General features: G+C 50.3%; 1 protein-coding gene and 4 long non-coding RNA genes across 6 annotated transcripts; 4 read left to right on the forward strand and 1 right to left on the reverse strand.

Annotated features, from left to right (window-relative positions):
• Positions 1 to 24,653: 24,653 nt before the first annotated feature.
• On the forward strand, positions 24,654 to 31,698 carry LOC311627341. Of its 2 annotated transcripts, XR_014795888.1 has the most exons (4): positions 24,654 to 24,718; positions 25,175 to 25,314; positions 28,915 to 29,973; positions 30,884 to 31,698. It is a non-coding gene; the product is annotated as an uncharacterized lncRNA (long non-coding RNA). The 2 variants fall into 2 exon arrangements; XR_014795889.1 differs by lacking the exon at positions 24,654 to 24,718 and having other exon boundaries at positions 24,727 to 25,314.
• On the forward strand, positions 26,565 to 27,249 carry LOC311627338 (large ribosomal subunit protein eL29-like). Its single transcript, XM_084893753.1, has one exon. It carries the CDS (start codon positions 26,637 to 26,639, stop codon positions 27,126 to 27,128), a length of 492 nt encoding a protein of 163 aa, XP_084749879.1. The 5' UTR covers positions 26,565 to 26,636; the 3' UTR covers positions 27,129 to 27,249.
• Positions 31,699 to 37,760: 6,062 nt separating the features above from the next.
• LOC311627342 lies at positions 37,761 to 42,129 on the forward strand. The gene is made up of 3 exons (XR_014795890.1): positions 37,761 to 38,056; positions 39,151 to 39,283; positions 41,886 to 42,129. It is a non-coding gene; the product is annotated as an uncharacterized lncRNA (long non-coding RNA).
• Positions 42,130 to 42,223: 94 nt separating this feature from the next.
• On the forward strand, positions 42,224 to 47,182 carry LOC311627340. Its single transcript, XR_014795887.1, has 2 exons — positions 42,224 to 42,491; positions 45,927 to 47,182. It is a non-coding gene; the product is annotated as an uncharacterized lncRNA (long non-coding RNA).
• A 1,402-nt stretch (positions 47,183 to 48,584) lies between these two features.
• Positions 48,585 to 56,036, reverse strand: LOC311627343. Its single transcript, XR_014795891.1, has 2 exons — positions 54,900 to 56,036; positions 48,585 to 54,661 (listed from the first exon to the last, which is right to left on the reverse strand). It is a non-coding gene; the product is annotated as an uncharacterized lncRNA (long non-coding RNA).
• Positions 56,037 to 60,228: the final 4,192 nt, after the last annotated feature.

A 60,228-nucleotide genomic window follows, 5' to 3' on the forward strand; every position in this document is an offset into this window, starting at 1 on the left:
CTGAGGGGCCTTATTTGCGGAGAAAGGGGCAGAGGTTTGAAGCGGGTCCTGCACACAGGGAGCTGCTGCCCGCCGTTCCCCCCCCGGGCAGGACAGAGCGTCCCTGTGGGCTCTCTGTCCTCGCTTCCTCTCAGACACATTCCTTTCCCAAAAGAAGGCGGCCTTGCGCAACTGGGAGGCCGGAGAGCTCTCCACAGGGTCCTCTGAAGCTGCTGCTTCGTCCTTGACAATGGGCGGCTGGGCGGCTCCAGCACGGCACAAAGGAGGGGCCTGGCCCCTTCATGAGGGCGTTCTGAGCCTTGGAGAATGCTAATGCTTAGTGTGAGGCCAATCCCACCTCCTCCTGCTCTTTGGGAGAATAAAATCTAAGACGGTTCGGGGCTTGGGGATGATTGGGGGTTTTAGAGCTGAGGTGGAGAACACAGGCATCCAGGGCAGGGGTGGGGGTGGGGCTGGCGGGCGGCAGCTGCCACGGCTGTGACCGCCTCTCTGGCGCCTGGGGGTAAATAAAGGGCTGACTCGCAGGCTGGGCTGACACGGAAGGGAAGGCAGGGCAGGCACTTGCTTGGCGTTACACATACCTCCTAGCTTTCCAGAACATTCTGACAGGCAATTCTCTCCTTCCACACTGTTCTTTCAAGCCACGGCTCCCCAGCCCACCCGGGAACATGCTGCCAGGACAAGACCTTGGCAGAGGGTGAGCTGCCGGGATCTCCCTGGCAGGGAGCCTGGCGGAGGAGCAGGGAGAGCAGGCCGGGGCCTGCCGCACTCAACCTCGTGGGCCGAGGTCCCAGGAGTCATCAGTTTTCCGAGAACCACTGGGCGGGCCCAGCCCGCCCGCAGATGCCATCTTGCAGAGACAGGGGTGGGGGTGGGGAATCTGCCCCAGTTTCCTCCTGGTTGCCGAGGGGCTTGTTGTCAGAGGCGGTTTTGTTTGGGGTGTGGGCGGTTCCTCTGGAGGAGACTCTGGCAGTGGCCCAGAGAACATTCTCAGTTCTGCCTATGCTGATGGCTGTCCTCTTTCCACCCTGTACTTCAGGGGGCCAGACCTGGGCCACACAGGGGTCCCAGGCTGTGGCTCCTCCTCCTCACTCTGGCCCCACAGGGGTAGTTGGTGCCCAGGAGGTGCCAACTACCCTTCCCAAAATCCTCACCGAGCCCTCAGGACCTGCCCAGCCTCCGGGAGGGGACAGCTCACCCCTTTGTGCCTCTGCGTTAGGAGACCCAGGCTGGGGGCTTGCTCCATGCGGGCGGCCAGCAGGCAATGCCCCAGGTGGGCACCAAACCGGCGCCCTGAGGTCCCCCACAGGCTGTAAACAGCCCTGGACACCTTAGGGTTTTTTGTTGTTTTTTTTTTTTTTTTAATGTTCCTTTTCTCCCACCTCCCAATCCAGAAATAAAATGGGTTGAATTACCCTTTTGGTCTTGTTGCCACGCTATTACAGATACTGTTTTATGCCCCAATGAGATCTTAATTTATTCCTCTGCATCTGGCATTTTCCACTTAGAACATAACAAGTACGTATTCTACCCAGGCAGGAAGAGCTTTTCTTATGAAACACTCCGAACTCCCAGCCCCTGGCAACAGCACAGCACTGCCGTGACGCACGCCTCTGAGCTACTGTGGCAACTCGGGGCTGAACTTTCAGACCCACCTGCTCCCATTATTTTTTCCCTCTTCTTTTTTAGTTAAATGTAGCCTAACCATTTATTTTTGTTTTTTTGTAGCCTAACCATTTAAAAAATAAAATCACAGCTGGGCTTCTTATCCGGGGACACCGGTCAGCACGGCCTGGGTGCGGCTCTCCGCGGGCGGCCGGCAGCCAGCACCCGCTCCCCGGAGGCCCGCCCCGCCCCCGCCCGCGGCGCTGACGTCAGCGCGCTCACGAGGCCCGGCCGCCGCCCGCCGAGTCACAGTCACGCGCTGCCGCCCCGGGTGACGCGGCTCCGCAGAGATCCCTCCGCCGCCTGGAATTTTCCAGACGCCTGGCCGGCCCTTCTTTCGGCTTCTTCGGGGCGGGGTGACCTGAGGCGACCCCGGGGGCCCGGACACCCCGCGCCTCTCACCCCCTCCTCTCTCGGGGGACGGTGGCTGGGACCCCCACCACCTCTGGGGGGGAAGGGGACTCACCCCAGGGAACCCGCCCCCGGTGTGACCTTGAGGCCTGCGGTCTCGGCCGAGGGCGGAGGCCCCGGAGGCCAGCACGCGGGCGGGGCGGGCGGGGGGGGGGGCGGACTATTTCCGGGGGCGGCGGAGGAATCGTCCCGCTGAGCGGGGCTCGGTGACGCGGCCCGGCTATAAAAGCACCAAAGTTGCCGCCTGTCCGGCAGGAGGTAGCCAGGGAGGGCCGCGCGGGCCAGTGGCGTGGGCGGAGTGGTCAGCTTAGGGCCTCAGGGGGCCTTAGGGGAGCTTTAGGGGAGCCTTAGGGTTAGGGCAGCTTTAGGGGGAGCTTTAGGGTTAGGAGATCCTTAGGGCGAAGCTCTAGGGGAGCCTTAGGGGGCAGAGGAGGGCGATGGCAGAGTTAGACGAGGCTGGGGCCCTCGGGGTCCCAGGAGCAGGAAGGCTAAGGGGGAGGGTAGATCTGGGGAAAGCTTCGTTGACAGGAGCCGCAGCCACGGGGGAGGCCAGGCCCCGCCGCTGCCTGCAGGGAGGGGCCCGGCCTCCAGGAGAGAGGCCCCGTGGGCTGAGCCGCAGCGCCCGGCCGGAGGGAAACAGACGATGAGCTGGAGGAGACGGTCTCGCCACCCCGCGGGAGGCCCGGGTGCCTTGAGTGCTGAGGAAGGGAGGAAGGCAGGGGGCTGGGAGGGCTGACCTTGACCTTGTCACCAGCAGCCCTTTTCTTCCAGACCAGGGTGTGAGCTCGCCCGGGCGGAGAGGAGGCCTGGTCTTGTGAAATTGAACTTGGCCTCGCGGGGCCGACGGCTCGGGCCCAGGGTGGTATGTAACGGGCCCGGCCGGCGGAGCCCGGTCTGGGTGAGGCAGGCCCCGGTCGCAGTGAGGGTGGTGCAGGAGTGAGATGGAGGAGTAGGTGCGGCGGCTGGTAAGGTGCCTCACGGCTGCTGAGCAGAGGCCGCGTGTGTGGACAGCGCTGACCCCGCTTTGTTTTCCAGGTGGCAGAGCTCCCCTCTGGACTCCCTAGGTTCTCCTGTGACTCCTCTGCCCCTCCTCCTCCCTTTAACTCTCAAGGTTATCCCTTCACTTAGGCCTTGCTTCTGGTAACCTGGTAAGCCCGGGACGTCGTCACGTCCCTGTTGGAGTCGGTATTGCTGGTAACCTTGACCGAGAGGTTGGGGTGGGGCGAGTGGGTTGCTTGCCGGTGGAGAGGGTGGGGTTGAACGTGCACCCTTGGCTGGGCCCGCAGCGCTGGTACCGGCTGAGAGGCACACAGGGGCCTCATGGACCGCGGTTTGTTACCAGTGTTCGTCTCGGCGACCAGATGGCACCAGGAGACATGGAGGCCCTGGCCAGTGTGAGGCGAGGCAGAGCCGCAGGGGAGGCCCTGGAGGAGAGAGCGCGCCTAAGTTGATGGCTGCAGATTGCATTTCCAGTCTTAGGAGGAGGAAGTTCTCCGCTGGCATGTCTCCAGGCCTTGCTCGGGAAGCCCCGTGTGCAGGAAGGCCATCCTTTAAGGGTTTCAGATGAGCTGCTGAGGGGGGCGATCTTAAAGTCCGAGCCAGATGCATCCGGGCCACCAGCAGATGCGTTCATTTGCTTTTTGATCTTGGAGCACCAACCCCTGGGCACGTGCATGCCACCAGGCACCCCTCCTTTTTTGGGGTGGTTTTCAGATGCTGCATCTTCTGTATTGAGTCTCCTTGTCATGCTAGTTCTCTGCTACGAACCTTGCTTCCAGAAGATTCTTAAGCTGTAGAACATGTTAACGTTGATGTCACAACGCAGAGTGATGCCTTGTAGATGGAACTTGCAGATGGAGCCCAGTGATCCTCTCGCCCACCCGCCCACCCACCTGTGCTTTGGTCGGAGGAATTAGTGTGATGATGGAACTGTGGGGAATGTTCAAGTTTGAAGTGCCTTAGAAAGGCCTGGAAGAAGCAAGTTGGGTGGGGTGATTGGGTTGTGCTGCAGTCTGGTGGGGTACAAGTCGGTCATGCCCAAATTCTGTCAGAAATGGCAGGTGTAGTTTGGGCATTTCCATTGCCTCACAGGGTACCAAGGGGAATGGGCGGGTACTGGAGGTGGTATTTGGTTCATCTTGCTGTTTTTTAACTTGAAATCTACCTGATTGGATTTCACAATAATCTTGGTATTCAAATGGGAGGAGCCTGAGGGGGAGAGGGTTGTAAGGGAAGGGGCACTGGTATTGGGGGAGAGGGGTTATTAGGCTCTATGGCGGGGGGGGGGGGGTCCTCTGGGGGAAAGGGGATTCTCTGGGGGAAAGGGAGGGCAGCTTGGTACTGGGAGGGGTGGATGGGGAAACAGAGGGGAGTGGCTATATTGCAGAGGGTGAGGGTGGTGGGGAACATGGGTTGAGGGGGGTTTTCTGAAGAAAACATCAGAGGGGAGGGCTCTGGAGAACTTACGTAATAGCCCCGGGGTAAAGAAAATACTAAATATGGTAAATTGTTCATGCTGGTGGAACTGTTGCTTGGAAAGCACAAAAGTTCATTGGGAACTTTCTAAAGCACTTTGAGCTCTGTGCAGAGGAAAAAGCAAAATTGTTTTGCATTGCTGCGAGGTGGGCAAGGCCCAGGGTGTCAGAACCGTGCAGCAGGTTTCTCTGAAACTGGGGGCGAGTCTGAGAAAAGACTTTCCATGCCCAAATTGTGGGCTTTTAAATTGTTTAAATTTGAAAAAAATTATTGAGATTTTGTTGTACACTTGAGATTAGATATACGCTTTTGGGGTTACTCTTCTGGGCTTTTCTGATAGGAAATCCTGAGCAAAGTGAAAAATGATTTCTAAAGGAATTTGGTGTGTTAACATTGTATCTTATAAACAACTCGCTTTTCTTTTGTAGTCGGTATTAACCATTTTTGCCTACTGTTATCTTTACATTGTAATGGAACCAAATAACCTTTTGTGGTCACTGTAAAATTACTGTGATTTTTGGTAACAGTTCATGTGCCAAGCTTAGGTAATCGATCATATCCTTAGTTTGAAAGTTTGTGCTTTTTAAATGATCCAGCACTACTGGGGAAACTCGGCCTAAACCAGTCTGGGGAGCAAGAACAAAAATGAGGCAGAGGCCTCGCTAGGTGTGGCACATCACGTGTTTGAGATGCATCTACTGGCAAAGTATGCCAGTGGCTTTTGTTATCATGTCTCTTCCCCTTAAATTTCACCTTAGATACTTTAAATCCCAGTGCTTCTGCCTTTGGGATTCTGTGTCTTCTGGATTTAAAAAATGTTTAAAAATATGTTGTCATGATAGCTGCGTTCTTAACCAGAGACTTGGGCATGACAGTTACTGACTGTCCTTGGCATTTAAAGAGTATTATGCTTGTATGGGGAATAAGTTGGGTAAGACCTGGTACTGTTGCCTCATGTATGTGACTAATCGTTTTTTCTTCCCCATTTCAGCACAAATAAAGGTTTGAGCTCTAAACTCATTAGAATCGTTGTATTGCTATATTTTTTTTTTTTACCTTGATCTTTTCTGTAAACCAAGTTGCCTTCACAATTACCTTGACTGTATGTTCATATTGTAGATTTAGGCTAAAATTCACTTTTCAATAGCTCCGAGTAATTGAGGTCATGGGAGGTCATGCGGTAGGGTATGGTAACCTCAATAGAACTGTCCTGATCGTGGGCCTGCAGCCTGGGGGGCGGGCTCTGCTCACTTGGGAGTGGAATGAAAAGGTTTTGAAAAATGTGCCAACCACTCAGTGAAGGTCAGGGTCATGTCTGGGGGAGTGCTTTGTAATTCCCTGGGATTTTACCTGGTTACATTTCCAAATGCTGTGGTCAGCAAGAGGACCTATTTCCATTTGCTTACGGGAAACATCTAAGAATAGAATGGGCATGTACTAAGTTTTCCATATTTGGGTCTTTGGGAGGCTGTTTGGCATCTGGGATTTGGATCTAAGCACATACCTGCTTCTCATCTTACTGAAGAGTTCGGCTTGGGTTAATTTTTTTCTCTTGGTGAGTGACCGAGTTTGGGCTTAGTTGTGTAAGTGCTGTTACTAACAGCTGACTACAAGGTGTGCTTAGAAGCTGATTGTGGATCCGAGGTGGGGAGTGGCAGCAGCATTTCACCTTGGGAGCGAATCCCTTGCACTGCCGTCTGACCAAAACGTGGGATTCCCGAGAGCAGCAATGGGACTGGTGGCTGTCCCTCCTCAGTATCTCCTTTGCCTGCCGCCTCTGTCCTTGTGACCCCCACCCCACTACCCCGTGTGTGCCACTGTGCCCACCTATCCAGGGCTCTGCTCTGTCAGGAGTTACCCCATAGTGGGCAGGTTCAAGGGTCCTTTCCTGTTCCCCAGGACCGTCTCGGCCTCCTTTCCCATCCCCCTTTGTTTCCCTTTCCCCCAGCCCTCCTCCACCTGCTTTGCCCTCTTTCCAGAACGTGTTTGTCCTCTGGTATTTTTATAGGATGATTACAAAACTTGGTTCCAGCCTTAAAGGGCAACTGCTATAAATACCTCTGTAAATAGTGCTGTTACTTAGCAACTGGCTGATGATGTCTCCATCGGGTATAAATGTTTGGCCGGGGGGAGGTGTGAAGTGGGGCTGGTCAATATGAGGCTGAAGGCGGTACTGATGTCCTCTGGCCTCCCCCCAACCAGGGCTTTGGACTGGAGCGTCCTGCCTGTTCTGCCCTCAGTTCCCCTCGGCTCAGGGAGGGACAGGTGTGGACAGTGTTGCATCCTGGGCCTGGGTCTGATTCCAGCCTTTCCAGCCTTGCCTCTGAGCGCCCAGGGGCGGGGGTAGGAGAAAATGGTGATCTGGTACAAAACAGGAGTAATGGGGCCTCAGCACAGCAAAGCTGAACTTGGAAGTTCTAACAAGGAAAATTGTTAGGTGGTTGAGGCTCCTCCGTGCCCAGGTTGGGCACTAAACCACAGGGATGGTACGTGTTACAGGAAAGACGTTGGTCATCACTGTCCCACCCACCCTGGGCGCCCTTGCTTTTTCTTGCGCCATTAAGGGACTTCATGCTGCGGCGATCCTCTGCACCTCTCTGGAGGAAGTGCGGCCCTGGCTTTGAGACGGCGCGGTGTGTTTTGAGTGTTTATACTTCCTGCACAAGAAGACTGCTGCGGCCTGGAAAGGCACGAGGAGGGCAGCAGCAGAAGAAACGGAAGTTGGTGCCCCTCGAGTGTGCCCTGGACCTGGGGGAGGGCGCCTGCTCCCCCCCTTCCCTGTCCCCTCTGCCCACGGGCCTCCACTCTACCGCCTTCACTTTCTTTTAAGCAACTCAATTCAGTTCTCGTGCGTAAAAGTAGTTTATTGTAAGGCTTACAAGTAAGAAGGTTGAAAAGCAGTAATCTTCCGTTAACAATTGGCCTGTTTGCTTCTAGTTTTTCCTACGCTCGCGTATGGCATTGCCTGCAGAGAGGGGTGCCGTGAGCTCTGTGCTGCCCCCTCTGCCTGTGACAAGTGGGCTGCTTTGGTGATTTTGAAGCATCTTTTGTAGCAGAGGCTCCGTTGTGTAAACACCGCCTGTGGAGGACACGCCTGGCGTCTTTCAGTTTTTCCTCTCCGGGAGCTGTGCTGTGATGGCCTTCCCTGTAGCTCAGACTTGATACATTCCATGTATGCCCTTGGGTGATGTGAATGCATTCCTCCTGTGAGATGCCTGTACCATGTCAGGCTTTCGGTTCCTGTTGCTAAGTCACCATCTAGGGAGGGATTTTCTGAATGAGCCATCTCACCAGGGAGGTAACTTTTTCTCAGAAGAGGTATCATATTGAACCCGTCAGTCTGCCTGGCCGGTGTAGTTCAGTGGTTGAGTGTGGACTCGTGCACCAAGAGATCACTGGTTTGGTCCCCGTCAGGCCATATGCCCAGGTTTCAGTCCTGAGGCAGCTGGTCAATGTTTCTATCTCCCTCCATTTATGTAAAAATCAGTAAGAAAATACACTTTTTCAGTGTCTGGGCTTCAATAGGGTGGGTGTGAGCACTGCTGTGCTGCCCATGAGGCTGACCGTCTGCGCTTCCGTTGGCCAATTATGTGTGCGTGACTCCACCTCTTCCTCGCTCATTTCTTCATTGTTTAGCAAAAGCGGTTAGGTTAAGAATGTTAATAATCCTTGGTTATATTGACGCAAATGTTTTTCCAAATTTATATATTGCCTTTCCAATGTGTCTCAGACACAAAAATTAGTTTTTTAATATGTCATTCTTTCTGGTTTCTTCACTTGGCGTAACTCTTAGGAACCGAACTATAATTCCTACGGCACTCATGGTTGCATGTTTACTTTTAAGTGCGTGATCCAGCTAGAGTTTGTGCAGTCTGTTCACGTGTTGGGTGCTGTCCCAGCAGCACAGTTCACTGCACCCCTCTGGGCAGGTGGGATTCCTACTCCCCTAACTGGTTTGGACCTGTGGCAACTGGGCTGGGAGGTGTCAAAAACAGGTGCAGACACGAACTGGTTCTACTCCCTAATTGCTGCTTGCAGCTTTAAGACGGAGCAAGTCCTTACCTCTCCGAGCCTGTTTTTCTGGTCTGTGACGCGGGGTCCTGAATGTGCGTGGGCACTCCTCCCTGGCTGACGGTGACCCCCTCTCATTGCCCAGCCTCGATCGGCCCTCCTCCTGCTTCCTCTCCCGCCCTCCCGCCGCCTTGCTCCGAGCCTCTCTGCAGTGGTGATCAGGGTCACATTCTGGCCTCTTCGGGTTTTACATTTATTTGTGTCCGTTAACAGTTCCCTGTGGCAGCAGAGCCCACAGACACGTGGGAAGTGGCCTTTTCTCCGGGTTGGGTCCTACCGAGCATTCCATGGCCGGGTTCGAGCGCCCGTGGACGCTCTGAACTGCATGTTCTCGTGTGGGAAGCGCAACCTCACCGACGGGCCGTGACCTCGAGAGGGGTGGTGCGTGGATGGCTGCGTGACTCCATCCCACTGAGCGTGCAGTGTCTGTCAGTGATAAGCTGTGAGCAGCACATTTGTGGTAAAAGACAATAAAATGCACCATTAGCTGTTGGAAGTGTACCGTTTATTTTCACTGTTGGGGATATAACCAAGCCCCAGAACGTTTTCCCGGCAAAACTGAAACTCGGTGCCCATTAAACTCCCCGTTCCCTTCGCTCACCCCCTCTACCCCCCTACCCGCTCCCTCCCGCCGGTGCGCACTGTTCTCCTTTGTTCTGAGTTTGACTTCTGGGTCCCTCACATTACAGTGAAATCATTCCGCGTTTGCCCTTTGTGGCTGGCTTATCAGCATCATGTCCTCCTGTGTTCATCTGTGTGGGAGCCTGTCAGATGTCTTACTTTTTAAAGAGCTGACTGATCCCTTGTGTATCTGCCACGCGCTGTCACTGACCACTTTATTCACCCGTCATTGATGCTGGGCTGCTCCCGCATCCTGGTTATTGTGCCAACGCTGCTGGCCGCGGCCTGCACACCCCTCACTGACTGCTCCCAGTGCTCCCGGAGAAGCCCCCGGAAGCGGAATGCTGGGTCACGTGTGCTCTGTGTTTGAGCTTTGAGGACTTGTCCCACTGTTTTCCATAGCAGCTGCGCCGTTTTATGCTGCCAACAGTGTTCAGGGGTTCGATTCTCTGCATCCTCACCAATACTTGTTGTTTTCTGTTGCTTTTTTAATAACAGCCATGCTAATGGGAGTGAGGTGATACTTCATTGTGGTTTTCATTTGCATTTCCCTAATGATTTTAAGCATCTTTTAAATTTAAGATGATGTTAAGCATCTTTTCATATGCTTCTTGACCATTTGTATATTTTTGGAGAAATGTCTTTTCAAATCCTTTGACCATGTTTTAAATAGTTATTTATGTATTGTTGATTTGTTGGAATTCTTTGTATATTCTGGATGTTAACCTCTTATCGGATGCACAGTTTACAAATATTTCCTCTCATTCTGTAAACCTTTTCACTCTGTTGATTTGATGCCCAGAAGTTTTTTCTTTTCGTGTCCAGTTTATCTGTTTTCACTTTTGTTACCTGTGTTTTTGGTGTCTTGTTCAAGAACTCCTTGCCAAATTTGATGTTATGAGTATTTGTTGCTACTTTTAAAAGTACTTGAGTTATCATAATTTGCATTTCTGTAATTACTGGCTAGTCTGATTTTACTACTTGATTTACAATCTGCATTTTGCCTCTTTAACCAGTTACCACATGAAATTTCCATATTGATTTCTTATAATGATCATACATTTTTCCTATAGTTGGGTAAGTAAGTGTTTGTCAGTGAGATTGTCAAACTTATTCTCATTTTTTTCTTTATTTCTGGAGCAAAAGGTATCTATTATACAAGGACTTTTAAGAAATTAATAATAACAATAAATGTGTTGGGTTTTGATTAGTTTCTTTAGTAGCTAAGCATGTATATACTGCCACAGTCAATAATCCATTTAAGGAGTAATGTGAATCTAACCCAGGAGTGGATCTAAGTTATTTATACTCAAAGTTGAAATATCAGAGTTTTATTGAGTAAATACTGTTTTGTTTTGTTTTTTACTTGTTTTACTCCTTTACTCCAGGTCTTAAAATTATCTGCCTTAATCTATTTCTGGAATTTTTAGTCTATAGTTTTTGTTATTTTCTATCAAATGCAGTGAATTTTAATGACAGTCATTGTCCATTATATTTTAAAATCTAATAAGTTGAAGCTATGAGACTCATCTCAAGGCAAAAATATGCTCTCCTTGTTGGAACTGGAGTACAGAACTGGGTTAACCTTTGGTTCATGATATAACATGCTCTCTTTCATTTGCTTCCTTGATGTTTGTACTAGTGCGGTAAGCGTTTCTGAACCTAATATTCAATGTAAAAACTAGAACTTTTGACGGTAAATTCCTCTACCTGCCTTCCTCGGGCCAAGGCCCTCCTCCTCCTCAATAGTGCTTCCTTTTACTTGCTTCTTTTCACTTGACTTGAAGAAAATTCTTATCTAAATGCGTTTTGTAAAGTACATATTTTAATTGTAATTGTTTTTAATTTCATAGAAAGGTATTAATGTTGTACATATTCTTCTGGACTTTTTCTCATTTAATATAAGGTTCATACCTTGCCCTGTGTGTATGTAGTTCATTCTGTTTGTTTGCTGGGTAGAATCCGTCATGTGACATTACCACAGTTAATTTGTTGACTTTTCCATTGCTTCTCTGATTCCATTGAGCACAAGTACACAAGTGATAAGTGGTTGCTTATACAGAATTAAAACTTAACCGACAAGGTAGGCACTACCCACTCCCCACAGTGACCAGTGTCACCCATGGGCTGTGTTTTCTGCCACACCTTTAATCATTTAGATCCATATCTAAATGAGATTGTGTTCTTTTTCTTTTCTATGTAAGTGGGGGAAATATTGGGTATTGTATATAATTATTGACTTATTTTTCCCATTTGACAGTAGGAGACTCACTCAATCTGCTATGTAGTATTTCTTAACGTGACTATTATGAGGTATGTAGCCATTCCGATACTGACGGACATTTTCATCTTTTGATGTTTCAAACAACACTGTGCCGTCTTCACCATCCACACCCGCGAGTGCGCAGGTTTGAGTGCTTCTCAGGGCGGGTACCAGGAGGTGGGATTCCTGGGTCCTGGGCCGCTCTGCCCTGTCCTGCCCTCCAGAGAAATGTACCGATTCCCACACCCGAGCATGTGGTTCTCTGCTCAGATGCTCAACCTCCTGTAGAGCAAACTGCTTCTGCCGGTGCCTCCTTTGATTTGTATGTGGCCGGAGACTGTGATGGTACAATGGTTCTTGGCGTCTGCGAGCTGAACGTTGTGGGCTGAAAGCTGATGGCAGTGACCAGGTCTAGGACCCTATGCTTTTCTTGAAGTAGAATGTTTTCAGCTACTCGTGTCAGGATGAGGACACCCGACCTTACCTCCGTGCCCAGGTCCCACTGTGGCTTTGTCCTCTGCTTATCTTTGCATTTCAGCAGCTCTTCAGAAACAACATTTTGCAGTCTTAGGTAAGGCCGTGGCTAATATTACTGTATTGTGTACCGTTGTATGGATGGGATGTGGCATAACTTATTTTAATCCCTTTACAAATTACTGGTCTTGTATTTAAAAGTCAAGCACTACAGAAGACACAGCACAGAAGATGCAAGTCCCTCTGAACTTTCTCTCCCAAGGAAACTGCTGATGACAATTATGGTCCCTCAGACCTTCCCTCCGGGGACATACTGCTCTGTACCCTGTTATCTGCTCTGAAATGGAACCGTACAACCACTTTATTATTGTCCTGCTCCGGAATGTTTGATCAGTACTATGCTTTTATCATTATCATAGCATGGACTCTGCGCTTACTAAGTTTGCTGTAAAACAGCGTGCCATATTGTACCGCGCCAGCCCCACACTCTGTGTTTACCACATCTCTCGATTGCATCATGTTCTCTGCTTTAATCTCCTGTTTTATAAATAAGTGCACAGTGTGTAAAGTTCACAGTGGTGGGCAGAAGGCCCTAGGCCTTCACAGCCATTCCCCTCCCTCACTGACTCGCCCAGAGCAACTTCCAGCCCTGCAGGCTCCCTTCGCGGTAAGAGCCCTGCGGAGGTGACCGTTTTTCCTTTTATGCCATATTTACTGTATCTTCTCTCTGTTTAGCTCTAAAATACTTACCGTGGTGGTACAGCCGCCTGTGGGATTCAGTACATAACATGCGGGACAGACTTGCGGCCTGGGGGCTACAGGCGAGGCCGTGGAGCCTCGCTGCGCAGTAGGCTAGGCCGCCGAGGTTGTGCAGTGCACGCCGATGTTCTCACAGCTAGGAGGTCCCCACGGCTCCGTCCTCAGAATGTGTCCCCACCGGCTCCGTCCTCAGAATGCGTCCCCCTCGTCATTGAGCAACACCTGGGGAGGAGTGAGAAGCTGCCGGCGTCCACACTGCCCTGTCCCTGCTCCTCCTCTGCCCTTCCTCCTCCTCTGCCCTTCCTCCTCCTCTCCCCATCTGCCTCTGCCCTGGGGTCTCGGGCTCAGTCTCGGGAGGGGGCTGAGTTCCTGCTGCGCCAGTAGAGGCACACTGGCCCCTAACGTTCCGCTGCGCTTGTCCGCACCAGGACTGGGCATAAGCTGGTGTCTGACTTGTATGGCACATGCAAGCCTCAGAGTTTTCTTCCTGGTGTTCTTCCCCATAAGGAGGTTGAATAACAAACTATTCTAGGAAAGCAGTTGTAACATTCACAAAGAAATGCCACCATTAGATCTTGTGTTTGGTCTGTTGAAATCTCACTTGGTATCCGCGTAAGCATGCCTAGCCCTGAGTGGAAGCATGCGGGGGGGGGGGGGGGGTTTTGAGGGATGGCACAGTCTGCTGCTGCCGCCGCCTGCCCTTCTCAGCACAGCCCTGGCTGCTTTCTGCCCTCAGCGCCGCTCCCCCTCCCCCCCCAGCGGCCACCAAATGCGGCGCACAGTGAACCCCACTGTCTCCTACTCAGCTCACAGGGCCACGGGAGCTTGATGCCTCCAAACTCCTCTCCCCTCAGCCTCTGGGGGCTCGGTGTACTGACCCCTTACTCTCTGTCGGTGTGACAACTGGGGACCCACCGTCAAAGCAAGGTCCTGTCTCTGCCTCATGCTGACCCAGGGCAGAGGCTCTGCTGATTTCCACCCAACTTCTCTATCCTAAAGGCTAGACCGTGTTCAAAGGGACACCTTCACCAGTTAGTCTCACAGCCTGTAGGTGCAGGGCCATTGCTCCCCCTGGACCCCTGCCCACAGCGGCAGTCTTTCTAGAGAGTGTGTGCGTGTTTAAACCCACAGAGGCTCCTTTACCGCATGTCTAGGTGCGCACAGCACGTCTGTACGTATTTATGGTTGGCCTTAGGCTTCTCCACGTTTGTGTTGTTATCCATGTTTTAATGATCAGTTTCTCTTTTGGTGAGCAATTAGGTTGTTTCCAGCAATTTTTACTGTATATAAGGCTCTACTGGTATTTGTTTGTGTGTTTTTTAAAATATATTTTTATTGATTTCAGAGAGGGAGAAAGAGATAGAAACATCAATGATAAGAGATAATCATTGATCGGCTGCCTCCTGCACACCCATGTGCCTCTGACTAGACTTGAACCTGGGACCCTTCAGTCCCAAGGCTGATGTTCTATCCACTGAGCCAAACCGGCCAGGGCTGTCGGTATGTGTTTTCATGTACGTGGGCAACCATAGCTACGGGAGGCAGTTTCCCATCGGGCATTCGCAGCCCCAGCGCCTTTCTAAGCATGCAGGCCGCCCAGGCTGCATGCACTTCAGGGACGTGATTGGCCTTGACATTGCCCTACGTCTTACCATTTCATCGTTTTTTGCATTTCTGCAAAAAATGATTGTGTACTTCCTTATTTTAAAGAGCTCTCTCTATATTAAATAAATTAGCCCCGTCAAATACTTTCCTGTTGGCCTTGACTTTTAAACGTTATGCTACAATTTTGCTGTTCAGAATTTTAAATATACAAATACTCATCAATGTTTTCTTTCATGGCTTCGGAATTTTATGAGTAGTTCAGAAACGCTAATCTCTCTCAAGGTTACTTCTTGTTAAACCCGTTTCATCCTGTTTTTAAATTGGAATGTGATCTGTCTGGACTGAATCTGGTGTAATGAGTGACGGAAGGACGGTTGGCCTATTGTCTCCAACCATTGATCTGTCTGTTCATGTGCCGGCTTCAGTTTCAAATCCTGCAGTTCTGTGCCCAGCACATGGTACGTACCCATAGCCATGCCCAGTATTTTACTTCTCCTTTAGGATGTCTTCGTGCTACTGTCTTCCTGTGCAAGAATCGGGTATGTCTTTGCATTTACTCACGGATGTTGGCCTTGGCGCCGTGTTTGCCCCGCTGGGGAATGGACTGGGCCTGTTCTAGGATGCTTGCATTTCCCCGTTTTATTGGGAGGTGACTGATGAGCAGGGTTTGCATTCTCATCCTCTGCCATGTGGCTGACTCCCTGTTGTGGGAAGTTCTGGGTGCCCGGATGACTGAACAGAGGCCTGTTCTGGCGCCCAGCGCCTGACCCTGCTCAACCCTGCCCCGCCTCTCCTGTGCACGCCGCTCCTGGAATTGCTGGCAGATGCGTTGTGCTCTCCTCCGTGTCAGAGGTCACACAGACCAGGCTCCCCAGGCCGCCGTCGTGTGCACCCTGTCCTGTCCGGGACACAGTGGCTCTTTGGGGGCTGCCAGGTGGGGCTGGCTCGTCCCCAAGCCTTTCCGTCAGTGATTGGTTTTCTGCACAGAAGTCGGGCCTGTCCTGCCTCAGGAGGCACGCCGGGGCTGGTTTCCGGTCAAGCGCTGCTCTGCGTTCTGGTGGTGCTTGTTTCCTGACCCGCTGTTGAAATTGGATGGGATGCTTCTTCCTGTTTCCTAAGATTGTTCTGCATGAATCTGATTATTTCCTTAAGAGAGTTCTTAGCGGTGACTCTGCTGGCTCGGAGGGTGTGCCCAGCACGAAGGCTTGACTCGGGTTGGCAGGTGCCCCTAAGGTGGCACCGCGGCTCTCCCAGCAGCAGCCACAGCCCTGCTCCTGCGGTTCGTTTTCATCTTTGCTGATGGGAAGGCAAACGGTCTCGGCGTTTTCCTTTGCACGTCTGTCGGTGTGAGGCCGTGTTCACCTTTTGTGTTTGTCAGCTGTCTGCTTTGTGCTTCGTTTAAACGCCCACTTCCCAGGCCCTCTGCTGAGGACGGCTCCCTCACACAGCACAGAGTTTCCAGGTTGGGAGTTTGTGTGTTGGATCTTGCCGACAGTTTTAAGTTTTGTAATCAAATCTATTTTCTTACTACGGTTTTCATACTTGGGTATCATGCTTATTTTTCTTAGGGTTCCCTTGTGGTTTCAGTTTTGACATTTAACTCTTGAATCAGTCTAGGAGTTGATGTGCTGTACACATAAGGTAAGAATCTAATTTTGTTCTTTCAGAATGGCCAACCACAGTTCCCAGCACCATTTACTGAGTAATTCTTTCTCTACCAATTTGAAATGCCACTATTTCCTTATTAAGTTCTGTTTCTGAGCTTTCCAGTCTGTTCCACTGACCTGTGTTTCTGTGCACCAATCTTATGTTGGAATTATTTTAGCTTTATAATACAATAGATTTTATTGGAATTGCATTATCAGTACAAACATACTACAATGCTGAGACTTCCAGTTTAGAAACTGGCCTCCCTGTGCATTCAAGATAGGATGATTCTCCTCAGGCAATTTAGACTTTTCTTATACAAGGTATGCACATTTATGGCGTTCTTAGAACTGTTATTCTTATCATGGTTGGATCTGTTTTTTCAGTTAAAATTTCAGTTGAACTTGGCACATTGGAAGCGTCGTAACCAATAAGGTTTATATGAGGTACAATTATTGCCCGTAAAAAAAAACTCAGATGATGGTAACATATGGTAAGGAGTGTGTGTGTAGTAAATTATACTGGACTTCAATATTAGGGCCAGAAAGAGGTAATGCGGCATCTTGGCTAAAATTGTGAGCTTCCGAATCCGATCACCTGCTCTCACACGGGACCCGCCTCTATCATGACCAGCTTCCTGCCTTAGTTTCCCATTTTTTTTAAAAAAGTGTCATCATATTATTTACTAAGAACATGATGAGGGGTAAGTGAGCATTGTGCCTATTTGGTGCGCTCCTGGAACGGAGTGGGTACTGTTGTTGGGTGTCCAAGTAAGTAGCGTGTCATCTCTAATACGTATGTTATTGTGTGATTTCCTCCATTTTTCATGCTCCTCTCACCTGTCTAATTCCCAGTGACTGTGAGCATCGTGGCCTTGTCCCACCTGCCCCTCTCCTGGGATCTGTCAGCAAACAAAAGAGGGGGTGAGGCGGGGCGCTGGAGGTGCACATAGCAGCCCGCATCAGGTGGCTGAGGGGTGATCGTCCTGCCGGTGGTCCTAGGACAAGCTGGGGTGGCTGCTGATAGACATTTTAAATTCTAATGTTTATGTGTTTATATAGTTATATAAACGTGTATTTGAAAAATCGCTGGTTTTCTGTTTATGGTGTTAATTGAAAGTTTCCTTTTAAAATGAATTTATTTCTCTTTAAGTTGAAGTATTTACCTACTATAAAGTGCATGCTTTTAAACTGTGCACGTAAGTGGGTTTTAGCATTTCACCATGTTGTGCAACCCTCACCAATATTCATTTCCAGAACCTTTCATCCCCAAACAGAAGCTCTGCACCCACTGGACCATAACTTCCACCCCTTCCTCCGCTGGTGACCGTTTTTCTGTGAATTTGCCTATTCTTGGCATCTCACACAGTGAAATCATGTTGTCCTTTGTGTCCATCTGATTCCACTTAGCAAAGAGTATTCGTATTAACAGCGTTTCATCTCTTTTATGACTGAATTGTGTTCTATTGCACAGACAGACCACGTTTGGCTTATCAATGTCAGTTGGGCATTTGGGTCGCTCCCACTTCGTTAGCTGTTATAATAACCCTGCTGCAAACATTTGTGGGAAAAATCTTGTATGAACATAGTTTCCAATTCTCTTTGATTTGATACCTACTTGGGAGAGAAATTTCTGGGCCATATAATAATAACTCTGTGTTTACCTTTTGGAGGGACTGCCAAACCTTTGTAATGTAGCTGTACCATTTTACATTTTCGCCAGCAATCCGTGAGGTTCCACTCTCTCCATTCTCGCCAGCACTTGTCCTACCGGATTTTATTGTCGCTATCGTGGTGGCACGGGAAGCGGCATCGCGTGTAATCCTGAGTGGCATTTCTCCAGCTGCTGATGCTGTCAGGCGCCTTTTCATGTGTCCGTTAGCCATGGGTGTATGTTCTTTGGAAGAGTGTCTACGCTGACCCTAGGACCGCTTTCAAATCGGTGTTTGCCTTTTCATCACTGAGGTAGAAAGCTCTTCCCGTAGTTTGGACACTGACCTCCATCAGGTATGTGTTTGCAGATCCTTCCTTCCATTCGGGAATCTGTGACTCCATTTTCTTGGTAAGTTCCTTTGACATAAAATAGATTTACATTTTAAAAGTGAATTGAAAGAACAGCCAAAGGACTTGTATGCATGCAGATGAGCATAACCAATGGACACACAGGAGGGGGTGAGGGCGTGTGCTGGGGGATGGAAGCTGCTGGGGAGAAGTCACTGGGGGGAAAGGAGGTTTAAACAATGAAGAATTTAAATTAAAAAAAAAAAAAGTGAGTTGATACAACGGTGGCGGGAGGACTGCTAGACTCAGATGTGGCAGAAAGCCTCACAGTGTGTGAGAATGAGACAGTTTGGGGGTCTCCCGATGAGACCACAAGGTCCGGAGGAGGAAAAGGAGGTGGGTGAGAGCGCTGTCCGGCCTCCCGTCACGGGCGTTGTCCTGGCATCGCCGCTGGGCATGCTGGGACCGGGGTTGCTCACTTTGTTTTTTCCTCAGTAACATACTATGTTGGTTCATTAAAATGTCTTTCCTGCATCTTTTGAGATGAGCCTCAGGTTTTTCTCTTCATTTTCTAATGATTATCTGAATGGAATGTTAATGTTTGTATCAATATGAATGGAATATTATGCTGCCCTGTGATTTCTGGAACAAACCAGCCCTGGCCTGGAGCTGCCTCCTCGGCTGTGCTCAGCCAGGGCCGCGCAGGCGCTGCCAGGGGTCTGCTGGCACACCGGGAGGCCTGCTCTGTCACTGAACAGAACGTGACTGCGGCCAGCTTCCTTCGTGTATTGAATCGGTTTCCTCAGTGATAAAACGAGGACGAAAGCAGTCTATCTTTAGTCGACTTTCAAGAAATGTATTTTATTGGCCTTTTCAAAGAAACCGCTTTAGATAAGATAAGCAGTTCTGCTTTCATTTTGCAACTTATTAATTTCTCTTTTTATTGCATTGATTCCTGCTTTCCTTGGAGTTTGTTTTGTTACTTTTCTAGTCTTCATTTATGTTCAGACCCACCCGCTCTTACTGCAGGGAGGGAAGGGCCGCACAGGGAGAGGCGCCAGCCCCCCGGCCGGCCGCCACCCCGTGGACAGGACAGGCCTCAGCTGCTGAGGGTGCCCCCCGCGGGGATGTGGGTCCTATCGGTGGGCAGGGCCAGCAGGCACATGGGGGAACAGACCTGCTGTCTCCTTCCCCAGTGCCCATTTCTAGCAGTCCCTCCGCTAACGCCCTCCGGGGCAGACCCCAAGCTGGTCCCACAGACACAGGCAAACAAGGCTGGCTGCCTTCATGGCGCCCGTCCTCACGGGGGCCAGGCCTGAGGTGGGGATGACCGGTTGTAGGTGAGCGCAGTTGTCCCAGCCACAAAGGAGGGAGTGCAGCCAGAGCCCTGGCAGGTCAGAGCTTCGTTCGTCCCAGTCGAGGTTGTGGCCCAGGAGAACCAACAGTGAGCGCCTCAGTGAGTGACAAATGGATGCTTCTCTCCCTCTCCCTCCCTCTGTCTCCCTTCTCTCTCTCTCTCTCAAAATAATTAAAATTTTCAGAGTGTGGCCTGAGAGTAAAGACAGAATCGCCTCCCGGAGGGGGCCTGTGAGCCCCCTTTGGGATGGGAGGCCGTCTGTGAGGAGAGCCTCGGCTGGCGGGAGTGACTCCGGGGCCGAGGCCTCCCGGCCGGACTGGGGCAGGTATGCTCTCCTCACGTCCTCGGTGCTGAGCGGGCTCAGCTCCATGTAACGTGACTAGCTATTGAAAGCATGCTTTAACATGTCTAGTGTTTGGGGAACATTTTTTAACTACTGTAATCTATTTCTAGTTTAATGAACAGCTGGGTACCTGAGCAAGCAGCCTGTACAGTTTCTGCTTTTTTGAATCTATGGTTCCCTTTTTCATGGCTTCAGGTATGATAAATGTATCGATTTTTATTGTTGTTGTTAATCCTTACCCGAAGATACTTTTCTATTGGTTCTTAGAGAGAATGGGAGGGAAGAGAGACAGAAATACAGAACTACTGATGTGAGAGAGACACATCGATTGGTTGCCTCCCACACCTGCCCCAAGTGGGGCGGGGATTGACCATGCAACTGAGGTCCGAGCCCTTGAGCAGAACTGAACCCGGGACCCTCTAGTCCACGCACCCACTAGAGCCAGGTATGGTGTGTTTATCTGTGTCCCTTGTGTTTATCTGAGTCCACGCACCCACTGGAGCCAGGTGTGGTGTTTGTATCTGTTGTATCTGAACACCCCCAGTCTAGGAGGTGTTCTCTGACCAGTCAGTGCCTTGGGTGTTTTCCCGTCCAGTCCAGATGCCCTGAGTCCTGGAATGAGAAGTGGAGTCACGGCCCCACCTCCTCTCTCACTCCCCGAGGCAGCTCACAGTGTGTCCATGTGTCTCACTGCCGTGTGCCTGGAACCTCCATTCCCAGCAGCGCACCCCGGCCTCCTGGCGGGCTGGAGGGCTTTCTGCCCGGAGCTCACTGCCTGACCTGCCCCTCCTCCCACCCGCCCGGCCGGCCTGCTGTTTGCGTCTGACTGAGGGACCTGTGGGGTCATTTCCTCTGTGAAGGACCTGTGGAGGTTTTTTGAAGCTATTTCACATCTCCTTTCTGCTCAGACAGGCTGTGTTTACACAGCTGTGATGAGGGTCATTTTGCTCTCCACTTAGGTTATGTCATGGGCACAGCCCGCCAGGCTGGCACCGTCAGGGCCACCTGTGAGCCCCGTGGGGGTGGCTTCGGCACTTTGTGGTTATAAATCACGCTGTCACCAACGTCTTTAGCAAATCCCGCTTTGGTTTGCGGTCCCGGCTGGCTGAAGGAAGGGCAGTTGCTCTGCTCTCCTTGCTCTGCCCTGTGCCGTCCAGATGGCTCTAAGGCAGGGGTCCTCAAACTTTTTAAAGTGGGGGCCAGATCACGGTCCCTCAGAGAGCTGGAGGGCCAGACTATATGAACTACTAATTCCTACTGTAACACCTCGGCTGCGCTCACTGCCCAAAAAACCTGGCGGGCCGGATCAGACTCCTCTGCGGGCCGCATGTGGCCCGCGGGCCGTAGTTTGAAGACCCCTGCTCTAAGGGGTGGTTACGTACAGTCCCCCCTCCCCCCCGCCCTGCAAATACAACTGTTCTTATTCACACATGGCCCGCGTGCGGGGTGGCTCCTTGAAGCCATTGTAGCTTTCGCCCTGTTGGCGCTCTCTCGGGGGTTCCCACAGTTCGAACCTGAGGTCTGGTCACTAACTGTTACATTAACTCTTTGCTCACGTTACAGAGTGTTCTGCCTTCCCACAGTTCTGAGGCCTTCTAGGCCAGAGCTTGGTTACTTCGTCAGGTGGGGACTTAGATGGCGGTCATGGTTCCTCTCCTGCTGCGATCAGTAAGTGCCTCCTGGTGGTGTGGGGGGCTGAGCTGGGGGAGGCTGTGAGGCAGGCAGGTGGGCCAGGAGCAGGGGTGGGGGGAGGAGCCGGGGGGAGGTTTGGGGGCTGGGCCTTGAGGACTGGCTCTGAGCCCACCCTGTAGTCCACAAACCGTGTGTGTGTGTGTGTGTGTGTGTGTGTGTGTGTGTCTGTGCATGGCTAAGTGTATGACTCGTGTGCGTGTGTGACTGTGTATGACTGACTGTGACAGTGTGTATATGTCTGTGCATGACTTTGTATATGACTCGTGTGTGGGACTGTATGACTGTGACAGTGTGTGTATATGAGTGTGGGAGACTGTATGACTGTGTGTGTGTGTGTGTGTGTGTGAGAGAGAGAGAGAGAGAGAGAGAGAGAAGTGGGCCTGGCTCAGCTCACATTCAATCCTCAGAACGAGCAGAAAAAACCCAGTTCTCAGCTATGTGACCCTGAGCAGGCTTCATCCCTCCCCAGCTTCTCACCAGGCCTCGCTGGGGAGGGACCTCGGAACCCCTCAGGGCTGACATGAGGGGCAGGAGCTAGTGGGAGGGGGGCAGGGCTAGTGGGAGCTGCTCCCACCGGACCCGTCGGGGCCGGGCAGAGCCTGGGCGGGGGCAGTGGGTGCTGCGGGCAGCGGGCTGGGAGGGCGGCCTGGGCAGATACTGGCCAAGGGTCCAGGTTGGGCTTCGTGGACCTTGGGCCCTGGCGACAGACCCGTCCTCCCCGGAACTCAGACTCCGGTGAGTCCGGAGGGTGAGAGGAGAGAGGCCGGTGGGCACTGAGCTTCGGCGGCATGTTCTCAGCTCCGGGAGGACCACAGCGGCGCTGGAGAGCGATAGGCCTGAGGCCGGCAGGTGGGGCGTCTGGGGAACCCCAGGGGCTGGGCACAGAGGACCCGGATAAGTGCTGGCGTCTGAGCTGTCCCTCGTTCTTAGGTTTCCTGTTCTGATGAAAAAGCTTAGGATTTTCACCTTGAAATATAAAAATATTCTGCATAGAGTTGAACATCCAAGCCCTGAAAAAGATTCAAAATGACAGTAAAATCCCCTTCCCTCACCCACCCCTCAAGTTTGAGTCTTTCTGGACATTTCTATACACACAGCTTGTCACCGCTAGAGCAGGCGGGACCGTAACCGGGGCAGTTTGCCGTCTGACCTGCAGTGGAGCGAGCACACAGGAGCCTGGCCCCGGAGTGAGGGGACGAGGTCCCCCTGCTGCCCCGGAGGGGTGTGTAGGAAGGAGTGAGCCTGGGGGGAGGTGCGGAGCCGCCGCAGGTGTTTCTTTTACTGGACGCGGCTCATGGCCGCGTTCAGGTTTTGCTTTTCACCTTTGAATCTGTGAGAAGATGAGCAGGAAAAAGCAAAAGGCACTGGTGGTGGCACACCCAGCACTGCTGGGCCAGGGTTCGAGTCCCTGTGGTGTCCTTGCTTCCTTCCAGCTCCCACTCCAGGCTCTTCCTCCCACCCCATCAGGGACATCATCCTCCCCAAGGACCGGTGTCGGGGTGGGGAGCCTCTCTCCCAGGAGCCCTCCTGTTCCACACTCCCTCACCTCACTCAGGTGCCCCCAAAGGGGTGAAGGAGATGGAACAGGCCTCATCCCTCCAGAGGCCAGAGGACAGTCCAGGCTTCCCGGCTCCCACTCCCTAGGCCAGTGGTCGGCAAACTGTGGCTCTTGAGCCACATGCGGCTCTTTGGGCCCTTGAGTGTGGTTCTTCCACAAAATACTTGCTTGGGCAAGTCTATTTTGAAGAAGTAGTGTTAGAAGAAGTTTAAAACATTTGACTCAAATTTCAATTGTACTGTTGACATTTGGCTCTGTTGACTGATTTGCCGACCTCTGGTAGGGGTGGTCCTTGTAGACAAGGTGGAGGATGAGGTGCACCTGAAAATACACCTGGAAGCAGGGTAGGGAGGAAAGCACTGGGTTCCGTCTGCCAGGAGTGCCGGTGCATGGGGTACGAGGCTGGGAAAGGGTTGGGCTCTGAGGTATCTGCTTTTCCCACATGGGAGTCTCAGTGAGGAGATGCATTTGGAAAATTCCAAAAAATGTTTGGATCACAAACTCAAACTCAAGACGGTATTTCTATTTTATTTATTAACAATAATTCAGCCCGGCTGGCATGGCTCAGTGGTTGAGCATCGACCTATGAACCAGTCAGAGCATACGGAGGGGGGTGGGGGGAAGACAGGTCAAATCCCAGTGGGGGACGTGTAGGAGGCAGCCAATCAATGATTCTCTCCTCATTGATGTTTCTATCTCTCCCTCTCCCTCTCTGAAATAAAAATATATTTTAAAAAACAATAATTTGTTTTACTTTGTGCTTATAAATACAGGGGTGGGCAAAAGGAGGTTCACAATTGTATTGTGACATTCTTTGCGTTAACAAAGCTATTGTAATAATAACCGGGCATGTCTTTTTCCATATAACTGTAAAACCACCGTTTCCCACCCTGTAATTACTTAATTCTCACATGAGGTTATTTCCATTCTCAGATAAGGAAAGTGAGGTAAGGGACTGGAAATGATGGAGCTGGAATTGGAACTCAGTCGGGTTCCAAAGCCTGAGCCATATGCCAGGCCAAGATCTAGAGTTTTCCATTCTTGAAAGTCTCTTTCTGGGACAGGCTTTTCCCAGTTTGGGTTTTACACAGACACCCAACACCACGCTAAGTGAGAGTCATACATTTATCTTGCAATCTTAACAAGATAGCAATTCCTTTTACACAACTTCAGAAGAATTAGGCTAGGAAAGGGTTCGCTGAGTTAGCCTTCAGACCTAGACTCCCCCATCAGTCTATGACGTAACTCTTCTGCCTTAAGGATCCACTTCGAGTCTCTCTTTCCAACCCAGCACCCAGAGCTGGAGTAGCGCAGATAGCAAAGCAAGAGGGGCTGCCAGGCGGCTCCGTGTGGCTGGGGCCCCCTGGCACCTCCAGCCCCTAAGGCCCTTGCACACTCTTCACGAACCCTCCCGCTTTCCCCCTTTCTGTGTCAATGAGAACACCAGGTCGCAGTCAAGGACTCGCTGCTCCGAGGTCCCGACCAATAGCTGGGCTCCGACCGGCGTTAGCTGAACGCCCCACAAGTGGCGCATGCGCGGCGCGGGTGGCGAGGCGGGCGGGGCGGGGCCTGGGCGAGCGGCGGAGGCGGTGACGCAGACGCAGGCCCGCAAGCGGCGCATGCGCGGCGCGGGGGGCGGGGCGGGGCCTTGGCGGGCGGCGGAGGCGGCGGCGCAGGCGCAGGCACAGGCGGCGCATGCGCAACGTGGATGGCGAGGCAGGCGGGGCGTGGCCTGGGCGGACGGCGGAGGCGGTGACGCGGGCGCCCCTAGTGGCGGGTGAGTTCACGCCCCCACTGTCGCCTCGGGATTCTGTTTCCACGGTTACAGCGGCGCGAGGCAGTGTCGCGGGTTAATCGTGTTTCCGTTAAAACATGAAACCCAGGGGCTGAAGGCGGCGGGACTCGGGGACGGGGGAGAGGAGCGGCTCTGGTCAGTTCTGCCCACCATTCCCGTAGGATGCTGCCCCGTCCACTAGTGCCCGTCAGCCCCACGAACTAACTGTCCCGGACCCATTCACCCCCCTTGCCCCTGCCAGCTGCCGACCTCACGCTCCCTGCCCCAAGTGGCGCCATGCTGCTTTTGGCCGCCCCCGGAGCTGCCTGAAGTGACTGGCCTGGAGGCCGCTCCCCATCAAGGTCAAGACCATAGTGTGATCTGAGCGTCCCTCACGCACCGCCCTCTGCCGGGCCTGTGGCTCCTCACAGAGCCCTTGTCTCTCCCTCTCCTCCCCAGGCCCCGTAGCCGCCCTGGAGGGCCTAGCACCAAAGCCAAGGTCGGGCTTCCGGCGGGTTCTCCCTAAGGATGAAGCCACCTTGGGCCAGTGTCAGGTAGAGGCCTGACGACCCCGGAAGTAGTTGGCCGCATGCTAGGAGGTGAGTGGGGCTACAGATGCCCCAAATGGTGCAGTTCATGACCTGTAGACTTATTTATTTGCCTTTCACAGAGTCTAACCTTTTAAAATTTAACTTACAATATCCGAAAGTCAACTGATTTTATGTTAAAATTCAATGTGTGGTTTTGCTTCAGACATTGGGGAGAGTGGAGCTGGTGTGGTTCAGTGATTGAACTTTGACCTAGGCACCAAGAGGTTCTGGTTTGATTCCCAGTCAGGGCACATGCCGGGATTAAGATTCAAACCCTAATAGGAGGCATTTCTCTCATTGATGGCTCTCTCTCTCTCTCTCCCCCTCTCCCTTCCTCTCTAAAAAATCAATTAAAAATAATTTTAATTGAGGCGATCTGGGGACAATGGGCCTGTGTTCCCACGTACCAACCGTCTGCCATAGCTGAGAAGTGGCTGCTCTCTTTGAAAAGCTCTAGGATTTGCTATGGTCCTCAAAGCCAATGTCCGTTTCCATTTATCATCAGGCTGGAGCTATTGTTGGCCTCATGGTAAGTCTGCATGCAGATCTTAAGGAAGTAACAGAGGCCTGTCTCAAGGTTTTCAAGTCCATGGCCCTGTTACCACACGCTTTGACTCGTCTTCACAAGAACTGGAGGCACAGGTTCTATTGAGAACAAGGTGAGCCTGGAAAATCTTAGCATGCCAGTAAGGAAGGGAAATTTGAAAGATAAATAGCATCCAGTTGAAATAATGGAGGCCATAATAAGAGGGGCTCCCGCTGAAACCGGTTTGGCTCAGTGGATAGAGCATCGGCCTGCGGACTGAAAGGTCCTGGGTTGGATTCTGGTCAAGGGCATGTACCTTGGTTGTGGGCACATCCTAGTAGGGAATGTGCAAGAGTCAGCTGATCGATGATTCTCTCTCATCGATGTTTCTAACTCTCTATCCCTCTCTCTTCTTCTCTGTAAAAAATCAATAAATATATATATTTTTTAAAAAAAGAATATGAAAAATCAGGCATTGTGAGCAAAATCTGCTAAAAAAAAAAAAAAAAAAAAGAGGGGCTCCCACTGACCAAACAGAATATTTAAGCATCAAAAATTGGCCAAGATCAGCTGACATAATAAATCTGAAAAGTCATGAGATCATTTTGAACTATAAAGAGAGAAGACATTAACATTATATATCCTGAAAGAGGAGATTGGAATGTATTCTCAAATCTCACCATTAAACCATATAAATATTATTATTTTTAAAAATATTTTAATTGGTATTTCCCGTGCTGCACCGCGGCCTCCTCTTTCTCTTCCGGTCCCTGGCGCTTCGGCAGCCGCGGGCTTCTGTGCAGAGATGGCCAAGTCCAAGAACCACACCACGCACAACCAGTCCCGGAAATGGCACAGAAATGGCATCAAGAAACCCCGGTCACAAAGATACGAATCTCTTAAGGGGGTAGACCCCAAGTTCCTAAGGAACATGCGCTTTGCCAAGAAGCACAACAAGAAGGGCCTGAAGAAGATGCAGGCGAACAACGCCAAGGCCATGAGCGCCCGTGCTGAGGCCATCAAGGCCCTGGTCAAGTCCAAGGAGCCCAGGCCCAATATCCCCAAGGGCTGCAGCCGCAAACTCAGTCGACTTACCTACATCGCTCACCCCAAGCTTGGGAAGCGCGCTCGTGCCCGCATTGCCAAGGGGCTCAGGATCTGCTCACCAAAGGTCAAGGCCAAGGCCAAGGCCGAAACCAAGCCCCAGGCTGCAGGTGCAGCTGCAGCTCAGGCTCCCAAAGGTGCCCAGGCCCCCGCTCCCAAAGCGGCTCAGGCCCCCACGAAGGCTCCACAGTAGGACGGAAGGACTAGTGGGCCCCTGGGCTGCAGTCTGCGTGGCGCTGCTGCCGTCCTGTGCTGTTTGTACAAATAAACCTGCGGCAGGAAAATAAATAAATAAATAAAAATAAAAATAAAAATATTTTAATTGATTTTAGAAAGGAAGGAATAGGGAGAGATGGAAACATCAATGATAAGAGAGAATCATTAATCGCCTGCTTCCTGCACGTCCCCTGCTGAGGGTTGAGCCCGAAATCTGGGCATGTGTCTTTGACTGGAATCAAACCCGGGATCCTTCAGTCCACAGGCCCACGCTCTGTCCACTGAGCCAAACCAACTAAGGGTAAATATTTTTGTTATTACTGTTATTTTTTTTTTAATATTTTTATTGATTTCAGAGAGGAAGGGAGCAGGAGAGAGAAAGAGGAACATCAATGATGAGAATCATCATTTGGCTGCCTCCTGCGTACGATCAAGCCCACAATCCAATCGGGCATGTGCCTTTGACCAGAATTGAACCTGGGACCCTTCAGTCTGCAGGCCAACGCTCTATCCACTGAGCCAAACTGGCTAGGGCTAAATATTACTGTTATTGATTTGAGAGAGAAATCTCTACTTATTTACAATTTATGAATTGATTCTTGTGTCCTGACTGGGGATTGAACCTGCAGCCTTGGCCCATCAGGACAATGCTCTGACTGAGCTACCTGGCCAAGGCTCATTTACTACTTCATTTATTGTATGGAACTATACATGAAACACATTAAATTTCCACTGCCAGCAAAATGGGACAATAGGGACAGGATTTGCCATGCCACCTCAAACAACTAGAAAACCAGAAAAAATATAACAGCAGTTTTTAAGATGTTGGTCATTGGGCACTAAAAGACTGAACCTTAAGAGGCAGGAAAAAAACAAGGGGAGCCCTAGGGTCTCCCAGCTTACTGTCTGGAGAAGATATCCCAGGCACAGGGCACAGTGAGGGGAACCCAGGCAGAGGGACTAACGCTCACAGTGCAGAGAAGCAGGCACAACTTCCAGGATCTGCGGAGGGTCTCCCCTGGCTGGGTCTTCAGGGGAGTTCAGATCAATACGTGAGTGCATGGAAATTACCCAACGCCACGAAAAGAGCCACCAGGAGGGATCAGCAGGGGGATTCCCAGAGATCACATAGGACTGGGACCCCACCAGCCAGAGTGGAAAAGCAGCCAAAGAAAAAAGGCCAGTTACATAAAAATGATTAGAGATAAGGACAACAGCATATTTCTCATTGGAAGCAATGCAAGTCAGAAGGCAGTGTTCTGGGATGCAATTGTGTAACTTGGAAACAGTTCTTTTTGGATCTTGCTTTTCAGCTTTCTTTGGTGAGAGCAGGGCAGATTTTAATCTCGGGCACATTTTGCCTTCTACCTGGACAAAACCCTTCTGAGTTTTTGCCTGACCCCCCGTGATTCTTTATAGTACTTGTAGAAAAAAACTGTCAACCTGCTATTCTGTGTACAGCAAAGTGTATTTCAAAAACAAAGACTTTTCAGCCGGGACCGGTTTGGCTCAGTGGATAGAGCGTCGGCCTGTGGACTGAAAGGTCCCGGGTTCGATTCCGGGCAAGGGCATGTACCTTGGTTGCGGGCACATCCCCAGTAGGGGGTGTGCAAGAGGCAGCTGATCAATGATTCTCATTGATGTTTCTAACTCTCTATCTCTCTCTTCCTCTCTGTGAAAAATCAATAAAATATCTTTAGAAAAAAACAAAAAACGAAGACTTTTTCAGACATATAAATGCTAAAGAATGTTATCTCCGGCAGAGCCATACTACAGTGAATGTTAAAGGAAGTCCTTCAGATGGAAGGGAAACTACACAAGTTGGAAATGTGGATAGACAAAAGGAGTAAAGAATACCAGAAATGACAACCATATGGCTAAAAGACTTTGGAAGAGAATTGACTATATAAGGAAAAACCAGTGTACAGCAGGACCTCCAATGATGTCATCTTGTTATAAGGTTGATGATGGGGGAGAAATGAATTCCTGGCCAAGGCAGCTGTCCTGTGACCAGGAAGCAGACCCAGTGGAGGAGTGCATGCTCCAGGGCCCCACAGGAGGCCATAAAATATGTCGAGTCTCTAATTGAAAACACCTACCTCGTGGCCTCTTCCAATAGCATATGGGGCCAGAAGGATCCGGGAACACGGGGAGAGCTCAGCAGAGCTCAGCCGGAAAGTGGAAAAGCACTAGAGCCAGAGACACCATGCAAATATGAGGCACATGAGCGAGCGCGAGCTGCAGAAAGAAGGCCCCGCTGCCACAAACTGGCCCATGTGCTGTAAGCCCCAGGTACGGAGCATGGGAAATGAGTCCGGGCCATCCTGTCCTCATCTTTGAGTTGGGCTAAGCGTGGCCTTCTCTCCCACTTCAGTTTCCTGAACTCTCACTGAACTTCCACACCAGGCTCCTGAGGCTATCTCTTTCCTTGTCCTCTGAACCCTTGACTGTGCTCTTTGCATTTATTTTAGCCTGGTCTGTTTTGCTTTGACCTTGACATGGGCCTTGTAGTTTTGTGATGGTCTGATGAATCTAGTATTTGGCTAACTCTGAAATACCTCCAGGACCTCCTGTGAAGCCCTGTGGTCCCTTCCAGGTTGTAGCATCCCATACATGAATAAATCACAGTAAACTGTCCATTTTTAATACTTGTTAAACCAGTTTAACAAGCATTTCCTGTTTACTAGCCTACATAATAAGAGGCTACTACGCAAATTGTCCCCTTTACCAGGAGTTCCACTGGGAGTTCAACCAAAGTTCAACCAGGGGCTGGGGCCTGCAGCCCCTCCCCTCAGCTGACCCCACCCCAGATCACCTCCCCCGTCCTGATCAGGGACAAGGCCAGCCCACCAACCATTCTAGGCCCCTCCCCACAGCCAGCCCAGCCTGATCAGTCCTGGTAAGCGTGAGCCAGCTAGACCCCACCTGTGCACGAATGTGTGCACCAGGCCCCTAGTATACATAAAAACCAGTTCTCCAGGTGATGTGACAAGGCCAGTCTGAAAAGAAGGCAGAAGGTAGCCGAGCCTCAAGGTGGAGGGAGAGATGTGGTGCGCACGGGGCCACCTCGGCCAGAGGCCTAGACCACCTCTGTGTTTTGAAGTTAAATGATAAATTAATACTCCCTTTTGGGTTAGGATGGGGGTTTCAGGTGAAATAGGAGGAGGTCTGGTAGACCTAGACTTTGACCTTGCATGCCTTGCATGCCATGACCTTGCATGCCATGTGCCTGAGCTAGTGGACTCCAGTAGTCATAATAGGATTGGGTCTATCTCTTTTTAATTTTATTTAATTTTTAAATATATTTTTATTGATTTCAGAGAGTAAGGGAGAGGGTGAGAGAGAGAGAAACATCAATGGAGAGAGAATCATTGCTCAGCTGCCTCCTTCATGCCCTACATTGGGGATCTAACCCACAACCAGGCATGCCCTGATGGGAATTGAACCATGACCTCCTGAAACTCAACCACTGAGCCAACTGGCTGGGCTTGGGCCTGTCTCTTGAAGGTAAAAAAATAAAAAACCAGACATAGACCTGACCTGACATGGAGGAGCAAGAAACCTGAAATCTAGACCAGCTATCTTTACTTCCTCACTGGGGACCTGGAGCCTGGCCTGGCTGTCCCTGTGCCTGTTCCCAGGGCTATGGAGAGGCTGAGCGGGGACGGTTTTGCCCCCCGTGGGGAGCAGCTGTCCCCCTGCCCACACTGCTGGCTGCATCACAGGCTTCAGCTCCTCGGGGGGCAGTGTGCTCCTCAAAGCAACTCCCTGGGTCAGAAAGGTCTATGACTCAAAACACACTCGTTTACCAACTAATGAAATGAGAGACACAGGAGGCCAGGCCTCCCACCAGCTCCCACTGACTTCCGGTGGGGCCCGAGGAGCTCTGGGCAACATCTCCAGGCATGCCCGGCCTTGCCTGGGGCGGCAGGAGGACTTCCCCTTCCTGCACCAAGCATGTTCCCGGCTTCGACATTCTGGAGAGCCCCCTAGGGGTACAGACTTTTCGTTTTTGCAGGGAAGCGTTCCTTTGTGGCCCCGCTCAGAGCAGTGCAGGGTCACAGCCTGGACCCTCCTGTTTCTGGGCCTGGCTATGGACATAGGCTTCTAGCCTGGCTCTCCATAAGGCTTGAACCAGGACACTGGCCAGGGCCTCGTCTGCCCACACCTCTCGGTGGGCCCTCCGTCTCACCTTGTCAGAGACCTGCCGTGTAGAAATTATTCTCCCACCTCCAGAACAAGCCCCTGTCTGGAATGTTCTGCCCAATTTATTCACCAACTCATCCTCCCGGGCCCAACTGGAGTCCCACCCCCTCACGAAGCCTCCCCCTGCTGGTGACTGGCTCCCTGACACAGGCCCCCAGTGCCGGGTGCTCAGCCCAAGCCGCGTCACAGCCATTTATAGATGTGTTCAGCTCTGACTCAGCCCCAAAGCAGGTTCCGGAAATACCTTACAGAGGAAGAGGAGAAGCCTGGGGAAGCGCAGTGCTGCTGCCTCGGGGGTGGGGGTGAGGGGTGTTTGTACTTTTTGTTTTCTACATTCATTATTGTTCATAAAATATAGCAGCATAACAGGTTTAAATATCACAATGTTTTGTTTTAAATATTTGTTATAAAATACCAAACTATTTCATAAATTTCTACATAGAACCTTACACATTTCTTAAATTTATTTCTACATATTTTATGGCTTGTGTTGCTGTATTAGTGGTTAAAAAAAAAATAAGGTAGGTCTCACATACCAAAATAGATCTCCAGCCCTATTTTTTAATGTGAGAAACCAAGTTGCAAGAATATCTTCAATATATTGCAGTATGCAGGATCCATATACTCATTTATATTCACATATATATACTCATATATTACACAATATGCTTGTATATGTATATATATAAATACCACACAAATATACATATATTTATACACCTATATATACAACCTATTTGATATATGAGTATATATGAAAATGTCTTATCGCCCTGACCAGTTTGGCTCAGTGGATAGAGCGTCGTCAGCCTGTGGACTGAAGGGTCCCAGGTTCTATTCCACTGGTTTGGCTTAGTGGATAGAGCATCAGCCTGTGGACTGAAAGAGTGGATAGAGTGTCCGTCTGTGGACCAAAGAGTCCCAGGTTCAATTGAGTATTGGGGGTATGCAAGAGGCAGACTTCTTTACACACCCCATCCGACAAGCTGGTCAGTCACCTACTTTTTACCCCATTTAGACAAAGAAGGCTTCCTGCCAGCAGTTACATCAATCACATTGGCTACTGAGGGCACACTGTACTGTGTCCTTGCCCCCGCTCCTGGCATCTTGGCCTGATTATGGTCCCAGGCTCAGAGTCCTGGGACATCCCGTTTAGGCACATGCCCAGAGCGGCCTTTGGCCATCCTGGTGTACGGATAAGGCCTCTTGACCTCTGGGGACCTGGCATGGTTCCCACACTGCCTGAGGTGGAGCTGGGAATGTGTGTCTTAGAAAGGTTATCTATGCAGCCCTCTGTCCGCCTCCAAAACCACTTCCAGCCTCGCTGGGCCTCAGCTGGGGCTGGCCTCTCACGCGTGGTCCGTGCCCCCCTCCCATCCCCCTTCCCCCAACTCCCTGGATCCCAACCATTGGCGCCTGGCATCAAGCCCTTCACGTCCCAGCCAGTGCCCTCTGCGCACCTTCCTGCCTGTTCCGACAGGGGGCGCTCGCACACCCTTCTGTGTGCACACACAGTTCCCTGCGCCCAGATTGCCCTCTGCACCCTCTTCTGTCCCTGGTGAACTCGGATCCCTCCTGAAATGCCTTCTCTGGGAGTGTCCACCAGCTCCCCCCTCCCCCCTCTGCCCTCCCCCACACACACACCCAGGAACCAATGCTTGTGACCCCCCCTGGCACAGGCCTGGCACTTTCCGTGAAAGGGCATTGAGGCTGGGAACCGCCCAGGGCCGGGGGCTGGACAGGCCACTCGTCCTCCAGGGGAACCCTTGTTAAGGCCCGCGCCCGGTCTCCTCCCGTCGCTCGGGGCGCAGGCGGGGCTCTGATGGCGGCCCTGCCTCGCCTCCCGGAGCTCTGGCGGCGGCTGCATCAGCCCAGGCTGCCCTCCGCACCCCCTTCTCCGGCCGGAGCTGCACGAGGGAGGCGCCTGGCCAGCCTGGCCTTCCGGTCTGGGGCCAGGGTTGGTATCCGCAGCCTCCAGTACCCGAGGACGTGGGCTGGACCGCGGCTCGGGGGGAAGGGGGCAGGGAGGGGGTCTGGGGTTCGAGTGGTTAAGCAGGAAGTCAATCGCCACGCGGTGATTCTGACTGACCTCACACATCTGGGATGGAAGGCTCCTCTAGGCCCCTAAGATGGGACACCAGAAAGTGACCACCCATCAGCTCCTTGGTTTCTCCCACATTCCTACCTTGGCCATAAAAAAACAAACAACAAACTGGAGAAGGTGGAGTCCCTCTGGTTTGGACTTGACCTAGGTGTTTGGTGATGACTGATGCACCAGCACCCAGTGAAAGCTGAATCCTGAGCCTGAACAGCACTCCCTCCTCCCCAGCACCCAGCTCTGCTCTCCGGAGGCAAGTGGGTACTAGGGGGCTCCTCTGGGCTGTGCTGGTCCGTGTAAACCTGGCCCTGCCCCTTGGCACAGCCCAGAGCAGGAGGACCGAGGACAGGGGTGCAGGAAGCCAGGCACGGGAGCTACCGTCTGAGGGTAAGCGGGAGGTCAGAAGGTTTGGCTCCGCCCACGAAGAAGGTTGTAGGCATGGATTTCAGCACAGGCATCTGCGGGCAGTGACAACAGTTGCCTATTTCACGCTCACAGGCCAAGGCCAGGCGGCCTGTTACTGGAAGCTTCCTGCCGGGTGGAGGGGAGGAACCGCCCGCTGGCCTGGGGCACAGCCCTTCCCCCGGAGGTGATCCCGACCCTGCCCTTCCACCCTGCTTTTCCCTTGTCCAGATTCACCCATCTCTCCTCAAAGCTGGTTCCTGCTCAACCCTGGACTCTCAGCTTCCCTGTCCACCCTGTCTAGAGGGGTCTCCTCCTCTCCTTCTCTCTGTCCCACCGCCCCCTTCCTTCCTCCAGACCTGACAGGGCTGCTGCTCACCGGAATGGCTGCCTGACTCCCCCACGAAAATGTCAGCTCCAGGAAGGCAGAAACCTTATTGTCACTAGCTTTGCCTCGCAAGGAGGGTATTTGTTGAATGAATGCAGTTCTGTTCCAGATCATATAAAGAATTGAAACTAGATTAATAAAATTGAATTTTAACAGTGGGGGAAAAGTTGAAACTAGAAGATAGGAAGCCCTGTTCTACTAATTTTTTTAATTTATCTCTTCCTATGAACCTTTTACACAAAGGATTGGAGTCGGCTTTTAAACATGCAGTGAGCCAGCTGGAGTGCCTCCGGTGGTTGAGCGTCATCCTATGTACCAAGGGGCTGCCAGTTTGATTCCTGGTCTGGGCACATACCTGCGTTTCAGGTTCACATAAGGGAGGCAACCTTGTCTCTCTCTAGAACCAATGAGAAGAAAATAAAAATTTTCAAAAAAGAACAAAAATAATAGGTAAAAGGCCATAGAATAAGAAAAATTCATTGAATCCTACATTACCACCAAAGTTGTGCCTCCTATGGCTTTGAGCTTCCCGGGAACTGAAGGAAAAGGGAGCAGAATTTGGTACATGATTTACCTTGCCCGTGAGGAAAAGCATCTTCATTTCTCAGGAAAAGCAAACGCTTTGCTGGCAGCTGGAAAAAATCTCTCCCACAGGGATGTGTGGTGGTGACGGCAGCAGCTCTCCAGCCGAAGGCGTTGTTCACCGTGAGTTGCTGCCTCAGCGGAGGAGCCAGGAAGAACCGCAGCTCGCAGGGCAGAGCGGCCATTTTCTGGGCGCTGGCTAGGCTCAGGCCTGAGGCCTAGAACCACATAGTTCCCTTCAGAGCAGTATGGCTCCCAGCTTTTTGGATTACATTACTAATAATTTTATTTTTAAACGATGTTTTCAACACCATCCATAAAATATTCTTGTTAAATAAATAAATAAAAAGGAAATAGCCTGGCCAGCATGGCCCAGTGGTTGGGGTTGACCTAGGAACCAGGAGGTCACCGTTACCCGGTTGTGGGCTCCATCCCCAGTGTGGGGTGTGCCAGAGGCAGCTGATCAAGTACTCTCTCTTATCATTGATGTTTCTATCTCTCTTCCTCTCTGAAATTAATTTAAAAACATATATATATTTTTAAAAGAAAACAAGGCCAAAAGGGGTAAACAATTATGAATTTATTAGGTCATCTGGAAAACCAGATGGGCTGAGCCCCCAAATGGCATAAGCATCGAGGGACTGGGGAGTCAGAGTCAGAGGTTTAAAAGACTCTAGGTGGGCCCTAACTGGTGTGGCTCAATGGATGGAGTGTTGGTCTGTGGACTGACGGGTCCCAGGTTTGATTCCAGTCGGAGCATGTACCTTGGTTGCAGATACATCCCCGGAGGCAGCTGATCAATGTTTCTCTCTCATCAATATTTCTGACTCTCTATCCTTCTCCTTTCCTCTCTGTAAAAAAAAAAATCAATAAAATATATTTTTAAAAATAATAAAAGGCTCTAGGTGGGCTTTTTCTGGGCAGAGAATTCTCTTGGGCGGGTCCTGAGGGGAAAGATAATGGTCTTAGCAAGTGGAATGTGGTCTAACAAGTGACTAAGCAAAAAGGGAATGTCGGTTGTAAAGTGGCCTAAAGGTCAGTGCTCAGGGGAGGGGGTATGGATTCAATTGATCCATTTTTTTATCAGACCTAACAGTAGGTTTATAGTTGTAAGTATGTGAAACACAGAGTTTATACTTTTTAAAAATATATGTATTTTTTTTATTTCAGAGAGGAAGGGAGAGGGAGAGAGAGAAACATCAATAATGAGAATCATTGATGGGCTGCCTCCTACAAGACCCCCTGGGGATCGAGCCCACAACCTGGGCATGTGCCGTGACCAGCAATCAAACCATGACCTCCTGGTTCATAGGCTGATGCTCAACCACTGAGCCATGCCAGCAGGACCAGAGTTTATTCTTGTATTATTATTTATTAACTAGAGGCCTGGTGTATGAAATTTGTGCACTCCTGGGGGTCCCTCAGCCCCGTTTGTGCCCTATGGCAGTCCAGGAGCCCTGGGGAGATGTCGGACTGCTGGTTTAGGGAGCAGGCCTAAGCCTCCAGTCCGACACCCTTAGCGCTGCTGCAGAGGCGGGAGAGGCTCCGGCCACTGCCGTTGTGCTCGCCAGCAGTGAGCCCAGCTCAGGGCTTCTGGCTGAGCGGCACTCCCCCTGTGGGAGCGCTCTGACCGCCTGCATGGAGTGTCTGCCCCCTGGTGATCAGTGTGCATCATAGTGACTGGTTGTTCCACTGTTTGGTCGGTTTGCATATTAGCCTTTTATTATTTTGGATTATTGCATTACTTCCCATATGAACAACTGTAAATCTACATTTGCCCCACCCTGCATTTCATTTCACAGAGGACGCCAAGGCCCCAGGATGGACTGGCACCAGCCTGTTAAGTGGAGGCTCTCTGGAAGCCGAGGGCTGTCCTCTTCAAAAGAATGAAGTCAGGTTCGTGTAAAATGGCCGACACCTCTCTGCCTTTGGAAAAGTCCTTCAACTACAAAGAAGTTAACTGTTAACTCCAAGTAGGGCAGAAAGGAAGGCAGTTGCTATGGCAACATCTTTGGCAGCCTATCTGTCTTCTGGGCTCAAACAGCGGCTTCCAGCAGGCTCTAGATGGGGGAGGGGCAGGCCTAACGCGAGCCCAGCTACTGCCATGGGCCAATCTCCTGCTGGATTTCAGTGGCAAGAGCATGGCAGCAGCCAATCAGAGGCCTGGAGTCTGAGTCATCGGCCCCAAGCCAGGTTGGAATAACAAGAAGGCCAGCACACGTGACCGTTTCCATGGTGATCTCCCTTAGCAACTCAGACTGGTCCTGTTTATGAGGGCTGGAAAATTCCACCAGCCTTCAGCCTGATTTTGTTACCTTCTCTGCCTGTTTCCTGCTTGAGGGGCCGGGATGAGGTCACTGCAGTGTTTAACCCTTTCCCCGGCGGTGCCTGCCCAGGCAAACCCAGGGCCTGGGAGGGGGCGCACGCTCTGCCCTGTGCTGGGTGCTGGAGGGGGGGAAGGTAGGCCAGGTTGGTAGTGACAGCCTGGCACTGAACCGAGCTCCCGAGCTCCCGACAGCCTCACACCCCTGACAAGAGGGTAGGGCATAGGTCATTTCTCTCTCACTGAGGAATACACTTGACTCAAAGGTTAGGCAACTTGCCTGTGCCACAGAGAGCCAGCATGAGGAAGCAGGTGTGGAGGAGTGTTGACACTCGGGCCATTCTCCCCACGATGGCGTCTAATGCGTGCAGTGTACAGGCCCAGATGAGGTCGGGGGGGTGCAGAGGAGGGCGAGAGCCAGGGTTTTCGGGGAGCTGAAGGAAGGCTTCGCCAAACAAGGAGGGTGACTTTGAGGCTGCGGGGAAGGACATGGGGTTGAGGGCTGGTGGGAAGACCAGCCCAGCCCGTCAGTCATCCTGCAGAACTGGCTGGCTGGGGGCGGGGAGGGAGTCAGGCCTACAAACAGCGCTGCGGGGGAAGTGCTGGGTGGTGCTGGGTGGCCATCCAGGAACCAGCAGCTGGAGCCTGGGGTGAGGCCAGCCTCTGAGTCCCCACCAGCCCAGGAGCAAGTTCCCGGCGCTGGCTGGGCCATGTGCAGAGCTACTCTGAGCTGAGGAGGGCGATAGGAAGACCCCAGCTCTGTTTTCAAGGATGTTAAGTGACAATGACACAGAACAGAAGTCATGTGCCGCAGCTTAAGGTCACAGCAGATGAGTCACTGATGCAGGTGTGATCACAGGAGTGCTGCTGAGGTCACTGGACCACAGAGGCCACAGGAGTCTGCAGGTAGGACCGGCCATTGAGCAGCCTGCTGCAGCCGGAAAGGACTCTGACCTGGTTCCTGACGGGCGGGGCTCAGGAACCAGGTCACCGTATCCTGTGGACTAGGGCTCTGAGAGCAAGCAGGGCTGGAAAGAGGGGACGGAGGGACACAACTGGTTGAGCTTTACGGCCCTGGCTCAGGGTGGGACAGTAAATGAAAAGCATCTGGACAATGAAGGGGACTCAGTGTGACTTGGATGGTCTGTAGCTTACTGGTCTCTGCCTGGGCCAAAAGGTCTCAACTGAAGTCTTTGCTGAGGCAGAACGGCCATGGAAATTTCCACCCCAGTTCTTTTCCCAGCGCTGTTCTCAGCTCCTCCTTCCTCCCGGGCTCTGCTGAGCACAAAGGCTTTGTGCTCGGATGGGCCGCGGGCTGGAGAGGCCAGGGCTCCCCCAGCGACCCCGACAGCCACGGAAGGCGGTCAGAGCTTCGGCACCAGGGCACTGTGCCACTGGAAACTGGAATTGTCACCCCGACCGACAGGGCCCAGGATTCCTCTCCGGGGAAGGGGAAGGGAAGAACGGCAGCTCCCACCATCCTGTCAGGGCTCTGAAGCCGGGCAGTTTGGTGGCTGTGCCGCCCAGAGCACAGGCCTCGGGCCCAGAGCAAGCCCAGAGGCACCTAAAGGGGAGTGCCACTTCCGCTCCGCTCTCTCGGAGGCATTTTCTATATTCATTTCTCACAGCTCCCAAGGGGAAGAAGTGACTGTGAGAGGGAAGCTGGGATGAAGCCGAGAGCTCTCCCTCTCCCCACCCCCCTCTCCTCGCCCAGGATCCCAGCCCCACCCACCTCCAGTGAGGTTCTCCGGCCACAGCAACAGCTGGGGTGGGGCCAGATGGAGCCCTGGCCTTAGTCACTAAGGCTTAGTGCAATAAAGTGAGGTTACCAAACAGGACAAAAGGGCATCTCTACGGTGTCTGCGTGCTCTGTCCACAGCTGGGGGGCAGTGTGTCTGTGTGTGTGTGTGTGTGTGTGTGTCTCCCTCAGTGAGGTGGATACAGACCACCTCTCCCACGTTGGGCTTGAGTGAGCCTGAGGTTTCTCCGTCCACTTTCAGGCTCCAGCAGTGGCACCTCATCCTCCACCAACCTGGCTGCAAACCTCGCATTCCCACTGACCTTCAGAGGAGCCAGGAGACATGCTAACAACACAGCGTCACCCAGGAATTAGAGGCTGTGCTGAGACCCAGGGTGAGATAACTGAGGGCTGATGAAGCTGGGTGACTGGGTATGCTGGCCCGAGAGGCCCCTGCAGAGGAGTGCCGTAGGCTGAAGAGCAGGGAGTATATTCCAAGCAGATGTGTCATCAAGAGTGAAGAACGTGATTCTGGGGACGCCAGGGGTGCTGCAGAGAGCAGTGCGGGAAGCTGAGAGCCTCAGGCAGATTTTCTATATCTGTGTTCTGTCCCTGGTCCCATGGCCACTACCTACCCCAATCCAGGCCTCCATGGCCTCTGGTCTGCCTGGACTGAAAGAATGGACTCCAGTGCCCACCCCTCTGCCACCTTGTTAACAGCAGCCTCGGTATTTCCCAAAGCCAGGGCCCCGCCCAGCTCAGGAGTCCTCCTCTGCCCAAAGAGTAGAGTTCAAACCCCTCTTCAGGAAATTCAAGCCCTGGTAGACCTCACTTTAGTGTCCCTTCCTGCTTCCCCTACTTGCTAGTGGGTTCCCCTCACTTAAGGAGCTGTGAGACCCGCTCCACCCGTCACTGTGCAGCTCTCCGCTGACCTCAGCCCCAGGAAGGACCCAGAATGCCATGGGCTTGTTTTTACCTGGCATGTGTTGAGAAATACATGATTGGCAAAGTTCCTGGAACTGGGTGACCTCTGTCCCCTTGTTCTAAAGACTTGTTCCTGTGGGGTGTGGGCCACAGTTGTGCTGAGAAAGAATGAACACCCACGGAAGATGTGAAATGCTTAACGAGCTTCTTGCTGGGTGTGCAGTGCGTCCGTGACGCTAACACACACATCTGCCGGGGACCTCAAAGTGGGTGACGGAGCAGATCGCAGGCGGGGATACAAGAAGTAAACATGACTCACTGGGAAGCCTCCCTCTTCCTCGGCTGTTTCTGAGGGTCCACGCGGCAGGCCTGAGGCCCAGCACAGTGCGGGCTGGCCACACGCCTCCGCAGTGAGTCACAAGGAACGACAGCAGGCCTGAGCCTTGCCCTCGCTCCCCTCCGCTCCGGGGCGAATGCCCAACCGGAGCTCCATGGAGCCCTGAGGCGGCCTTGGGTTTTCTCTCCTGCCCTTTCGGATCAGTCTTTCTAGATTCTTCCTTCAGAGAGGGAAGCAGTTCCCCTTTCTTACACAGTCCCCGCTCCATGCAGTCACTCCATCCTGACGGCAGCGTGTTCATGTCAAATCTCACCTTGTTCCGCCGAAACCGGTTTGGTTCAGCAGTAGAGCGTCGGTCTGCGGACTGAAAGGTCCCAGGTTCGATTCCGGTCAAGGGCATGTACCTTGGTTGTGGGCACATCCCCGGTAGGGGGTGTGCAAGAGGCAGCTGATCGATGTTTCTCTCTCATCGACATTTCTAGCTCTCTATCTCCCCTTTGTCTCTGTAAAGAATCAATAAAATATATTAAAAAAAAAAATCTCACCTTGTTCCTGTAGAGTCACATCACATTGTCTCATCACTTCCTTCTTCCTTACTAGCAACACTCAGCACAATTCCCCAGGCCTTAGACAGCTCAACAACCTGCTGATACCGCCCTTACCACTGAGCTACTGGGGCCAGTGTCTCTGTAGGACATTCAGGAGAGGAACCCGGTTCTCTCACAGCCCCTTCCGCGCTGGATTTTGGTGGCTCAGTCGCGCTGCGCCTACTGGGCATCTGTCACCGGGCTCTCTCCACGGTTCTGCTTGGCTTTCTCATCTCCAGACATACTGTTCCAATTTACCCACCACCCAGTAGACATGTGTGGCGCTTCTATTGTGCGCCAAGAACTAAGATACCAGGACAGGCCTAGGCCTCCGTGTCCTCAGCCCTCTAAGGGGGTGACAGCAGCACCCCCCTCCCAGGGGGCTGAGAGAACTGAAAAGAGGTCAGGCCCAGTGCTCTTAGCTGTCAGAACAGAAAGCTGTGCTGGTTCACTGTCCTGCAGACACAGGGGCAATGGGAGGCCAGGGAAGCCTCGGTCCCTGTTCTCGGCCGGGAGAGGAGGTCAGTAAGTCTCCGCTGGGGGCGGGGCTAAGGCTGCTCCTCTGAGAGCCATGCTCTGTCCTCCCACAGCTCACAGTGCTGCCACTGCACCACCACACCCAGGCCTTCTAGAAAGATCCACAGAGCAGGCTGCAGGGCCCAGCACCAAACACGTTATGTGGGGAATAAACTAAAGGAAACCAGCAGCATGGAGCTCTGGGGCTGGGGGTGGGGAACTGCTCTTTCAAGAGACCTTTGTCCCCGCCCCAGAGGTGGGTCTATCGCACAGAACCCCACTGAGTCTCAGGGAGGTGCGCTTAGAAGATGGATGCTTTTCTCAGGAAGATGAGGGAAGGGTTTCCCGGATTCTTCCACACAGTGTGTGTGTGGGGAGGCCAGGGGCTGCTCTGCCTGGCGGCACTTTGGGGGAAGACCAGGTTACACAGCCACTTCCAGCCCCACCCCCACCCCCACCCCTTTTTCTCTTCCCTGTGACTTATTTTGTTAGAAGGTACTTTTGATGCTTTCTTCTTTCCAGATATAGCTTTTAGAATGACTATTTGCACACGTCAGTCAGTGTTTGTGTTCATGGTTAGAGGTTATTTTTAAGGGTGGAATTTCTAACACTATACCTTTCCATCACATTTAGGAATCCTTAACTTTACCCCCTGGGGCAGAACAAGAAATAACGTCAGGAATTATTTCTGGACTCTTCCCAGCCCAACAACAGGCCCGAGCTTGTGTCAGTGTGTCAGCTGACTCCTGACATGGTGAGTAAAATGGAACCTCTTTAACGTTTTTGTTATTAAAAGATGAAACTTTCAGGTCATTGTGAATTATATTCTAGAGGTCAGGCGCTCCTCGGCTGACAACAGATAAATTCGTACTTTATCATTCCCAGCTCTGGGCAGTGGTTATGCCCCCTCACCCCTTACTTCGTATGCAGCACTCAGAGGGTTGCACTAGCCTCCAGACCTATTTTCCATGGCAGATATCTTCATTATAGACATCACAAATACAATGATCACATGATATTGTGATTGGTTTACCTATCTGTCTAACTCACTAGACTATAAATGACTCGGGATTAAGGATGTTTCTCCTTTAGCCACTTCTAATTGCTGTTGATCTCTCTTCCGCATAATGGAGCTGCGAGCTGAGTCATCGCTGGGTTTTTTCCGGCCGGATCTGGCTCTCTGCAGAGGAGGAGCTGAAGGCTTTGTGCAGTCATTGTTCCGGAGATCAGCTCTGGAAGGTGGGTGGCAGGAGGGGGCTGGCAACTCCAAATTCCTAGTCTTCAGAAAACAAGCACGCTGTTTCTTTGCGACACCCATTGCCCTTCTAGAACAGTCTCTGGTAATGCAGGATTAGGAAAAAAAATCAAGGATGAGATTGAAATCAAACAAGAGGCCTGAAGGGGATCCAGGTGTGGCTGGCCTCCGGACCCCAGAGCCAAATACAGAGGCCCCAGAAGCTTCTCTCTGAGGAAGCCTGGCTGAAAAGGGAAGGATTCGGCCATTCTCTGGAGGTGGCTGGCCTTGGTGTGAGTCTGGGGATTAGGCAGAGCCCCCATTCTAAATCCAGCACCTTAGACCGCTCGGCCACGCTACCTGCGTGCTCATTCTAAATTACTGCTGCTTCAGTCCTTTTCGGTGCTCCTTGAAGGCAAAACCAGGATCTAAAATCCCCCACGTTCTCCTCCCATTGCTTTGTTCACCGCATTTTGTAGAATTAGCATAATCACTTCTGTCATCTAATCTCATTCTACAGCGAGGAAAATTGCTGAGAAGTTATTTGGGTTAGTGCCCAAGGTCACCTTGATGTTCCTCCCTGAGTGATTGGACCAAGGACCTCCTATTTTTAGTCTGGGCTTTTTGAGGGTGGGGGAAGGGAACATGAGACAATCAGCTAAAATGGATTTGCCCTCTAAATTTGTATCTTTAGGCTCAAAGGAAGACTAGATTTTTAGACTGAGGAGGATAATAAAGTACCAGTGGAGAGGGCAGCAGCTATCAACCAGACATTCCAAAGTTAATTGGAACATGGATGCAGGCAAGGGGAAAAGTGCCTTGAAAAAATGCAATTTAGTTAAAGATCTTAAATCGAAGAGTTGAGAGAAGGCACATATTAATCTCATCAAAGAACATGGTGATTTTACCATCTTGTTTAAATCAATATATAAAGGAGAGGAGGTAGGAATCGGAATATTGTAGAGACTGTTTTGTGAAGCAAAAGCCAGGAGAGATGAAGGCAAGCAATGTTTGGGCCTGAACAGTAAGAACAGGAGTTAGTGTCCATATCATCTCTAAAATATTTTTCATTTACCAATCAGAAAAGAAAAATTAGAATTTTCTCTCTGGCCTTGGCAAGCCATCTCTCAGCTGAGCTGCTTTCAGATTCTCTCTTTCCTCAAACCCAAGGAGAATTAATCAAATAATATACAACCATTTTCACAATATGAGAAAAATGCTATAATCTGTAACGGGAATGACTAGTTTAGGGACATTCTGTACATTATTTTAAGCACTTTATTGCTCTTAACATTCACCTCATGGGCTCCAAAGTGGGACAAAGACCATAGATAACAGGGGCCCGGAGGCCGACAAGTCCTGGGAGACGGTGAGCAGGGGGCTGGGAGCTGAGGGGGGAGGCACCATTAAGTCTAAATTCTGGGATTCAAGAATAGGTTCTGGTACTAATGAGCTGCGTCTGATTTTAGGCAAATCACACACAACCCAGACTCCCCAACCCCCATTTGTAAAAGGAGGTGACTCAGTGTTCCTTCTTTCAGTGCTAAACTTCTGTAAAAATTTTCCAGTCTCAGAGCAGACATCAAGACGTGTCTGAAGGGAACCATCTGCATCTCAGTAACATTCCACTCTGGATGGAAGCGGGGAGGAGAGAGGAGGGGAAGATGAAACCAGGTCCCTCAGGAGCTGCTGACATGAGCCCTGATTCACTGGGGGTGCGGGAGGGGAGGGGTCTGCAGGAGGCAGCACCCTCACTTGCTAGAGACCCCAGGCCAGCTCCCCAGCCCTTTCACAACCACTGCCACTTACAGGAGCCAAAGGGGTTTTAGAAAGAGCGTTGATTTTATACAGTTCCTGTCTTTATTTAGTTGCCATTCTAACCTATATCGGGTCACTAACCTCCATCTTCCCCTCTTGGAATTTACTGCCTAAAGACGTGCCATTTTAGATATTAAATGAATGGATGAGTGACAAAGGAAGAAAAAGCAGGCCCAGGCTGAAAACGGAAAGGGGGACCGGGAGGAGGGGCGGCCAGGAAGCCCGCGCCCCGCTCCCCTCCCCCACAGCCCTCCCAGGCCGAGCACGAGCCCTGGGGGCGGGGCGCGCCTGCGCAGTGGCGCGCTGCGCCAACCGCCGGCTCCGCGAGGCTGCTCGAACCTGCTGGAACCGGCTGGAACCGGTGACGCCCGCCCGGAAGCCAACACCTCACAAAGGCAGGCGGCGGCTCACCGCCCGCGTATCCCTGCGCCGGGCCGGCGTGGGTGGGGGCCGGCCGCGCCCCTCCCCCGCCTCGCCCGCCGCCCAGGCCTTCCCGCCCGCGGGGGACGGAGCTGAGGGGGCTTCCACAATCTGAGGAAAATGAAGTCCTTTAGCCCCCGCCCCGGCCGCCTCACCGGGTTTTGCCCTCCCTGTGCGGCCACTGTGGCCGCGTGGACGCCTGTGAGGGGAGCCCGGTGCCACTGTCCCCGCTCCCTCAGGCCTCGCTGGGAGGCCCGGGGTTGCCAGGGCCCTGTCCGGAGCCGGGCTCAGTGGGGAGACCCCGGGGGCGAGGGGGGTAAAAAGAAAACCCAGCTGCAGGGAGGCAGGCCTGTTAGAAGCTTCCTTCCAGCTCGAAGTCAGTGTTTTAAGAACGCAGCCAGGCCGGAAGCGACAGGCTGTGAGACGAGCCCCGAAAAGCGCCTCCTCAGCAGCGCCGCCCGGCATGGCCGCCAAGGTCGCCGCGTCTTCAGGGGCGACCCTCGCTCTTCGGGCGGCTTCGGGGCGCTGACACGCAGTGTGACGGCGGGTTTGGGTTTTGAGAGAAAAGCCTGGGACACAGGGAGGTTCCCTTTGGGGGACTGCTAGCGCAGGCTTGGTTCAGCGGGCAGCCAGAGCCGGGGCCCAGCCGGCGGGCGGGCGCACAGCGGGAAGCCGCACGGCGCCTCCGCGGGCGGGAGCTCTGAGGTGGCCGCCGACCCTTTGCCGGGACAGCAGTCTTGTCAGACATCTTCTCTTAGTGGGATTGTTAAACAGATAATCCAGATTTCTCAAATAAAAGGGCGATCAGAACGTGGTATAACCCCAGAACCAACTCACAGGACGTGGGCAGTTTGGGGGGAAACCTCAGCACTTCGCCAAAATGGCTGCTGTCTCTGTTACGTAATGAAAACCCGTATTAGCCTGCCTTCAGAGAGGCACTAACTAGTACCCACTGAACTTCGAGGAGAGGTACTTTCAAAGCTGCTAAAAAATTCCCAAGCGATGGCTCTGAGGTTTGGTGAGCTGCTTGATGGTGGACTTAAAAGTGATTTCCATTGTTTTTGCCCAAATGTTCAGCTCAAATCTACTTGCTAATGAGTCTTAAATATCTCTGGGTACATGGTTTGCGATTATTTTTCATAAACGGTTAGGAAAAAACTAGAAAAGCTTGTAAGCCAGATTCTATTTTTAACTTTTCCTAGGGACTACTTTTGCTTCCTCACAAAGGCTGCGGAGGGTTACTGAGTGCCAACAGCGTGAGTTGTCCCTCGCCCATAAATACGCCTCTCCCGGCTCTGCGGCAGGCATTCAGGCAGCGAGCGCAGAGGTGACTGCTGAGGCTGAGGCGCTACTTGAGGAAACCAGATAAGTCTTTTCTATTAAAAAGAGATAGAAAAATATATTTAGGAAATGTAAATAGCGAAGGTGCTTACTGAGATATTTCTTAGCATTAATATTTTAACCTTTATAACAAAGATCTTATTTAAGGGAAAAGATAATGAAGACTTGCCTAAAAAGTAGTTTCAGAAAGGAAGAGAGAAGAAAAATATTTCCAGAACATGAAACTTCTTTACGAAGTAAAAATAATTTTCAAGAAAATGGCTGATAGGATTGCAAAGCCTAAACTCAAAGCCTTAAATGGAAGGGCAAACTAAAAATACCATTAAACCGTAGGTGACAAAATTGTCATTTAAAGAAAATTGGAGATGGTTAAACTATATATTAAATGCCGTATTTAAAAGAGAAAATTGAAGGTGACTTAAGAGAGACCTTCAAATTCATGACGCAGGAAAGATTGTCCTGTGAAGCCGAATTGCTCTTACGGCATTATTAGCGCAAGATGGGGCAATTGTTAATTTAGAAGTCAGATAAAATTTTGGAGAAAGATTAGAAATTTGAAATGGAAAACTTGGAAGACAGAAGTGTACAGGAAGGTGAAGAAAAAAAGGCTTAGAGAAGACAGGAAAATAGAAGATAAAACGTATTTTAGACGACAGAAAAACTAAGTCCAAAAGGTAGAAAGCAGAAGAGAAAGTATTGAGACAAACTAACCAAAGCAACTAAGGGCACAGATACAAATGTAGAAAACCAGAAGATAGAAAATGAAGATACAGATTTAATAGAAAATAGAAAATGAGAAGATAAAGCTTTTTGGCAGAAAAATGGAAGATACAAGTTTAGAAAAATAGAAGATTAGAAAATTAGAAGATAAAGTTTAGTAGAAAAACAAGATAGAAAATGAGACAGATTAAGTAGAAAATAGAAGATAGAAAATGAAGATACAAGTTTAGAAAAATAGAAGATAGAAAATGAGAAGATAAAAGTTTAGTAGAAAAACAGAAGATAGAAAATGAGATTAAGTAGAAAAATAGAAGATAGAAAATGAAGATACAAGTTTAGAAAAATAGAAGATAGAAAATGAGAAGATAAAAGTTTAGTAGAAAAACAAGATAGAAAATGAGATTAAGTAGAAAAATAGAAGATAGAAAATGAAGATACAAGTTTAGAAAAATAGAAGATAGAAAATGAGAAGATAAAAGTTGAGTAGAAAAACAAGATAGAAAATGAGATTAAGTAGAAAAATAGAAGATAGAAAATGAAGATACAAGTTTAGAAAAATAGAAGATAGAAAATGAGAAGATAAAAGTTAAGTAGAAAAACAAGATAGAAAATGAGAAGTGAAAAATAGAAGATAGAAAATGAGAAGATATAAGTTAGAAAAGTAGAAGATAAAAGACGAGAAGATAGAAATTTAGAAAACTAGAAGATAGAAGGTTGTCAAGAAAAATATTTCAGCTAAAAGATAGTACAGGAAAAAAGGAGGAAATTAAATTTTTAATAATTTAATAAGAATTATAAAAGCCCATGAGTTTAATTTCTGGTGGTGCAGAAAGTTAGCTTTGAGAAGACGACGTTGTTTAAATTGCTGTAGAACAGGACAAATTTAGAAGAATACCCGGAAGCTAGCAGGGAAATAGGCTAAAAAAATATTCTAAAGGACTGAAGTGATTTTAAAACTAAGGATAGGAAGCCTTGAAAACTTGAAAGGCTTAAATACATTAGCTTAGTTCTCTCCGGAAAATTTAAAGGACTTTCATAACTGAAGTAATTCGAGATCAAGAATAATCAACTTAACGCTTTGGTTTGGACTGAGCTCAGAGGATAAACCCGAGGACTAGCGTTACTTGTCAGCTGACCAGGTGCCCCCGAAGTGGATTCAGTGGAGCTAGGAAGACAGGAGCGGCAGACAGGAGCCCAGGAGCGGGGTGAAGCTAGGACTGAGCCGCCAGCGGCGTTCGAAGATAGGCCAGGACCGGGAGCCAGTGCCTGGAGGAGCTAGCGCGGAGGAGGAGCGCTGGAGGCGCAGCTAGGAGAGGCTCCGGGGAAGGAGCAGCAGCCAGTGCGGTGTTGACGCCGGCGTGCGGCTTGGCGACCACGCGGAGGCGGCGAGCAGGCGTGTGCAGAGGAGGCTGGAGGCTGGAGGCTAGATAGCGGAGCCTAGAGCAGCGGGCGGCCCAGTGCGAGGCCGCGTGCGGGCGGCCAGTGGTGGTCAAGTCCGGGAGGTCGGCCGCGTCCTGGTGTTGGTAACGAGTCTGGTAACCTTTACTTCCTAATGGTGATGGGGGAGTTGTACTAAGCGGCGAGGGCTTATGGAATGTAGGCCGATTTCCGGGTGTTGTAGGTTTCTCTTTTTCAGGCTTATTTTCTCATGCATCTTGTCTGAAGCTTTTGAGGGCAGACTTCCAAGGCCCGGAGGAATGGTAGATGGCAAGTTTTATGGTTTTTGTCTTTTAACCAATTTGAGAATTGAGACAAAATTGAGACAAAATTAAGGCAAGGTTTGTAAGCGGCTTTTTAAATTTATTTTTTTAGTGGCTTGGGGTAATGAAACATTTGAGTTTTGTGAATGTCAAGTTTGGGCGTGTATGGGGGGAAAGTTTTTGTGTGTGTGTGGGGGGGCAAAATGTCTTGAGTTCTTTTCCCTTAGGTCTGTCTAGAATCGCAAAGGCAAATGACTCAAGGTAACAGAAAAAAGAAAATCCAGAATCAGGATAATCAGAACACCACAGGTTTACAGTTTCTAGAAATTAGCACGAGCAGTTCTCACTTTGAGGTCTGTGGAGGAGCGTGCATTGGAAAAGTGGCTGGTAGTTCTTTTTTTCCACCCCATAATCAGATTTTTAAAGTATGTAATCCTTAAAACTTTATTTGAAGTATTTCGGGGTGTGCTTCATAGGGGAAGGGGTGGGGGGAGCAAAATGTTTTTTTCTAAGATTTTCCACAGATGCTCTAGTGCTATTGACAAACTGGGGTAGAGAAGGATTGGGCCGATATGCTGTTGGCAACACCGCCTTTAGGGATTGGAGCTTCTTCTCTTGGAAGAGTATTCCCAGTTGAAGCTGAAGGTGCAGCACAGTGCAGCTCTGGTTCACTCAGTCATCTCAGGAGAACTTCAGAAGATCTTGACTAGGCCAAATGTTGAAGTTAAGTTTTCAAATAATGTGACTTAAAGTAACCTTTTATTAAAAGGGGAGGGGCAAATTTTGACAATTAACCTTTGTCAGTAGCTTGTAATGGTGGGTGTTGGGAGGGTGGGGTTTAGGTAATTGTTTAGTTTATGATTTCAGATAAACTCAAGCCAGAGAACTTAAGTACTTAGGATGAAAAAAAACTAAGAAATCTCAACATCCATGTTGGCAAGTAACTCCCAATCTTCAAGTTTTTGTTTCCCCTCAATTTTTGAATTGAGCAGCTGGGAAGTTTCATGAAGATCCATTGGATTCAAAATGTAGGGCCTGGGAAGGAAAGTGTTGGATGGGGTTGGTCTAGCCCACTGGGCTGACAAAGATAATGTCTTGGGAATTTTTTGAACACTTAAGTTTGGATATGGTAGTGTGTTGGTTCTCTTTTGGAATTTTTTTCAGGTGGTTTAATAAAAGTTAATGCTATAGGAGCTTCAGAGCAGAGGAAGTGGCTTAATGATCCTGAAGGGATTTCTTCTGATGGTAGCTTTTGTGTTATCAAGTAAGACCCTATTTTTAATTGTACATAAGCAAGTGTGTTTCTTTAGTGTAGGAAAATATTTTTCCTTTGACTGCAAAACAAGATGTTAAGGTATGCTTTAAAATTATTGTCAATTGTATATTTTTTATGTTTGCATCCTAAGTATTTGTAAATCATAACTGCTAAAAGTAAGGGTGGGCTTTGTTGATGAGGGAGGGGAAACCTTTTTTTTCTGTAGACTTTTTTCAGATAACATCTTCTGAGTCATAACCAGCCTGGCAATAATGATGGCCTAGATGGAGAGGGAACAACTCCTTGGTGAATGATAAGTAAAAGCAGAAAAGATTATATTTCATACCTTCATTGGGGAAAAGGCATAACCCTGAGATCCTAACTACTGATGAAAGCATTGTCTGCACATGCCAAAAAAGCAAATGAAAGCTACCAATTTAAAGTTAATGGAATCTACCATTTTAAAGTTACGGCTTATCAAGCTTATACTCTCAAAAAAATGAATCGAGAAATTAAATAATGAATTGAGAAATACAATGAAGATCATATGTCCATCTCAAAATACTGCTTTTACAAAAGCAGAATAGAAATGAAATGAAATGAAAATGATAATACTACATAAATCCCGGAATAAAGGAAGCGGAAATAATTCAGAGGAGTTGGGATCAAGTGGATTCAGAGGAGAGGAGGCTGTGCTGTTTGCCAATCTTTCGTTTGCCTCAGACAGGTTCTCTTCGTTATCTGAAGAGTTGCTTCATTCCATCTGGGAGCAGGAAACAGCAGGCAGCTGTTACAGATAAGTGTAACTTGCATCTGCAGTACTGCATGTCAGGCTGAGTGCTTATGTCTATCAGCTGTGGCGGGCTTACGCCCCTCCTGGTCCTGTCCCCGAGGACTCCAGGGAGGTGAGGAATCCCCATCAGCCTGGTTAAGGTTAGACAGGACTTTACCTGTGGGCTTCCATGATGGGATAGAACCTCACTCAGGCAAGTTAATTCTTCAAGCCGCTCCAGGTCAGTACTTACTAAAATTGAATTTTTTGTTTAGCACTGAATAATTGAAAAACCCTATGAAAGGATAGGATAAGATGCGCTGTTAATCTTGCTTAAAATTTAAAAGTTGTGTTGTATGTTGTGCAGAAAACCATTAAATCGTTCAAAATAAAACATTTTTAATAGATAATGTATGCTTTTAGGAAGCAGCTGTCTCCTTATTTAAATAAAGTACTGTTTGTTTTGTGGTTAGTGTTGGGCAATCTTGGGGGGATTCTTCTCATCTTTCAGAGACTTTGCGAACACTTTATGGACAAGATCAGGAATTGAGCAGAAGAAGGACTTGTAACTCTTAAGGCAGGAAACACAAATTTTATTCTTCATAAATTGATGAGCATTTAATAAGGCACATGGCAATAGAGGGCCTCTAAATAAGGAGTTAAATACCTCTTAGGACAGGTGGGAGATAATCAGAAAACCAGGTAACTGCACCTACACTGTTTTCAGACAGTCCAGGGGCCTATAAACTTAGAGCAATAAAGTACTGTTCCCAAAGTTTGCATGTTAACTTCATTGCTTCTGTCCATCTCACCCGGTGTTAGCTGATGTTCACATATTGGCCTCTATGGAGACACGAGTGGGGCATGTGGGTTTTTTAAGACTTTTCCTTTGCAGAGGCTTCATTTCATCCCTCATGAAGCTGGTCAGGACTTTGACTTGCATCTAGCGCTTGGCTCTGCCTTCTGTCCTAGTGTGTGACCTTGCAGTGAGTTCCTCCGCACACTCAAGTACATCCCCTCTGGATCTTCAGGGAGGGGGGGGGGGGGCTTACTTGTCAGCTTTTTTTTTTACAGACTACACAGAATGCGGTTGTCTTGACCTCAGGTCTGTCTGTTCTGTTGGCAAGTAACGCAGTACTGTTCTGACCGCTGCTATTAGAATGCGTTGTGAGACGACTGGAGTATGATTAAAGTTGTGTTTGCCCGATGCTTGGAGTAGTGATTGTTGAAGGAAAACCCAGCTGAGTGATACAGGCTGTGTGTTGAGGACATTTCTGCAGCTTTAAGTATTCATGTTTGTGATTGAAGCCGAGTACCTTTTGCTGTGCTTTAGGTAAAATGCTTTTTGTTCTTTCCTGGCAGGGGGGTGGGGGGGCACTGAAGCCTTTAGTCTTTTCCAGATGCAACTTAAACTCTGACAAGACATAACCCCCAAACAAGCAAGTCTTCAAGAAATGTACCTGGCAAGTGGAAATGTTCATACAGTTCAGTGGTCTCAGTGCATTGCTTGTGTGGGTTTCTCTCTCCCCTCCCCTGGTCTTAATTCTTACACACAGGAACATGCAAAACAGCAGACGTATGCGAAGGGCCAGAGAAGCCAGCCCCAGTAAGGAAAAATAGCTTATTTACTTTAAACAAACAAATATTCCGTGTTCTGTGTGGGGATTGGGAGCCGTAGTTCTTTCAGATTGCCCTCTTCAGACTAGGAGCTCCAGTGCGCTCACCAGTGGACAAAATGAGGACACCAGGTGACCGAGCCTTTTCTGTTTCATACCGAGTCAGTGGGGAAGAACGTAGTGTGGAGTAGACTTCAGCTTCATGCTGGAGCAAACGGGGGGGCGGAGGGGTGAGGTGGGCGCTAAGCCTTTTTCTTTGAGGTTTTTCAGGTCTACCTCACTAAGGCACCGAAGGCTTAACGTAGGACAACCCGGAGCCTTCCTGTGGCAAGAGACAACAAAGCGCTATTGTACTCAGGTCAAAGGGTGTCGGCCTCATAACCCCATCCTCTCAAAGGAGGACTTGCCTTAACACTTGGCACCATGCAGGGGTCCTCTCCTGGGGAGTGAAGCCCAAAGGAATGCCTGCGAACCGCACAAACCCCGGGCTTGTCCTAACATTGAATCGGCTGCTTTCACAGCAGCTCTTAAAGCCTAAACAAGCTTCAAGTGATGCTTGAAGGGGCTGGAAAGGGGTGAAGCGGGCAGCCCCTCTTCCAGAAGCCGGTTAAAAAGCAAGGTCTCCCCACAGTGACTGCTCTGCCACATCGCCACTCCCTGCCTGTGGCCTAGCGCAGACCCTCCACCCTCACCGACGCTGCCAGGAGCTCGGATCCTTGGCATGGTCCATACCTTCTCAAGGTAACAGTGGTGCTGAGGTCTTGGTGGGTTGCACTACTAGAAAGACCATTAATTTGCCTGCAAATGGTTGTTACTAAAACCACACTGAGCTCTAAAAATGTTTTAAATATTCACTATTACCAGTGACTTAGACTGACTTAAAGCAGTAAATGCAGAATAACATTTAAAAACTGGAATGTCGGGTGGGAAGTTGTAACTGAAGATAGGCTTTAGCGGTTGAGTGGGTGGGATTGCACAATTCTCTGCTAAGACTTTTGCAGGTGAACATACAGATTTGGCCAAGCTAGCACCTTAGCTGAAGCAGACTCTCCAGTGCTCTTCACTAGGGCTTGCAAAGGTTTTTCTTTTCCTGAGAAAACAACCTTTTGTTTTCTCAGGTTTTGCTTTTTCGCCTTTTCCTAGCTTAAAAAAAAAAAAGCAAAAGATGCTGGTGGTTGGCACTCCTGGTTTCCAGGACAGGGTTCGAGTCCCTGTGGCGTCTTTGCTTGAATAGCTCTGCCTTAAGGCTCCCCCTCCCTTTCCTCCTTTCCTCTCTTCAGGGGCCAGCTGAAGTGACAGAATCCTGAGTTAGTTTGTATTTACAATGTAACTGCCTTGTTTTTTTATTTTCAGGTGTTTTCCATGCATCTTGTGTTGAAGCCTTACGATTAACTTAAAATGATTTTTTAATTTTTAGTGAGGGAGAGAGATGGAGCCCACAACCAGGGCATGTGCCCCTAATGGGGAATCGAACCAGCAACCTTTTGGTGCCTGGGATGACCGATATACAACCAACTGAACACCTATTGCAGCTAAAATATAAATAAAAATTTAAAGGATCTTCACTGGTGTGATTCTTCTGTCCCTGAGTAGAAGGGAGAAGTGGGTGTTGGGTGGGGTCCCACCTTGTTCCTGCTTAACTTACGGTCCGATGACAGACATTCCTGTGGGACAGCACATCCTCACGCAGGGGAGGGACCCAGTGACATCCAGAAGCCAATAGGACCCTGCAGCAGCCTGTTGCTGTCAGTTGGCTGTGAGCTGGTGGGGTGGAAACCAAGAGGCGGCCGGTAAAGAGCATCTGATGTTACCCCCTAAGTGACCCACATGGTTCCACTGTGGCCACTAACTACCCGAGGCCTCTGCTTCTAATCGGCCTATTCAGTGGTTGGGGAGGCCCAGTCGAGTAAAGCCAGCCAGGCCTCAGGAGATGGGGACCCAGGACCAAAGATGCTGCCCCCTGCACAGGGGTCCCGTGACCCAGTGGAGGGGCCTCGGGAAATGGCTGGATTCACCCTAGTCAGTTTCCAACACTGCTGTTCCTTGGGCGCAGGATGTCCCACAGAGCAGCGGCCATGCCGGCCAATGCCCAGCACACTCAGCCTGTGCGGCCCGGGCGGGGCTGGCTGTTGAAGTGACCCGGAAGGGGCAGAGGAGGGAGAGGCCGCATTGGACACCATGGTCTCCCTTGGAGTCGGCATCTTGGGGCCTGTGTGGAGAAAGGTCTTCATGTTTGTCCAGAGCGGGAAGGCTCCCTGAGGCACAGACTGACCAGCAGGGAAGTGAGAGGCGGAGACTAGCGAGGGGCCTCACAGCGGCTGGGGCTGGAGATGGAAAGGCACAGAGACCAGGAGGAACGAAGCCACCTCCGCCCTCTGAGCGCTCAGAATGGAGGAGGCCAGTGTAACATTTTCCTGAAAGTTCTGTCCAAGTCAAGAGTATAGGTCTTGCCGAAACCGGTTTGGCTCAATGGATAGAGCGTCGGCTTGGGGACTGAAGGGTCCTGGGTTCGATTCCGGTCAAGGGCATGTACCTTGGTTGCGGGCATATCCCAGTAGGGGGTGTGCAAGAGGCAGCTGATCGATGACTCTCATCGATGTTTCTAACTCTCTATCCCTCTTCCTTCCTCTCTGTACAAAATCAATAAAATATATTAAAAAAAAAAAAAAAAAAAAAAGTATAGGTCTTGCCGAAACCGGTTTGGCTCAGTGGTAGAGTGTCGGCCTGCGGACTGAAAGGTCCCAGGTTCGATTCCGGTCAAGGGCATGTACATTGGTTGCAGGCACATTTCGGTAGGGGGTGTGCAGGAGGCAGCTGGTCTATGTTCTCTCTCATCGACGTTTCTAGCTCTCTCCCTCTCTGTAAAAAATCAATAAAATAATAATAATAAAAAAGAGTATAGGTCTTGACACCCCCCCACCCCAAGCATGTATGTCTTCTGTACATGTTTCCTTGTGTCTCCATCCTGGCAATCCCAGAAGTGCAGGAGGGGTAAACAAACCTGGATCCAGGTGGTAGCTCCCCCATATCCCAGCCTCCCTGAGGTTCCCCTCAAGCCCTCCAGGCCCCGGGCTAGTTGGTATGGACGTGGACAGCAGATTTTCAAAATGATGAGAGAGAATCATTGATCAGTTGCTTCCTGCATACCTCACACTGGGGATCAAGCCCGATCCGGGCATGTGCTCTTGACTGGAATCAGACCATTCAGTCTGCAGGAAGATGCTCTATCTACTGAGCAAACTGGCTAGATTTCTGGCTTCAGTAAAGGATTGAGACCAGGAGAGTGAAAGGGTGGTGGAGGGGAGAGGAGGCTTCTGACAGGTTGTTGACAGGTTGTGGGTAGAAATTGAAATGTGGGAGTGTCTTCCTGGGAAGGGTTGATTTGGAAGCCCAGGATATTTAGGAGACATGGGTGAGAGCTTGGCTCCTGGCTCTGACAAGTTGGCAAACTTGAAATGTCACCTGCCCTCTCCAGGCCTGAGTTTTTGGGGGTAATGGCCGGCCTTCCCTGCTCAGGTAAGAAAGAGGAGCCACAAACCCAGATTGATGGAACTGGACAAAAGTTGTCTTTTGCCGCCATCTAGTGTGCAAACGGAGTACTGCAACTGTCATTGGACTACTTTGTAACGTTCAACAAATATATATTTTTTAAATATATTTTATTGATTTTTTACAGAGAGGAAGGGAGAGGGGGAGAGATGTAGAAACAGTGATGAGCTTCCTCCTGCACACCCCCCAGTGGAGATGTGCCCGCAACCAAGGCACATGCCCTTAACCGGAATTGAACCTGGGATCCTTCAGTCTGCAGGCTGACGCTCTATCCGTTGAGCCAAACTGGTCAGGGCAAACATTTTTTTTTTAATTTTTTATTTCCTGGCAAGCGTAGCTTAGTGGCTGGGCATTGAACTATGAACCAGGAGGCCACGGTTCCATTCCCGGCTAGGGCACATGCCCAGGTTGCAGGCTCAGTCCCCAGTAGGGGCCATTCCAGAGAAATGATGGTTCTCATCATTGATGTTTCTCTCTCTCCCCTCTCTTCCTCTCTGAAATCAATAAAAATATTTTTATTGATTTCAAAGAGAGGAAGGGAGAGGGGGAGGAACAGAAACAATGAGAAATAATCATTGATCAGGTGCTTCCTGCATGCCCCCTACTGGGCATAGAGCTTGAAGCCTGAACGGGAATCAAACCGTGACCTCCTGTTTCATGGGTTGAAGCTCAACCACTGAACCACAGGGGCTGGGCTCAACATTTTTATTGCTGAGTAATATTCCATTGCGCGAATATTATAATTTGAGTTATTTCCAGTTTTTGGCAATTATAAATAAAGCTGCTGTAAAACTGGTGTACAAGTGTGTGCAAGCATATGCTTTCCATTTTCTTGGAATGTTGTAGGTATATGTGTCCCGACCAGCGGGAGATCAACGTGGGGGCGAGGAGGCACCTAGAAGGGAATGATAGAGGACAGGAGACTCGAAGAAATAGAGGCAAGACAGAGTTCTGATCAAGCCTCGAATTTTATTGTTGAAGCTGCAATATGTGTATATATATACGGGCTGTAGGGGGAGGTTGCCGCGGGGACATTCCAAGGCGGGGCAAACTACGGGAGGGAGGATCAGGGAGGGGACTCGCAGGGATCTTCCCGAGCAGGAAGTGTCCTTAAGCTATAGCTTATCTTTAGCTTCTGGCCAAGCTGCAGGGTACCACGTGATCTCTGGTGACTGTGAGTTGTAAGAGTTGGAAACTTAACTCCCAAGATGGAGTTGTATTTTCTAAGATGGAGTTGCTTGTATCAACTCTGATGGCTCCCAACATGTATGCATAGTTTTAGACTAATTTTCCAACTATTTTCCAGAGTAGTAGTTCCATTTTGCATTCCCATCAGCAAGGCCCCAAATGGCTGCTCATTACCATTTGGTCATTCTGTAGTATCTCTTTCTGGCTTTAATTTGCATATCTCTACTAACTAGCGATGTTGAGCATCTTTTAATGTGTTTACTTGCCACATATCTTTTTTTGATAAAGTGTCTATTCAACTTTTTAAAAATTTTCGCCCGTGTATATGTTTGATTTTTAGAGAGGAAGGAGGAGAGAGACAGAGAGAGAGAGAGAGAGAGAAACATCAAGAGAACATCAACTGATTGCCTTTTTTTTTTTTTTTTAGTGTCTCGTGAGATGTAGGCACTCTTATTATCCAAATTTGAGACTCAGAGGGCTCAGTTGTCTGGTCAAAGGCATATAACTACTGAGTCAACTGGTTGCTTTTTGTACATGCCCCGACCAGGGATCGAATCCAAAACCTAGGTACGTCACACCCCTACTGGTACATGCCCTTGACCAGAATAGAACATGAGACCCTTCAGTCTGCAGGCTGATGCTCTATCCACTGAGCCAAACCAGCTGGGGTAAGTTGTTGTTTTTTTCAATTAATTTTTGGAAGCAGGCAGGACTGCAGGTCTGGAGACCAGGGCGTGGGGCAGTGAAACCCCTTGGCCAGGACTGAGGGAGAGCAGGGCTGTGACAAGGCCCCCTGAGGATTCTGGTGTCAGGGCCGCAGGGTGGATGTGCCATCCCCGAGACAGAGCAAGAAGGAGCGAGCTGGGAGGCTGGGTGGAGGCAGGCGGTGACAGTGCGGGGTGTTGGACTGTGGCGTGAGAGGCTGTGGTTTGTCTGCACGGAGAGGCTGGCGGGTGCTCTGGCTCACAGGCCGATGCTCAACCACGGCCACACCAGCCACAGCTAATTTTTAAGTCGATCAACTTGTAAGGCCTGGGATGATGAACCCAAAAGCCCTGGGCAGGAAGTTCCCAGCCCCGCAGCCGAAATCCCACGCCTCCGGTCCCGCAGGGAGACCGCTGCCTGACTGCCCTCTGCAGGTGCCGCCCGCACACCTCCCCGCGGCCTGTGCCTGCTGCCTGGCCGCCTGGCCGGTCTGACTGCGACCGAGGCCATGCTCTGCTCACTCAGCCAATCCGGAGAGCCATCCCCGACGTGTGCCCAGACAGCCCAGCCACAGGAGAGCCACCCCCCACGCGTGTGCCCGGACAGCCCGGCCACAGGAGGGCCACCCCCCACGCGTGTGCCCGGACAGCCCAGCCACAGGAGAGCCATCCTCTAGGAATCACCTGTTGGGGGAGATTTTTATCTGCAAACAAGTGTTACAGGTGAGCCAAAAGCAGAGGCATTGGCAGCTGGCCTGCCCCACAGCCTGCTGGGAGCGAGGGGAACTCCTCGGGGCGGGGGTGAGATCTGAGCGCATTTGTGAGGCTGCTGCGCTGGCTTCACTCTGATCAGGAGGCGTGTTCTGTAAAAACAGCCATCCGTGTTTACATATAATACAATTATGTCTTGTAAGTGTGCAGGTTGATGAGCTCCTTATACATGTATGTACCGTGTAACCTGCACCACAGTCAAGACAGTCCAGCACCCCTCATTCTAGTCGTGTCTCTTGGTTTATCCTCACGCCAGTACCGCACTGACTTATTACTACTGCTTTGGAGTAAGTCCTCCAACTCTGTTCTTTTTCTTTCTTTCTTTTTTTCTTTTTTTTTTTTTTAAATATATATTTTATTGATTTTGTACAGAGAGGAAGGGAGAGAGATAGAGAGTTAGAAACATCGATGAGAGAGAGTCATTGATCAGCTGCCTCCTGCACACCCCCTACTGGGGATATGCCCGCAACCAAGGCACATGCCCTTGACCGGAATCGAACCCTGGTCTCCTCAGTCCCCAAGCCGACGCTCTATCCATTGAGCCAAACCGGTCTCGGCCTTTTTCTTTCTTTTTTAAAGCATATTTTATTGAGTTTTTACAGAGAGGAAGGGGGAGGGATAGAGAGTTAGAAACATCCATCAGCTGCTGCCTCCTGCACCCACCCCCCCACTGAGGATGTGTCCCAACCAAGGTACATGCCCTTGACCGGAATCAAACCTGCCACCCTTCAGTCCGCAGGCCGAACGCTCTATCCACTGAGCCACACCGGTTAGGGCAACTCTGTTCTTTTTCAAGATTGTTTTGGCTATGCTGAATTCCTTGTAATTCCATGTGAATTTTATTTTTAAAAATTTATTGATTTTAGAGAGAGGAAGTTGTGAGTATGCACAAGTTTATTTTTGTATTGTTATTTATTAATTACTGTATTATTACTATTAACCTGCTTCAGCTCTCCCCTGTATGCTCTGCCATGTTGGATCTCTTTCACTTCAAGGACTGGGGATTGCGGTACAGTGGGCCCACCTGGGTAACCCAGTGTCTGTCAGCAAACTCATTAGTCATCAGGACAACAATTTAGATTTCTTTGAGAGCCAAGTTTTTTAAATTTAAACTTCTATCGCCACTTCTTCCAAATAGACTTGCCCAGGTTGTGGTAATTTGTGGAAGAGCCACACTCATGGGGCCGAAGAGCCGCATGTGGCTCTCAAGCCGCAGTTTGCTGACCACGGCATAACCTTGATCACCCCTTTGTCACGTAGCATTCACAGGTGTTGAGAATATTTGGGGGTTCATTATCCTGCTTGCCACAACAGGCCAGAGTCAGCCTTTCGTCGTTGTGAAAGGCAGTCCAGTCGTATGAAAGCACAGTTATGTTACCTTCAAGTCATTCTCATGCTTTTGCAGACATTGAAATGTTTTCTCTAACTCTGAATATTTATTTATTTATTTATTTATTTAAAATATTTTATTGATTTTGTACAGAGGGGAAGGGAGAGAGATAGAGAGTTAGAAACATCGATGAGAGAGAGTCATCGATCAGCTGCCTCTTGCACACCCCCCACTGGGGATATGCCCGCAACCAAGGTACATGCCCTTGACCGGAATCTAACCCGGGACCCTTCAGTCCCCAAGCCGACGCTCTATCCATTGAGCCAAACCGGTTTCGGCTCTAACTCTGAATATTTAGATCTCAGATGAAGCATGATTCAAATACTTTCTAAAATGAAACCTGGTTAACTGGCACAGGAGCGCCACCATTGTTTAAGAGCAGCTTCTGTTTCATGACTTAAATCTCCTAAGGTAAGTGAGAGGACAGTGTTTTCATACGGCGGGTTGTCCAGAAGCAGAGCGTGGACCATGCAGTGTGTTGAGCACATATTTCCCTCG

This window comes from Pipistrellus hanaki (assembly GCF_964339955.1).
Source record: "Pipistrellus hanaki genome assembly, chromosome: 9".
Classification (NCBI taxonomy): Eukaryota; Metazoa; Chordata; class Mammalia; order Chiroptera; family Vespertilionidae; genus Pipistrellus; species Pipistrellus hanaki.

Bases quoted from the DNA above. Each gene is read 5' to 3' on its own strand.
- LOC311627338 (XM_084893753.1), top strand. From the start codon at position 26,637: ATGGCCAAGTCCAAGAACCACACCACGCACAACCAGTCCCGGAAATGG.